At 43.3% G+C, this 61,622-nt stretch overlaps 1 protein-coding gene across 6 annotated transcripts; it reads right to left on the reverse strand.

The window, feature by feature from the left end:
- Positions 1–18,381: 18,381 nt before the first annotated feature.
- On the reverse strand, positions 18,382–52,110 carry Mmaa (metabolism of cobalamin associated A). 6 transcript variants are annotated; one of them, XM_059264299.1, is made up of 7 exons: positions 52,074–52,110; positions 32,195–32,681; positions 30,232–30,354; positions 25,139–25,309; positions 21,681–21,766; positions 19,593–19,742; positions 18,382–18,690 (listed from the first exon to the last, which is right to left on the reverse strand). In XM_059264299.1, the coding sequence occupies exons 2-7, from the start codon at positions 32,631–32,633 to the stop codon at positions 18,403–18,405; spliced, it is 1,257 nt and encodes a 418-aa protein (XP_059120282.1). In that variant the 5' UTR covers positions 32,634–32,681; positions 52,074–52,110; the 3' UTR covers positions 18,382–18,402. The 6 variants fall into 6 exon arrangements, with proteins under 6 accessions (XP_059120282.1, XP_059120280.1, XP_059120279.1 ...); XM_059264297.1 differs by lacking the exon at positions 52,074–52,110 and adding an exon at positions 35,541–36,003 and having other exon boundaries at positions 32,195–32,677; XM_059264296.1 differs by lacking the exon at positions 52,074–52,110 and adding an exon at positions 35,587–36,002.
- Between the last annotated feature and the right edge of the window lie 9,512 nt (positions 52,111–61,622).

Genomic DNA, 61,622 nt, shown 5'->3' on the forward strand with positions numbered 1-61,622 from the left:
AAGGACGAGGAGAGGAGAGCCCTCACACATTGTTGGTGGGAGTGTAAATTTGCACAAGCTGTATGGAAATCAGTACGGAGTTTTCTCAAAAAACTAGATTAGACCTAGTATTGATCCAACTCTCTACCCAAAGGAATCAAATCACCTGCACATCTGCACGCTGCTTACATTAGCCGAGGTACACAACCAGCAAATGAGGTGTGCACAGTGGGATTTCACTGAGCCATAAATAAAAGTGTCTTTTTGGGGAAATGGATGGATCTGTATATCTTCATGTCGAGCTAGTCTCACAAACACAAACACACACACATCTTCTCTCACTTGTGGGATTTAGGGGTGAAAAAGGATGAAGTAAAAGTGTTGGGGGATATTCAATCACACTGTAAACCCTGAGTTTGCATTTGCATTAATTAAATAAAATTAACTTTGGGTCAGGAGGCTGGGTCATCATCTAGTTAACAGAAAGTAACCCTAGAGCATCAGAGGGCATCTGGGAGAGATAGAGAGACACAGGAAGTAGAAGGGAGGGATTTGGAGTGGAGCAGGGTTTTTTTTTTTCTTTCTTTTTTTTTTTTTTTTTGTTTATCTAGGTGCTACTCAACCTCTCTGAGCTAGCAGGTTTTCACCCCAGCCTTTGAATCTCGAGTCTTATTTATAAATAGGACGATAGAGATTTAGGTAAAGTCACCTTTAGCAGAAGCGGCAGAGTCAGTGCTTTGGAACAGAATTCCTGCCAGGCTGTGGCCTGAGCAGCCAGGCTGCTGCCAGAAAAGAAGGCTGGTAACTGTGGATGGAGTCTCAATTGGTGGCTGAAAAAGCAGTAGATTAAGGCACAGCCACTAAGTCAAAACAACATATTATTGATAGGAAAGGAGAAAGAGCTGGTGGGTGGGAGAAAAGAAGGTCATGGGCATGGAGGACTGTGACCAAAGTGCGTTATATGCACATGAAGTTGTGATAACAAACCCATTACTTTGCACAATTAATATGTGGTGATAAAAACTTGAAACAGCAGTAGTGACACTGAATCCGAATGTGTCAGCTCTGACTCAGGTGGAATTGTGGATTAGCACGTCCACTGCTAGATGTTGAAGGACTCTGCTAAAGTGAACTCACCATGACCATAGCTCCTGTGAGGTCACTGTCCTCACAAACAGAGCATGGGGGTTGATCCCAGCCCTGCAACGCTTAATAAACAAATGAATGAGTAGAATCGAATGTTTTAGTCCGAGTGTTTAATCTGTAAGACTCCCAAAGGACCCATGCTCATTCTTTGCTCATATTTTCATCCACATTCTTGGGCACTGGCATCTAGCTAGCACTGATTTGCATGGTCTGACTTCAGTATTGGGGAGTCTTCACTAAAACCTCCTTTGGGGGCTGGTGATGCAGCTCAGCAGGTTAAAGCACCGCTGTGAAAGCCTGGTGACCTGCGTTCGATCCCCAGAACCCACATAAAGGTGGAAGGAGAGAACTGACTCCACAAAACTGTCTTTTAACCTCCATACACACTCTTATGGAGTTTGTACTCTATTCACATTCATGAACTCATACACACACAAAATAATTGAAACAAATAATTTTTGAAAATTGACAAACCCATTGTTTTTGTAATCAGACTGCAGTGAACTGTGATTTCCTATCACAGCATGGTAAACGTAACCAAAAATCTAATCAAGAGTACAGGAACATGAACATGTGTTTTTGTTAGAGGGTGAAAATAGCTTATATAATGCCCACGGCACGTCAGCCAGCAGGGGGCGTGCTAGCCATCTGAAGTAAGGGAGCCTTTGGAGGGCGAGCTTTGACCAGGCTTCTCGGAACGGAACTGGTCAGTTTAAAGAAGTGTGAATAGGCATTTACCTAAAATGTTCCACGGTGAGGAAAGTTTAGAACAAATTGGGAGAAACATTCTTAGCTGTAGAATTTCCCAGAACTTTTGGTATTTCATGTGCACTGTGCAGCTTTGAAACGGAACTAGTGAAGGTCGTTTTGTCGTAAGCCGGCTTGACCGCAAGCTTCCTGGGAAGACGTTCCCTGGACCGGCTGTGTCTGGAACGGTCAGGAACAGGAAAGACTCGAGGAGTCTGGAGTTGAGACGATGACTAACCTGAGACTCTAGAACATACACTCCCTAAGCCTGGCGCGAGGAGGACCAAGGAGCAGTAAAAAACACCAACAAAAAGGAGCGATAACGCTAAGCAGTAAAGCACCCATACATACTCACGCATGGAAATGTGCCCGAACCCAGGATTCTGGCAGGCCCTCTCCCCCAAAACAGTGCACGCACTGCTCACCATGTTACCTGATAATCACTGTTTGGGTCTATCACCACAGACTGGATATGTCAAGCTGTGTTCTCTGAAGGCAGAAAGTCACTCATGTTGGAAGATGAGACCAGGGAAGCTCAGGGAAGGAAGACCAGGATGACTACATTTCCTGGGGGGCGGGGGTGGGGTGGGGGTGTCCAAAATGAGGACAGGACTTCGCCCAGTCTGTGTCTTCCCGTGTGTGGCTCCTCTCTAAATCAGCAGATATCTATCTGTGTGTGTGGCTCCTCTCTGAATCAGCAGACACACCGTCACAGAAACCGTTAGAGTCTTTCAGTCATACAATGTAACTCTTGGTTGTTGGACTAATGTCTTCGTGCCTACCAGCTGTGTGCCTTGGATATTTTCTTTTCAGTAGCTCTTAAAGCCCGTGAGGTGCCTGGTCGTGGGATGCACGGAGCCGTGAGCCACAGGAATAGATGGAGATAAAGGAGATGATAAACTACGAAGGAGCAGGAAAAGGAAACAAAACAAAACAAACTGAAAACGTTGTGAGAAACAGGAAAGGGAGACTTCTTCTTTCTTTTTTGCTTTGCTTTACTGAACCTTATTTTTAGTTATGTTTACTGCTTGAAAACCAAAACTTTTTTATTTTTAGTTATTTTTATTTTTAGTTTATTATTGTTTTTAGTTATGTTTACTGCTGGAAAACCAAAATGAATTACACATGGTACATAAACTATGGTTCCACTGTTTATGTAAAGAGTATATGTATATATATTTATGTTTAGGACAAAAAGGCAGAAGGTTAGATGTGAAGTTAATACTTAACTGATGTTGAGTGGAAAACACGTGATTTTTATATTTTGTTCTTTTTTTCAAGGATTAAGAGCTAAAGAGCTGGTTTTGTTGATAGAGTACTTGCCACACAAGCATGAGCCCTGAGTTCAGATCCCCAGCACCCACATAAAAAGTTGCATGTGGCAGCACATACCTGTAACCTCTGCACTGGGAGGCAGAGACAGGAGGACTCTGGGACTTGCTGGCCAGCTGGTCCAGCCGAGCTGAGCAGCCCAGATTCAGTCAGAGACGGTTTCAAAAGGTGGAGAACACCTGAGGAAGACACCTGATGTCAGTCTCTGGCCTCCAGGTGGGTGCAACTGTGTGTGTGTGTGTGTGTGTGTGTGTGTGTGTGTGTGTGTGTGTGTGTGCATGTATGTGGGTGCCCATGGAGGCCAGGAAAGGTGTTGGATGCCCGTGAAGCTGGAATAATAGGTCATTGTTGGCCTCTCGAAGTAAGTCCTTGGTGCTGAATCTAGGTCCTCTGAAAGAGCAGCAGATATTCTAACCACATCTCTCCAACCCCAATAAATCTTCTTTTTAAGGTAGTGTGATTTCTCAGATTCCTGGTGTAAAATAATGATGCCACATGTTTGGCATATCTCTAGCCAACAATGCCGTTTCTAGAATGAAGGAGACTGATAACTTGATGAAGACAGTCAACAGTATGCAAGTCCCCGTGCTGGCTGTCAAGAAGGATTAGTGTCGAGGATCTATAAAGAACATGTGTAACTCTTCAACAAGACTATGGCTAAGACTTCATTGAATAGACACATCTCCGAAGTACTCAGATGGCAGTAAGCATGTGAGAATATGCTTAATCACCAATTGTCAGGAAACTGTCAATCAAAACTGTAGTGAGCCTGGTGTCTGAGGGGTCTGTCAGTGAGGGTGAAAAACTGTGTGTTTGCTACATAATACAGTGCTGTGGGACATTGTTCACTGTGTGAGTGTTTGCTACATAATACAGTGCTGTGGGACATTGTTCACTGTGTGAGTGTTTGCTACATAATACAGTGCTGTGGGACATTGTTCACTGTGTGAGTGTTTGCTACCTAATACAGTGCTGTGGGACATTGTTCACTGTGTGAGTGTTTGCTACATAATACAGTGCTGTGGGACATTGTTCACTGTGTGAGTGTTTGCTACATAATACAGTGCTGTGGGACATTGTTCACTGTGTGAGTGTTTGCTACCTAATACAGTGCTGTGGGACATTGTTCACTGTGTGAGTGTTTGCTACATAATACAGTGCTGTGGGACATTGTTCACTGTGTGAGTGTTTGCTACATAATACAGTGCTGTGGGACATTGTTCACTGTGTGAGTGTTTGCTACATAATACAGTGCTGTGGGACATTGTTCACTGTGTGAAGATGGATGTGCTCTGGTTGGTGTAATAAAAAGCTGAATGGTCCATAGCTAGGCAGGAGGTGTAGGCGGGATTTCCGGGGAGAAAGGAAGAGCAGGAGGAACGGAGGCTCCCAGGAGACAGGAGGAGACAGGGAGGAGACAGGGTGGGCTGTGTGTGACAGAAGGTAGGTGAACAGAAATGGGTTAGTTTAAGTTATAAGAACTAGTTAAAAAAAAAAACAACCTAAGCTAAGGCTGAGCTTTCATAATTAATAAGGAGTCTCTGTGTCATTATTTGGGAGCTGGCTGGCAGGACAGAAAAAGACTCATTACAATATAGCATAGAGATTTCTCAAAAAAATTTAAAGTTGAACTACCACACAATCCAGCAATCCTACTTCTGGGAATTTAGCCAAAATAACTGAAAATAGGATTTCACAGAAGTATTTATTTGTACATCCCACACTAATTCACAAGTACAGCATTACTCATAATAACCAAGAGGTAGAAGCTACTTAAATGTCCATTGACAGATGAATGATACATATGTAAGGAAACACTACTCAGTCCAGCAGAGAGGGGAACTCTGCCGTGTATACAGCATGGTCGGACCTCAGAGATAGTATCTTAAATGAGACATGCTGGCACAGAAGAACAATGCAGCATTCGATTCCACCTCCATGAGGTGAGACACAGTAGAGCTGTGGTTGTGGGGGGTGGGGTGGGGTGGGGGGCGCAGGAGGAGAAGGGAATTGGCTAGTGGGTAACTTAGTCTGCTTTGGCTGTTGTAACAGGAAACCTCAGGCTGGGTAATTTATAATAAGTAGAAATTTATTGACTTGCAATTTTGGAGGCCAGGGAGTCAAAGGTCATAGGAGCCAGCATGGGGAAAAGGACTTCTTGTGCATCATTCCATGACAGGGAATGAACAAAGGAGAGGGGAGGGGGGAGGGGAGGGGGGGAGGGGAGGGGGAGGGGAGGGGGAGAGAAGGGGAGAAGAGCAGTGAGAGTCAAACTGGTCCTTTCCTAAGGAACCTGTTGCTGTAATAGGCCAGAGCCCTCACAGCCTGATAACTTAAAACATTCCACCTCTCCTTGCAGATGACGCGGGATGGTTTGCCTTCTAAGTTTCCAGCTTCAGGATGGTTCAAAAGTTCCCACACCACTGTACTGCTCTTTGGTTTCAGTATTCAACAAACCATGGGATTTTAAAATATTTTGTTAGAAAGTGGGCTTTGGGTAAATGGTTCTGGGGATCGAATGCAGGTCACCAGGCTTTCACAGCGGTGCTTTAACCTGCTGAGCTGCATCACCAGCCCCCAAAGGAGGTTTTAGTGAAGACTCCCCAATACTGAAGTCAGACCATGCAAATCAGTGCTAGCTAGATGCCAGTGCCCAAGAATGTGGATGAAAATATGAGCAAAGAATGAGCATGGGTCCTTTGGGAGTCTTACAGATTAAACGCTCAGATTGAAACATTCGATTCTACTCATTCATTTGTTTATTAAGCGTTGCAGAGCTAGGATCAACCCCCATGCTTTGTTTGTGAGGACAGTGACCTCACAGGAGCTATGGTCATGGTGAGTTCACTTTAGCAGAGTCCTTCAACATCTAGCAGTGGACGTGCTAATCCACAATTCCACCTGAGTCAGAGTTGACACATTCGGATTCAGTGTCACTACTGCTGTTTCAAATTTTTATCACCACATATTAATTGTGCAAAGTAATGGGTTTGTTGTCACAACTTCATGTGCATATAACGCACTTTGGTCACAGTCCTCCATGCCCATGACCTTCTTTTCTCCCACCCACCAGCTCTTTCCCCTCCCCTACCTCTAGTAGGCCTCCTTTTACTTCATCGTTTTTTTCACCCATAAGTCCCACAAGTGTGAGAAGATGTGTGTGTGTGTGTGTGTGTGTGCACACCTCATGTGCTGGTTGTGTACCCTGAAAATAGTGCCATAGACGTACAGGTGGCTCTGTTAATAGTGTAGATCACGGGGCTGGAGAGATGGCTCTGCACTTAAGGGCACTGCCTGCTTCCCAGAGGACCCAGGTTCAATTCCCAGCGCCCACGTGGCAGCTCACAGCTGTCTGAACTCCAGTTTCAGGGACCCGACATCTTCCCCCAGATACACATGTAGGCGAACACCAACGCACATAAAATAAAAAATAAATGGTATAAAAATATGGTGTAAATCCTGAACACAGGAGAGGTAGGCCAGGACAAGGCATGGTTCTTGGTGGTTTACATCAAATGCATTTGACTTCCTGCTGTGCTCTGGATGAGTGTCCCTGAAGGTCCTTATGTAACAGCTGAATCCCCCGGGTGGTGGCATTGGGAGATGCTGTGGGCCGTTAAGAGGTGAGGCCTTACGTTGTTGGGGGGTACCCTAGTTAGACAATGTGGGAGCCAGTCTCTCGCTTTGCTTCCTACCTTGAAATCTGAGTGCTCCCATGACTGCCATCTGCTGCCTTTGCCAGTGCCAGGCAGATTTGGGCACCTCGCCTCTGAACCTCCCAAACTGGGAGCCAAAGACACGCTCTGTCTTATTTTACATCAGGTATTTTGTTACAGTAACTCTTAGCTGACTAGAATACTTCACAATATTTTCAGTTTACAATGATTTTATTTGGATGTATTCTGACTGTGGGCTGAGAGCACCACACCTGACACAAGTCGTCTGGGGGACACAATCAAACCACAGCAGTGAATTCAGGTCATCCAGGATGGGGTAGCTCTGGAGACCTGCGGCATGACAATCTGTACATTTTTAACAGGTAGTTGCATACTTGGAAATTGTTGGGAATGGGAGTGTGTGTGTGTGTGTGTGTGTGTGTGTGTGTGTGTGTGTGTGTAAACCTGGTTAACAGGCAATACATTTACCTTAGCAAATTGTTTCTAGTCCATGTGGACTGGTTTCTTTTCTGTTGCTGTGATGAAATACCCTGCCAAAAATCAGCTTATGGGGAAAGGGTTTCTTTTGGCTTAGGGTTCCAGAGGAATAAAGTCCATCATTGTAACAAGTCTTTCTCTGTCCCACAAACCAGCTCCCAAATAATGACACAGAGACTTCTTATTAGTTATGAAAGTTTGGCCTATAGCTTAGGCTTGTTCCTAACTAGCTCTCATAATTTAAATTAACCCATTTCTATTAATCTACATTTTATCATGTGGCATTACCTCTTTTCCATCTTGCACCTCCTATTTCTTTCCCATCTGGCTGGCAATTCTACTCCTTCATCTTCCCAGAGTTCTCTCTGTGCCGGAAAGTCCCACCTATACCTCCTGCCTAGCTATTGGCCATTTAGCTTTTTATTACAACAATCACAGCAATACATTTTCACACAGTGTACAAATATCTCACAACACATCATGGTGAGGAAGACATGGACACAGACAGGGAATGCATGTGGGCAGGTGCAGGAAGCTAGCCCATCACATTGCATCCCCACACAGGAAGCAGAGCACACAGCAAGTGGGACCAGCTGTAACCTCAGAGCCTGTCCCCAGTAAAGCAGTTCCTCTACCAAGGCTCCACCTCTTAAAGGTTCCACATCCTCCCAGGCAGCACCATCAGCTGGGGACCAGTGTTCAAACATATGAGTCCATGCGGGCACTTTTATATTCAAGCAACACCATCCAATGGAAAGATCACTGAAAAAAATAGAAGAGTGGTACTTACTGCTTAAACAAATCACTCCTTTATCTTCCAAGTGATTCAGGTGGGAGCAAACATCACTACTACCTGGTCCACCCACAGACCTCAGAAAAAGGAGCCTCGCAAACCGCTCCTGATGAGTAAGTGGGAACCACATTAATACTTCATCTGCATCTCCTCCACACCTAACTTAGACTGGGGTGGGCTCTTGATTCTGAACAACCTCTCTTAAGCCTCTTCCTCAGTGACCTCCATTGCCTCCCAAAGTTGAGCAAGCCAGTCAGATTTCCATTAAGAATTTAAAATCTGGAACCACAGACCTAAAGTATTAAATTGCAGCTAGGTGGGTCTTCGATGGTCCATATGAATATCAATTATGAGCGAGCCAAGTCAATTTTAGAATTGTACAGAGAAGAAAGAGAACCATGACGGAGGCACTGGCAGCTCTCACTGACTGTTCTTTTAGGTGTGGGTTTCTGCAGTTTGAATGTGGTATGACTGCGTGTGGGGATGTCTTTGTTGGCTTTTGTTGGTTTATTTGATTTTTATCTTGTTTAGTGTTCTCTGGTGCTCCTGGATCTGTGATTTGACATCATTAATCTTAGCTCATTATTATTTCAATTTTTTTTAATTCTTTTCTTCTTCTAGGAATCCACAACTTGTATGTAGCATATTTTGTTAATTTTCCCATGGTTCTTGAATATTCTATTCTGCCTTATCATCTTTTTTATGTTTCATTTTACTTTATAAAGTTTCCAGTTGACTCATTTTCAAGCTCCCAGATCCTAGTTCTTGACCATGCTAGTCTGTGGATGGACCCATCGAAGGCAGTCTTCATTGATTGCTAGTGTTCTATTTGTAGCATTTCCTCTTGAGTGCTTCATGGAATCTTATTTCTCTGCTTGGTCTGGTTTATTTTTCTCCACTAGATTCTTTAATGTATTAGTCACAACTATTTTAAATTCCCTGTTTGATCATTCTGATTTATGCATGTCTGAATCTGGTTCTGATGGTTACTTCGTCTGCTCACACTGTGTCTGCGCACACTGTTTTTCTCTTGCCTTTCAGGATTTTTATGGTTAGGGGTTAAAATCTGAACATATTTATGGGTAATAGGAACTGAAATAAACAATGTGTCTGTGTAGCTGAAAGTTTTCCTGTGTCCTGCCTGCCCCACGGTCAGGACAAATCTCTGTCACCCACCAGTCCCACAGCCACTCAGACCCAAATTAACACACACAGGCTAATATTATTTTTAAACTATGGTCATGGCAGGCTTCTTGTTATCTAGTTCTCATATCTTAAATTAACCCATTTCTATAAATCTATACTTTGCCACGTGGCTCATGGCTTACTGGTACCTTTACATCTTGCTTCTTCTGGCAGTGGCTAGCAGTGTCTCCCCTGCTCTGTCCTCTTCCTTCCTCTCTCTCTCTTTAGAATGTCCTGCCTAACCTTATTCTGCCTCACCATTGGCCAAACAGCTTTATTTATCAACCAATCAGAGCAAGATATTTTCACAACATACAGAAAGACATTCCCCCATCACTTCCCCTTTTCTTTCTAAACAAAAGGAAGGTTTTTAACCTTAACCTAGTAAAATTACATATATCAAGGAAGAATTACAGTTATAATATCTGATCTATTTGTATTTGACAAAATTAAAGAAGATATCCTATCTATCCTATATTTGTGAGTCTAAGGTTTCATATCTACCTTATCTCTTATCATAACCAAAGAAAACCATAATTATAACTCTCTAGTCTTCAACTACATCAAAGACCTCAGAAGGATACAATATTATCTAAGTAAATAGGAAGTGCATTGTAAGCAACTTCCAAAAATCTAGAATGACAGAGACAGCTGGCTGTCAGGACAGTCACCTAAAGTTCTTCTGCAATGTTGGGGCATCCTTCTTCAGCCCACAGACCTAGAGTCTCTCAGTCATTTCTCTCTGTGTCCTGTAGAATGTCTGGCAGTTAGTGATGGGGGAATATTTTTCTATATACTGTGAAAATATGTTGCTCTGATTGGTTGATAAATAAAGCCATTTGGCCTACGGCAAGGCAGCTTAGAGGCAGGTGGAAAATCCAAACAGAGAGGAAAGAGAAAGATGAGCAGAGGAGATGCTGCAGCCGTCGCCATGAGAAGATGTAAACGTACTAGTAAGCCACAAGCCACGTGGCGAAGTATAGATTTATAGAAATGGGTTAATTTGAGATATGAGAACTAGATAACAAGAAGCCTGCCATGGCCATAGTTTAAAAATAATATTAGCCTGTGTGTGTTAATTTGGGTCTGAGGGGCTGTGGGACTGGCAGATTAGAGAGATTTGTCCTGACCGTGGGCCAGGCAGGACACAGGAAAACTTTCCGCTACATGTCTGTGAAATCAACTTCAATGAAAGAAAGGCTTATTTTGGCTCCTGACTTCAGAGGACTCTCCATGGTCACTTGTCCTTGCGGCTTTTAGGCGAGAGGAGAAACAGACTGTAATAGCAGAAATGTGTATTTGAGAAAAGTCACTCACTTTCTAAACAGGACCTGGGGGCGGGGAGGCTCCCAATATACTCTTCAAAGATGAAAGGTGCCACATGCTCCAAAGTGCCCCTAACTCCCAATAGTAGCACAATCAAGCCTTTGCATGTGAGCCTTCAGGGAAGATGTATGACGCAAACCACGGCCTTTCTCGTAAGAAGAGAGCCAGCCTTTTCAAGCCCTGTCATGGCTTCGAACAGAGGCCCTCCCCTACATTCAGAAGGCTGAACTTTAACCTCTGTCTCTGTGTTTTTGCAGCATCTCCACATTGCAAACAAACCCCTGTTTTCTTTAGTTGTCTTGAACAGACCAACCATACAATCAAAAGGCCTGGGAATGAAGTTTATTGCCTTCCCCAAGTCACAGCTCCCTCAACTGTGAAAGGAAGTTGGGGTAAAATAACTTTAATAAATAGTGTCAAAAAGATAGCATGCTCTGTTGGCTGTTGCACTTTGGGGTGTTTATGCTTTCCTATTTCCAGATGTGTCTTCACTGTAAGGGAAGACAAATGATAATCAGTAAGAAAGAAAAAAGAAAAATAAGTAGCCTTTAAATCTTGGTCGGGGAGAAACTTTCAAGTGACTAAGAAAGTCACGGTCACACAGCTTAACACGTGATAGCTGAATGTATAAACTCTCTTTCATTGGTGTGCTATCAATCATTAAGCTTTTTCCTAAGGATCACATTGCTCTTCAGTGTTGAGGCCTGTACGTGGTCGGCCAGCACCGTAATTTAACTAAACCCCCAGCTCACTGATCTTGCACCATAAGACAGCCCAAACCATCTACTTCTAAGGACCTGTTCAAAGAGAGCCAAAGTGCCTGTTCTGACATTTGTTCTGTCGGCCTGCATCCTCCTTTTCTCTGTGACTACACATCTTGGGAACTGGTCTTTCTCCAACTCCCAGTGTTTCTGGTCACTCATAGAAGCCCCACACCTCGTAGAGACCACAAACATGCTAGGTAAGCCATTCTGAGTGCTTCCTTGAATTCTTCAGACTTGAATCTGTGGAGAGAGGGGACCTCCTTCCTCTGCTCAGTGCCTCAGGATGCCTATCTTGAGCTGTGTGGAGAAACCCGGGAAACTGGAGCCAGAGGCAGCGAATGGGGATGTGAAGGAGAATCCACAGAACTTGTGTTCTTGAGGGTGCATGTCTTCCCACCCTTCTCCCTGTGTGGTTAGATGAGCCAGCAGTTCTTTCTGGTTATTCCATGTGTCATTTCTAGTCGGGACTCCTACATGATACAGAAGTTGATAGAATGGGTTTTTGTTTTGTCTGAGATTGGTTCCTAAGATCAAAAAGGTTATCTTCCAGCATAAGCAGAAAAGTCAACAGAAAAATACCTCGAGGCACTCTTCTGCAAAATGGCAACAGAACAGTAAATTGAAGAAGAAAGGATCTAAAATGAAAATACCAAGGACATTCCCATCTGAATCCTGTGCAGAGCCTCATTCTCTCTGTAACATGGAAGTGTCTACAAATGCAGACATCTGTCACTGAACTGACTTATAGAAAGAATAAAAGAGAGTTCATGAAGTGCTTACAACTTCTAAAATAGTACTATTCAAATCGAGTACGGATCATGCATCACTTTTAGGAACAGTGACTTGAGATTTATTTCCTAATACCTCTGATGCTCACTTTTTTCTTTTGTAAAATGGGGGTGTTACTGTTTGCAGGGAGCTCATGATTTAACCTAAGGTGATCCTATCAGAAAATTAAGGACTTCCAGCCACCGAGCATTATTTATGAGAGTTGGCTTGTATTTGTGGTTTCACGAGGAAAATTTTCTGCAGAGAGCAGTGAGAAGTACTGAAGAGAAAAAGTTGGTAATGTCTGCATCTCAGTCACTGTTCTATGCTGTAAAGAGACCATGGCCAAGACAACTCTTATAAAAGAAAGCATTTAATTAGGGGTTTGCTTATAGTTTCAGGGAGTTGGTCCATGATCATCTTGGCAGGAAGGGAAGTAGGCAGGCATGATGCTGGAGAAGTAGCTGAGAGCTTTACACCCTGATCCACAGGCAGCAGGCACTGGGGTAGGATTTTGAAACCTCAAGGCTCACCTCCAGTGACATACCTCCTCCAACAAGGCCACATCCACCCCACCAAGGTCATACCTACTAATCCTTCCCAAATAGTTCCACTCACTGGTGACTAAGCTTTCAAATACATGAGCCTATGAGGACCATTTCCATCCAAACCACTACACCTGCTGATGTCACTTTATTCTTAAGGGAAATTGATCCTTGAAACAATTGCATCCCATATGGAACAAGGTACATATGGATGAGGCTGAGAACTGGCTTTATTATTCTTCTAGATAGTTCTCTACAGAATTTTCTCCACACTTTTGATGATGATGTCACATGATTTCTTTTGTGTTAGTCAAAAATAACATTAAACACTTTATCTTGCTAAGAGTAGAATAGTTTTCTGGCTTATACACTTATACATTCCTTCAGGAGGCTAAAGTGGACAGCAAAATCAGTTGTCCCAAGGTTACCTTTATACCATCACATGTTCAGGTATAAATATTAGTATTTTAACCTATGTCATCTGCATTTTACACTCACAAATAACCCTATCACATCCAGTCCAACTGTTTTTATGCTATTTATATTTTGTAAAATATACCATAAATGACAAGCAAATAAATCAACCAAAATCTTATTTGAGCTTCATGGGACAGACAGTAAGCATCATTCAGAGTTCACTTCAAGTAGGATTCAAAAAAGATGTTAAATTTAGTAATCAACTAACCAAGGAAATAGAGTAGAAAGAAAAGTAACTGAGACTCATCCTCATTGTTCAAGAAGGAATGTGCATCGTTTTCTGTCTTCCAGAGGAACAATCCTGATGTTTAATGTCCATGCTGGTCATCACTCTGGTACTGTCTCTGAATTATGTAAGTGCCTTGAGATACATTCAGTGGGCTACAAGAACCCCACCTGAAAGCCCGGCGTGGTGGCAGCACTCCACAGGATGGTTTGCAGGCTTGCGTCCAGGCCAGGCTACAGAGATCTTGTCTCCAAAAACAAAATAATTGAATTTTAGCAGGGATTCAGAAATGGATTTTCTCTTTTCCTCCTCCCCCTCCTTCGAATCCACAACTTTTATGTGGCATATTTTGACATTTTCCCAAGGTTCTTGAATGTTCTAGTCTGTTTTATCGTCTCCTGCTTCTGCTTCCCAGGTCCTAGGATTGAAGGTGGGGGCCACTGTGTCCAGAGTTTCCCCCTTTACTGTTTAAAATATATATATATGTGTGTGTGTGTGTATGTGTGTGTGTGTGTGTTTTGCTTGCATGTATGTGTACACACACACACACACACACACACACACACACACACACACACAAAATGTGCATGTCTGTTGTCCAAGTAGATCAGAAGAAAGTATCGGATCCCAACTGATGGATGTTTGTAAACCACCATGTGGGTGCTGGGAACTGAACCTGGGTCCTCTGAGAAAGCAACAAGTGTTCTTAACCACTGAACATCTCTCCAGCCTGAATAAGCTGCATTTTCGACTAATGCAACTAACCTGTAAGATTTTTTCCCAGAAAGTAACTATTATTTTAAGATAGAGGAGGTCTATACTCATCCAACCCTTAAACTTTGCCAAGAAGTAACTCGTATTCATTCTCCAATATTTAGCATTTAAGTCAGATACTGCATGCCCAGCTCTGGGCTGATAGCATTGTTAGTACTGTCTCACTGTGATGATGAAAAGAGCTGAGAAGAAGTAACTCAAGGGAAAAAAAGCTTACTGTGACTCCCAGCAGTAAGAGTTGCTGAGACTGCCGTGGCCAGAGCACAAACTGGCTGCCTTTTTCTTCAGATCCAGCCCATGGGATAGTACCATTCACATTTAGTGTTGTCTTTGGGAAAAATTCTCTGGAAATGCCCTCAAATACATGCCTAGAGATATGTCTCCTAGATGATTAAAAAGTCATCAAATTGACAATGAATATCATCATTACACTATTGCCATTTCTATTTACTGGTGGGAAAACTGAGGCACGGGGAGATTAAGTAGTTTGGTCCATCTGAAAGGAAATGATAGTCCGCAGGGGAAAAAAGCTATGATGAACATCTGTATGAAATATTTAGAACACTGCCTGCCATTGAGTGCCAACCGCTTCAGTTTCCCACTTAATTCTCTCAACAATGCTATAAAGTAACTTTTACATACTACTTTACAGCATCCATACTTTTACAGATAAGGGAAGTGGTAAACATGGAAAAACAACTTTTCTAACTCATGTGTCCAGTTCACGATAGAGTGGACAGTTACGTCAACACGTAGCTAAGTCCAAACCTCTACTTTTGACCAGTCCAGAGGCCCAGCACAGTGGAACCACTGTTGAGGGCATAGCAAAATGAAGCACAGATTTGAAGAAAAAAAAATACAAATATTACTCTCTGGTATGGCAAACCAAAGAAATAAAGGTGAATCGGTCTATCCCAGCCCACGGCACAATGGCCACAGGAGGGGGATGGGACTTTCCTCATATTTTTGTAACTACATATATGCCATTTAAAAGGAGTTCAAACAGAGAACAAACACACTGCTAAACTTAGTGCTGACAAAAGTCCCCCTCCCCCTTCTACCCTCTTTAGGAGGCAGCAAACACCCACTGTTACGGACATTGTACCACAAGTGCCAGGCCTGGTAATCCTGCAACAGCCAATTAAGGGAAATCATGAGATGGCCTCTAGAAGTTTCTAACCATCCTTAAATGGTGGTCCTTTCTCATCAAGAAATTCTCCCGGCTAACCTCTCTGAGCTTCTCATACCCTACATAGGATGCAAATCCCACAGATCTTATACAAATATCAAGGAGTGTCTGTTAAAATAACACTCAAAAAATTTTGATTTCAGTTACAAACCAGTAGCATAGGAAACAGTAAAGCTGACACACTACGTAAAATATCCTAGAGTCAAGAATACAGTGTGTAGAAGAATATTTTATTTGGGAGAAATTTTATGGCTAGAAATAATTTTACTCAAATGTACACAGTTGTAACTACCATCAAATAGTTTAAGACATTCAGAGAATTAAGCAGAGCTAGAGGTTTAAAGACAATCATAAAAAATCATAAGAGCATGATGGTAGTAATAAAACCATGAAGAAATTTAAATTATAAATAAGGTTTATGTAGCTTTAGGGACCTACAACTTTAGCATAATAAAAACAGCAAGCAATATTTCCTATACGCCATTATGATGATGAAATGATTTTCCCAAATAATTTAATCCTCACCAGCTCTGTAAGGTCATATGTCAACCTCATTTTGCCAGAAGGAAACTGAAGCCTACAAGTCAGGTTACATGTTCAGGTTCAGAGGTTGGTCTGGTTCAAGTTTAGACACACTGCCTAACTCCAGAGCCCAAGGTCTTGGTCTCTGTGGTGTGCTTCCTCTGTTGGATCAGTTTTGTCCTTCAGCCCTAAGAAAAAAACTACATCTAGAGCTGGGGAGATGGCTCAGTTGGTAAAGTGCTTGGTGTGCAGCATGAGGGCCTGAGTTTGATCCTCAGGACACACACAGAAGCCAGACTGTGGTGGTATTGTGTTCCCCAAAATATTGTGTACCCTAATAAACTTATCTGGGGTCAGAGAACAGAAAAGCCACTAGATACTTTGGATAGGCAGTGGTAGCACACGCCTTTAATCCTAGCATTCCAGATGCAGAAATCCATTTGTTCAAGGATACAGCCAAGCATAGTGACTCACTATGAAAGCGAACCTTTAATCCCAGGGAGTGATGGTAGAAAGCAGAAAGGTATATAAGGCGTGAGGACCAGAAACTAGAATCATTTGGCTGGTTAAGCTTTTAAGTTTTGAGCATTTGGCCTGGTTAAGCATTCAGGCTTTTGAGCAGCACAGTTCAGCTGAGACCCATTCTGGATGAGGACACAGAGGCTTCCAGTCTGAGGAAACAAGATCAGCTGAGAAGTTGGCCAGGTGAGGTTAGCTGTGGCTTGTTCTGTCTCTCTGATCTTCCAGTGTTCATCCCAATACTTGGCCTCAGGTTTGATTTTATTAGTAAGACCATCTAAGATTTCTGCTACACCGGACACCATGCTGTGTGCCCATAATTCCATCCTCAGGACCCACACATGCTGTGGATCTGGATCGCTCTGTATGCTGTGAATGTGTTGCTCTGATTTGGTTGATAAATAAAATGCTGATTGGCCAGTAGCCAGGCAGGAAGTATAGTATAGGCAGGACAAGCAGGGAGGAGAATTGTGGGAACTGGAAGGCTGAGTCAGGAGACGCTGCCAGCCGCTGCCCCCATGAGAAGAGTAAAGTACTGGTAAGCCACAAGCCACGTGGCAAGGTATAGATTTATAGAAATGGGTTAATTTAAGATATAAGAACTAGATAGCAAGAAGCCTGCCATGGCCATACAGTTTATAAGTAATACAAGTCTCTGTGTATTTACTTGGGTCTGAGTGGCTGCGGGCCCGGCGGGACTGGAGAAAACTCCAGCTATACACACAGAAGCCGGATACCATACTGTGTGCCCACAATCCCATCCTCAGGACCCACAAAGCTGGACACTGTGCTATGTGCCCATAATCCCATCCTCAGGACCCACAAAGCTGGACACTGTGCTGTGTGCCCATAATCCCATCCTCAGGACCCACAAAGCTGGACACTGTGCTGTGTACCTATTATCCTGTTCTTATGACCTACAAAGCTGGACACTGTGCTGTGTGCCCATAATCCCATCCTCAGGACCCACAAAGCTGGACACTGTGCTGTGTACCTATTATCCTGTCCTCATGACCCACAAAGCTGGACACCGTGCTGTGTGCACATAATTCCATGGCTGGAAAGCTGCAGATAGGGGGGACCCCTAGGACTTGATGCTCAAATAATTGCGGAGTTCAGAGGCATTTGCTCAAAAAAAAAAAAAAAAAAAAAAAAAGTGGATAAACTAGGCTCGGTGGTACACACCTTTAACCCAGCATCAGGAGACAGAGGCAGGGGGATCTCTCTGAGTTCAAGGCCAGCCTGGTCTACAGAGTGAGTCCCAGGACAGCCAGGACTACATAGTAAGACCCTGTCTTAAAAAAAAAAAAAGCGGACAGCAATAGAACACATTCAAACGTACTGAAAGATGACTGTTGCCCCCACATGCATGATACAAAGGATGTGTTCGTATGCACATGCGTACACACATGCATGCATACATAAGTAGATCAATGTGAAATAAACTGGCCAGGAAAAATGAGTACAAACATTTTACAATCTTCAAACTCAGTAACCCTGACTTGTCCTAACTCTGAGTCTCTTGGGAACTGTGGGCCACCTTTGTAACTGCATTTCCTTTATGCCTGTCATGGAGAAGCAGCCTTCCAAGGCCAGCCAAGTGGACTTTAAACATTGGTTCCCATCACTGATGCTGTTTTGTTAGAGTATACATGGCCACTTCAGAAATCTTTAGACTAGTCTGGTACACTAAATGCCAATCATGACTTCCGATTCTAAGACGCCTCAGCTTCCTCCACTTTTGACTCTTAAGAAGAAACTACTGTGCCAGAGCATACGAAAAGGAGGAAGTGGGACCAGTCCCACACAGCATGGTTTTAAAACCACTACTATGTCTAACCGCGCCACACAAGTCAGCTGGGGTGGAACAAAAGGGTCACAATATAAACACACAGGTGACATTGGGATATGAAGTACTCTGGAAACTCTATAAAATGATTGTACAGGATAAGTTTATTAGTGTTCGTTTTTAAAAGCTTTCAACAGTAAGTCTGCTGCTAGTCCTGGGGACAGGGCAGCGCTGAGAACCTTCCTCTCCATCAGCGGAATCTGTTCTCGGGTGCTCGGATGGGTCTTGAAAAGGTGTAAGATGTTTTCCTGAATGAGATTCCACATCCAGACTTTCTGCTGCTTCTGTCTCTTGGTGGTCAGCTCCCCACTAGCCAGCATTACGTCCTGAAATTCTCTCATTGCATCCCACACTTCACTGATGCCCTCTCCAGTTCTGGCGGAAACGCGAAGGACCTACGGAGAAGGCAGAACCAGAACTGTTATTTCACGGGAAGTCTGCTATTTGCAAATGAACTCTTCGTTTATGGAAACAAATGACCACGCACTGGCACACACTGCAGCATGGGCCTCAGGTTACTAACGGCACAACAGAAATAAGCCGCTGACTTAAGGCCAAATTCTTTAGCCCAGAAATGTATTTTAAATTAGGATGGCTCAGATAGATAGATGGTCATGGGAATCCCAGAGGACTTGTGAGTGTCATAGGATGAACAGAGACAATGGTAGGGAGGGCTCCCTGAGGTCTGAGTGCCAGAGATGAAGCCAAGCTGAGGAAGAGCTCCATTCCTGGGCCAGTCAGTGCAAGGCTGAGCACCCAGCACCTCCATGGACAAGATGGCGTCACCCCACAAGTCCCCAGAGAAACCAACAGTAAGAAAGTCTGCTGCTCTCATGATGACTACTGTTTATTCCTTACTAACAGGGCAAGCATCCTCCTGCAGACAAACTGCCAGCCAATGCAACTGCACTGTTTCCTACACTATTATTCTTCATTTTCTTAACTTACTGAAAATAATGGGAATGCAAGCATCACATCATAAGCCTCTGCTCTGCTACTCAAGTTCTAGTGGAGAACATCAAACCATTAAGTGCTCTATAACCTTTAGGGCTTTCTTTTAGGATGGCCTCCTATCGCTCTCAAATGGTTTACAGCAAGTGATGAGCAGCCTCATCTCTTACCTAACCCTGTGCTTGAAAGATGATATTTAAGCTCAACTATAAACTCTGACTCTCAGAGTTTTCAAAGTGTAGTCTTTACATTCAAGCAAAGACGTCCATATGTCCAGCCTGAGACCCACGTCCTCTGTCCTACGGTACACAGTCCACTCAGTGAAAACAGAAGAACGCATGCCAACCTTCGGTCTCCAGACTTCTGAGCGCCTGCGCAGCAACTTGAGTGCACTCACGTACTCTGCCTGGATCCTGCAGGCTGGCACAACCAAGTCTCCATCAGATTTAGTTATAACGACCAGATCTGCCATCTCAACTATACCCCTTTTGATGCCCTAAAGAGAATAGAAGAACCACACTAATCAGAAATATTCCATTTACTCTCACCTAGAGCGAGAAAAGAACGACCAGTAGACGCTCTTGGAATTACTGAAGTCATCTGTAACATCCCTTCCAAATTTAGAGACTAACTTGGTGAAATATATCCAGACTTTGAGTAAATAGATGATCAAGAAAAATTTGATGGAGTGGCAGGAGGCAGCTCACATCATCTCACTTAGACAAAGTTAGCCCCACCTCAGCTCACTGCAGGAAGTAAGAATGAGAACCTATGGTACATTATAAGCTAGTCATGTAGCCCGAGTACAAGGAAGGGAAATTATTTGACCAGTAGCCTACAAAATAAGTAAGGCAAGTAGAGAGATTAAACAAAGGTGACCGTGACATGTGACCACTGCCTAGATTGGATGAGCAAAGCATAACTGTCTCTAGTTGAGCCAGGGGACACACAAGAGTGTGGGGCTTATTCTTACTTACTTACAAATGTCCGGCCTTAGCTTGGCCTGTTTCTTGCTAGCTTTCCTTAACTTAAATTATCCCATCTACCTTTTGCCTCTGAGCTTTTTCTGTTCTCTTACTTCTGTAAATCTTGTTCTTACTCCATGGTTTGCTGGATAGCTGGGTGGCTGCCCCCTGACATCCTCCTCCTTCTCTGGCTCCTTCTTTCTTTTCCTCCTCCCAGATTTCTCCTCCTATTTATTCTCTCTGCCTGCCAGCCCTGACTATGCTGTCTCCTGCCTTGCTATTGGCTGTTCAGTTCTTTATTAGACCATCAGGTATTTAGACAGGCACAGTAACACAGCTTCACAGAGTGAAACAAATGCAACATAAATAGAAGTAACACTCCTTAAAATAACATTCCACAACAGGTCTCTTACTGGTTTGGTTCATGATGTGCCCAAAGAATGATGAATCTCAGTAAGGAGTGCCTCAGGCTCTACCCACTTCCCAATGTAAGTCCCACAAAAGACCACTAAACAGCATGATGGTCCCCTCTCTTAGGACCACCCCTCCCATTTCAGAGGTCTTATTTTTTCCTTGATAAAATCAACTTTCACTTGCTCACCTCTCTTCCAGTCCTTATTCTTCATCAACATTAGACAATTAACTCCAAAGTCACTCGCTTGGGGTCACTCTGGTGACTGATCACTTAACACCTTAGTCCCCTGGGTTAAACCCACCAGAAGAGAATCTTTCACACAATCATGGGTGTGTCTGTTTCCTCCCCACATACCAAGTCCTACCCTTGCACAAGGAAACTCCCCATACTAACTTCTACGTGTGGATGCGTCCCAGTCAGTGACACACACACACACACACACACACACACACACACACACACACACACACAGAGCTTCATGTGTGTTTCTTCTTCACTGGGATACCTTTGTCATAAACCTACTCTTACAGGACTTTCCTGAATTTTGTGAGTTATTCTAATGGATTATGGAACCTGAGAGGAAGTGGAACCTTCAGCTTTTAGGCAGTTGCTCAGTGGTACAGGTGGCCGGCAGAGCTGGTATCTGTGAAATCTGCACCAACTCCAGCTGGCTAATGATGGACTGACAGGAGAGTGCTGTACTGGTGGACAGTATGTAAGCTACACAACGGTATCGCACCCATCACTGCTGAGCCAAGTGTTCTACAACAGCCGCCATACTGTGGTCTCTGGTCCGAAGCCCTCCATTTATTCCAGTCACTTGCATGCCGTACAGGGAAGAGTAAGTTGTGTGAGTAGCTCAAAGTCACACCATTTAACTTAGGTTGAGAAAAAAACACACACACCGAGAGAATCTGCCTGTGGCTCATGTACTTCAGCTTAGAGGACAATGTTTTTCCTACACTACCTTCAACCTAACTCACAACAACACTACGCTTCACATTTGCACTTTCAGAGATACCTACCGGGAGGGCTGGGGCACCCAGATCATTACCTGCAGCTCATCCCCTCCCGCTGGCGGCAGCAACAGAACAAACATGTCAACCATATCAGCGACAGCAAACTCCGACTGGCCCACACCTGCAATTTCAAATCACGGCTTTATTTAAAACATTCAGCTGTAACATTTCTGCTGTCAATTCACAGGCTCATTTCCATTCCACTTCACTGCACTCCTCATCTTCATGGCCACATATTAACCCTTTAAAGTCCTGTTGCAAGTGCACATGCAAAGAGCCAGCAGCATCTACTCAGAGAGCAAGCATGCTGATGCAGGTGTTTCTTCCTCTGTGTGGAAAGTCCTGGATGCCACTGCAGGGGCCTCATGCTTGGTGCCTTATCCAACCCTAACTACTTCCCAAAGGCCCCACCTCCAAACGCTGCTAGCATGAGTTTGGATTAATGTGCCAACACATCTTTTCTTTTCTCACTAGACCAATATTTTGGATGAAGACCTTACAGCATAGGCTTTCAACCTGTGGGTCGTGACCCCTTTGGAGGTCAAATGACCCTTTCACAAGAGTCGCCTAAGACCATTGGAAAACACAGCTATTTATATTATGATTCATAACAGTAACAAAATTATAGTTATGAAATAGCAACGAACTAATTTTAAGGTTGGGGGTCACCACAACATGAGGAACTGTATTAAAGGGCTACAGCATTACCAAGGTTGAGGAACTATTGTCTTATAGACTTCCATTCTCTCCTATCCTTAAAGCTTTCTCTAGGCTTCTCTTTCATCAGAAAGTGGCCTGAAAACTGAGACTCTAGTCTTAAACCATGTCTGAGAATATTTTCATCTCCTTTGCCTTTTCGTCCTTCTTCCCACTCTGCAAAGCCCCAATTCTCTCCTCTTTAAACATGCTTGGAGACCTCTCGATTGCAGCCAAGTACCACTGAAGGGTCTCATAAAAGCCACGCCCTCGAGGGGCTGGAGAGACAGGTCAGTGGTCAAGAGCACTGGATGCTTTTGCAGAGGACCTGGCTTGGATCTTTACACCAGCTAGTGACTCACAACTCCACTTCCAAAGAATCCAAGGCCCTCTTCTAGCCTCTCTGGGCACCAGGAACACATGTGGTGACAGACATACATACAGACAAAACTTACACACATCTCCTAAATGTGTTCAGTCAGTTTCCTTCTTTTGTTTTCACCGTGTCAAACAAAGGAAGCACTTCCCAGCTCCTCCCGTTCCCACTCTGTGGACAGATGTCAACACAGCCTCAGCTAGGCCAGCCACGCTGCAGTTCTGATGTGGGCAGCACGGCTCATGAGGACCTCCATCCCGTCCACTTTCCTAAGCCCCACTCCTCCTTGAAACCAAAAACGAACCAACATCTCACAGCTTCCTCAACCATCACTGTATTTCTCTCTTTCTCTTTATGGCCAAATTTCTGGAAAACCTTAACTGATGCTCACTGTCTGTTTTGATCTGCATCCCTAGCTTGAACACCTGCAAACTCTTCCTCTCTGTGGTACAGAGACTTCTATCTATTCATTTCCTTTCCTCCCTAGAGTGCCAGTGTACCAGGTCAAGGCCCACATTTCAAGGTCCCTTTCAGGCAGGTCAAGGTCAGCAGATGGGGCTTCCAGGTGAGCTCTTTGAAGAAGGCTGGTCAGCTGGGTGTCCTCTTTATGTTCTCCATTCTATTTCCTATTCCCTCTCCTTCCTTCTATCTGGAACCCAGGTGGGGCAGTCAGCACTCCATCAGTCATGAGCAACCTTGAGGATGGAAACTAAGTGAGAAGGACAGAGAGAGAGACGCCAGCAGCATCCTGAGGGACTGAAGGTGTAGAACTACACTTTCTCTGAACCACCGGCCCCAGGCTTTTCAGACAGCAACACCCCTTTTACCCGGAGTCACTGTCACCCTGAGCCTCTAGGAGAACTCTGAGTAACACACATGGCTTTTACATTGCCCTCTCCTCTCGTTCTCCTGCTGTCATTCAGGCAGCTCTTCCTCCACTCAAACTTAAACAGTGGACTTCCCAAGGCCGGTGCTGACTACTTAGGGACTAAATTAGGCCTATCTTCCCCTCAGGTCCTACGTTGAAAACCCAGCCGTCAGTGTGACTGCAGGCGGAGATGGGGCACTAACCAGTGGGACTGGTGCCCTGTGGGCAGAGGAGACACCAAGGTGCACGTGCCTGGGAAGTGCCCATGTGAGGGCACAGCAAGGCAGCCACCTGCACACGGGAGGAGAGTGCAGAAAGCCACCTGCTGGTGCCTTGACCGCAGCTCCAGCTTCCACACCTGTGCGGGGTGATGCCGAGGGTCTAAGTTTATGACAGTAATCCTAACAAACAATGTGGCTAGTTTCCATTTTTATTCCCTATTTTCTTTTTAACCCAAACCACATTTATAACTTAGTACAAAGCTATGAGCCATGCTGATAACCGTGAGGTCTGTACTTACTGCCCAGTCTTCCTAAAACCATGTCACCTTGGACATTTGCATGTCACAGTAACGTACTGATAGTTGAACTCACAGTACTCTGCCTTCACCCTTTTCCACGGTGCTCTCTGCTGCTCCAACCCCCCTTCCTTCATCTCTTACATTTAATCAACAACAAAGTCCGGCCCACTCGCTGCCAATGCTTTTGCTCCATCTCTCTTCCCCAGCCCTGCTTACCTGAAGGAGAGCCCGAATCCCCTTTCTCTGACTGACACCATGGTCTAACTACTTCCCACCTCCATTCTGAACCTTGACCACTCCTCATTCTGCTGTATGGTTCCCTCCAAAGACACGTGTGGCTTCCCACTCCCTTCAGAGGAAGGAAACTCTTTGGCAGGGCACACAAGAAAACCTGACCCTGGCCACTGCTCTGAGCTCCTCTCTTTGCCCTCAGTGTCGGAAGTGGCCTGAGCAAGCTGCACTTCTCTGAATGAGCCATGCTGTCTCTGTGTCTGCGCCATTAACACCCACTTTCCCTCCTCTGGGAAGTCTTCACTGACTCCCCCAAACACTGGTTTGGGTTGTGTCACACACATTTACCACAAAGTAAACCAAAAGAGCATTTCCCCACAAGAACGCAGACGCCTGGAGTTGTCCTTTTGATGTTTCACTCCACACATTTTGTGCTAATGATGAACTAGCCAGCCTCAGAGTCCCGAGGTCCCAGCTGCCCAGACTTCCGTAGTGAATACTGTGGACATGAAGTGTGCTTACGCAGTGCTGTGATTTGTTTCCAAAGGTCCTTCTAGTTCTTACCAACCCCGCACACAGAAAGCTGCTATGCAGACATGTGGGTCACTGTCATCTTTCATAGGGAAGGCTCTTGTGGGTGGGGAGCACAGCCCACATACTCACATTGCCCTTTGGGCAATAGCTTGTATTTAATTACACTTCATATCTGCTGAATGAACTAAGTGAAATCGGTTGTTATTATCTTTAAATAGCATTCATTATAATGGTATATTATTTTTATGAAAGAGAATATCACACTTACCTACAGTTTCAATAAGAATGATGTCATATCCCCCTCCTTCACACAACAGAATAGCTTCATTTGTGGTCCTTGTCACACCTCCTAAAGTCCCTCTGGTAGGAGATGGCCTGATGTATGCATTCCTATCTCTTGATAGCTCAGTCATCCGGGTTTTATCACCTAAGAGGGATCCTAAAACACATAATTACACTTCACAATCATGGAAGAGTTGTAAGAACTAATTACCAATCATCGAACTGTAAGGGGACATGAGTTATGACAGTTCTTTCCAATATTTCACTGTTACCAAGTTCTACTCAAACTCACAGTGGTGTAACCATTGGATCATTCCAAGCTCCTGAAAACCAACAAGGGCTCCCCAAACTCACTAGAGGTTCAAATCTAAACCATGCTCCCTAGGCACCAATCCTACTTTATCTTCCTGGACCAATGTCAGCCTCCCAGGACCAAGCCAACCCTCTGGCCCAGCAGTGTGGTCTCTTCACAGCCATCGACATTGGTGTGTCTGCCTCTTTGCTGGTGTCCTACCAGGGCATCTACTGTGTCCTCTTGTCACTCATTTACAAGTGGTCAAATCAGCGTCCTGCTCTATTGCCCCTGGCCACTTCATTTTGTGGTGTTCTTTTTATCTTCCTGAACCCCTCCTCTCCTCATAAATGGGACAACAAGTCATGGTGAGGCTCACAGGAGATTGTGTAGCAATGGAATGTATGCTTCAGAACCCGTTAACAAAAGCAGACCCTGTCTGTCTTCCATACACTGAAGACCTGTTTCTTTCAGATAGTCTTTCTAGAACTTTTTTATGACGCGTCCTTTGCTGTAGATCTCTACAGTACACAGTATCTGCTCTGCAATCTTCTGGCACCTTGGAGGACATGAGAAAACTTCAGTGACGCTCTCCTTTTTCTTATTACCAAGAACAGCCTCCACTCCCCATTCTCTCCTTTGTACAAATGACACTCTATCAGCCTTATGCGAGTACTATGAAATATGTATCGAAGCTACCTTTAGTCCCAGTCTGCTCTTTCTAAATACCTTCCCTGCAGTTAGAAAATGTGGAGTCTACAGTAAATACTGGAAAGTACAGTGAAAAGATAGAAAAGTATTCCTACAAGACATCTTGGGGTTCCATAGCTATTTGTCTTATCTCCTTCACATGACAGTTTTCTAAGCAGGGTCAATTCTCCCCCCTACAGGAAATCTGCCATATCTAGAGACATCTCAATTGTCACAAACGGGGGCATGATGCTATTGGCCCCACTGGATAAAGGGTGGATATAGTTCTGCCAAGCAGACCTCCATTCATAGGACGGCCGCCACATACAACGGATTGCTACCAGTTCCACCAAACGGCTGCGAAAATGTGCCACAGCTACAGCGTAAGTTCCTTGTCTAGGAACCTCATCCTAAAGCTACTGTACACTGAACGCTAAACAAAGTGGTTACAGGAGGTACTCAAAATACAGAAGGAATGGATTGATTATATTTTTTGAATTAATTGTAGTATTTGAGCAAACATCAGTATTTGAAAATTCTGAAAGAATTAAGGCCCTGGAACCACTATTACCTTTTCCTACTTCCTTTTTTCTTAAATTAAAATATATTTATTTTTACTATTTTTAATTAGGTGTCTATGTGTGCATTCTACATGTAAGTATGTGTGCAGGAGTGCAGGTGTCCTTGGAGGCTGGAGGCACTGGCCTCATATCCCCCCAGAACAAGAGTTACAGGTGGTTGGGAGCCAGCCGCCAGGTGGGTGCTGGGAACTGAACTCGGTTCCTCTGCAAGAGCAGCCAGTGCTCTCAATGACTGCGCCATCTCTCCAGCCCACTAATTTCTTTCTGCCATCTAATTACATATGAGGAGTGGGGATTTTCTTACCTGTATGTTTAACTCTACCACAGCAGACAGTAAAGACTGAGAAGGTCCTGAAAGGTATACCTTTCGTTTACTGCTCCATGTTAGAGCCTTTTCACAGGCACTGATTCTAGAGCACATGCCTCCCATATGCCTCAACTACCTCATTCAGTCCACACAGAACTTCTTCCTAAAGTACTTTTCCACCTGAACTCACCCGTGTGGAAGTGCACAGTCTATCCTCAGAGCTACAGCATATTACGCTATGGAGCCCACCACACTGAACAGCACTATGAAGTTACTCTTCCATAGAGCTGCTCTTGCCACTGAACCCAACAGTTATCTGTAGACCCAGAGTGACCTGTTTCAAGGCCATCACAGGAAGGTTTACAAGTCTAAAGCAGAAGGGTGGACAAAGGAATTAATGCTCTTTAACTTTAATTTAGTGCTATTTTCCAATTATATTTATATTTACATAGACCAGGAATTCATATTTATAATATTCTATTTACCTGCATTTATTTTTTCTTTTGGATTACACACACTTTTTTAAAACCCTAAGACTAGGATCCTTCCCTTTCAGTTTGAGAAAGGTTAGGAACCACAGCTTAGTCAGGAGAGTGCTTGTCTTGCATGAGGAAATGAGTTTGACCCTCAGAAGTCTGTAAGAAAATCGGGCCTGGTGGCACACGCTTGTTATCCAGCACCGGGAAGGCAGAGACAGGTGGATTACTAGAACTTACTGACCAGCCAACATACCCTACTTGGTGGGTTCCAAGAGAGTGAGAGATTCTGTCTCAAAAAAACAAGATGGGCAGCTCCCAAGGACTGACAGCCGAGGTGCCCCTGCCGTTCACACACATATCTACACACATACACCCAGAAAATGGAGGTCAGGAGACACAGAGCTATGTGCTTAATCACAGGATATAACATCAGTTCTGTTATTAATTCCTATTTCAAGCTATTGTTTTCTTTTTCTATGGTAAATACTCTAGATCATTAAGGTGGAAAGGAAATGGCCTTCTCTCTTGAATGAAAATGAGGATTATTTGTGAAAGCCTTTTATTAACACATTTCATGTATTTTCACTTACAAAGTTCAAAACAGTAAATAAGCTAGACAACAAGTTGACATGGAGTTAATCTTGGAACTTGAGTATAATTTCATTTACAGTTAAACTTTCTCTTATAGTGAACCAAATCCTTTGAAGCCTCTGATCCACACTTCTCAGTAAAAGGTAACAAGAACTGTTATCTACTTCTCTACTGACCAAAGGTCTTTCAAATACTACTTTCTGCAGAAAACCACGGCACACGAACCAAACACTCCCGTTAAGTACCCAGTGTTTACTCCTCAGAGCCCCACACAGTGCGGCTGCCTGTGCTGCCTGTCTTCCTCCTAAGACATAAGGCTGGACAAGGCCAAGAGCATCACGTCACAGCCACCCTGCAGCATGGTCCCTGCTGTGCTGGTGCCTCACCTAGACAAGGCACTCCCATGCCCACTCAGTGAGTAACTGTAATTTGAGCAGCTTAATCCACAAAGAGAGAAAGGGGGGGAGGGATGTTTCCTGAGTATTTATAGGAAAGGTTTTATATGTTTTCTTTAAATGGTCCTTAGAGAGCTAAGTTTATATTCATTTTATCTCTGATGAGCTGCAAATTAAATGTTGAGTGATTGCATGACCTCACATCAGCAAGTAATTGCCAAACACTGCAGTGCACAGTGTGCTCTGTGGACTGCTGCAGGAAGACAGCAGCACATTACATGGGCCTTCGAGCGTCTTCTGCTTCACTGGGCATAGAACAGACAGGGGACAAGTTATAAACGATTATACGTTTTGTTCCCTCAAGTTTAATTGAAGAGATGCTACAATACTATGAAGATGAAACTGAGAAGTACGGCCCACTGGAGAAACAGACTGTGAGAAGGGCTGGCCCTAGGCATGATCACAAAAGGGCTGAGATGTGTGTGTCCTTTGATCAGCCTTAACTTCTGGCCCCTCTGACCCTACTTGAGCTACCCACCAGCTGACCTGCTCTGTGGATTCAGGACTTCCTCACTAACTCCCAGAGTTTTCACCTGTGTTACATCTTAGACCAGAAAGGCATCCTGGCAGTCAGGAGCCAAAAAATACCACAAAGTCACACCACACAACAAACCTCACACAAGAGATTTATTAGGAGGGAAAAACCCAGGAGGGTGGCTGCCTCTGCTCCAGAGAGCTGAACAGAAGACAGAGCTTTATAGGGCTTCAGGGTCAGGGGAGCTTTCGAGTGGCCTGGGATTGGAGGGATTATGGCCTGATCTTGGGGCAAGATTAGGGATTGGTGGGATTTTTTTTTCTGTAGGGTGGGGCCTGGTCACTGGGTGGGAGAGCTAGGAACAGCCTTTAAAGCCATTAGGATTGTTAGAGAAGTCTGTGGGTCGGTCATAGCCATTGGAGCTCCTCAGGTTGGGGAGGGGTCAGGTCTGGCAACCAAAGTAGTCTAGGGGTGGAGCCTGGCAGCTGGAGGTCTCCAGGGGTGGGGCCTTTTTTTAAAAACAAAAACAAAAACAAAAACAAAAAACAGAGAAAGCCATCTCTGCCTTCTGAGTTGGCATGAATAGCCAACATCACCTCACTCTGCAGAACAGGAATGGTTCCTTTCATGAGGTCAAACTCAGATGGCAGTTAGAGGTCACTTGTTGTTGGTTGTTTTTTCTTTTGGGGGCCGGCCATCCAACTCCCAAATAAATCACACACAGAGGCTTATTCTTAATTATGAACGTTTGGCCTTAGCTTAGCTTGCGTCTAGCTAGTTTTCCTTAACTTAAATTAACCCATCTGTCTTTTGCCTCTGGGCTTTTACCATTCTCTTACTTCTATAAATCTTACTCTTACTCCAGGACTTGCTGTGTAGCTGGGTGGCTGGATGGCTGACCCCTGATGTCCTCCTCCTTCTCTGGTTACTCCTTTCTTCTCCCAGATTTCTCCTTCTATCTATTCTCTCTGCCTGCTAGCCCCACCTATCCTTTCTCCTGACACACTATTGGCTGTTCAGGTCTTTATTAGATCATCAGGTGTTTTAGACAGGCACAGTAACACAGCTTCACAGAGTTAAACAAATACAACATAAACAAAAGTCACACACCTTAAAATAATATTCCACAGTAGTCACCTAACTGTCAATTCCCACTAACCTGTAGCAGAGCCCATCAGCTGTGCAGGTACAAATGTTAGCCATACTCACCACCACTGGTACAAGAAGATGGGTCCACTGCTAGCACAGACAATCTGTGCCCTCTCTCAGTCAGCATTTTTCCAAAATATTCTATAAAGGTTGATTTCCCTGCACCAGGGGGCCCAGACAATCCTATAGTGAAATAATGAAATCAGCACCATGACTAGTTTTGATAAATAAAACATTAATTTACCTTCTGTTTCCTCTAATTTATGAAAATCATCATTGACATATTTTAACACGCCTTAAAGCAGTCAGTGGAAAACGCATCTCTTTATCTAATTCCCAAGTAACAGTGAGACAGAAGAAAACACTTCCAAGGTCCATGTTTATAAAGTCCGCTTTCACCAATGACAAAGTGTCTTCCCCTTCCCTGTAGTGCAGGTCTTTAGGGACACACACTTCACTGCTTGTGTTTCAGTGTGTAGACCTTGTACACCTGCCACCCTCTCGTCACAGTGGGTAATTATTCCACCTGCCCTACTTCTACTTTGGCCCACTGGAAAAACAATCCATGACTCCGAAACTGCTAGTAATTGAGAAAGTGATTTTCTGTACATTTTTCTGTAGTCTCACTCATAACTAAGAAAATATTCAATAAAGGGAAATCTGAAAAAAAAAATCCTGGTGTTCAGAAAGGCAGGGAAGGCCCTACATGGAAATTCAGTCAAGCATGGCAGGTAAGGGGTAAACCCTGAGCTGTCAATGGGGGCTCACCCTAGTGCTGTGGTCTGTACGGTGCCACTCAAGCCCTCCGAGTGCCTCAGCACCCTCCTCAGGCCAGCAGCTGCTGCAATAGCACAGTCTTTGCAGGCTGGTTTAAGGTTTAAATGAGAATGTTTAATATGGTGTGTGACATACACTGCAGGCATGAGAGGCACACCATTCAATGCAGAACATTAAACACGGCATTCAACAATCTTCAGGAGTACAGACAGGGTATGGCAGGCTTAGGTCCTTACTACAGCTCACGGCAGCTTTCTGTCTTGAGCACCTTTACAGGGGCTGAATAAATTCATGTTGCTTTAATTTATGATGATGATAAAATGACTGAAGACTGGAGTGTCTCAGGACTAAGATCAGGTAGAACACCCAGGAGGCCCTGAGAATGTGTGTGTGACTTGCTAAGCAAACACTAAGACTTTTCTCTCTTCAAGGGTTCTCTAAGGTCTACTGTAAGTAGACACTTTGTCACGCTGGGTGCTCTCCTTGGGTGTGTGCTAGTCTGTCTACAACACATAAAGACTATCAAGACCAGTGTGGGACTCTCATTTTGAGGAAGAAATGTGAAATGGAGGGACAGGTACAAAGACTGGTTGGAGACCTATATGTGAAACTGTCTTTGAAACATTCATATCCATTCCTGATCTCGTCTTTCAAATCGTAGCACAGAGATGGCTGGAAGGTTAGAGCCACCCCTAGAAGCTCAATGAAAAGTATCTCAGTGCAGTGAGAGTGAGAGGCTAGAGTCCTAGGACATGCCTGGAATCCCAGCATTCCAGAGGCTGAGGCAGGAGGATGGCTTAGAAGTCAGCCTGTGAGACACAGCAAGACTAAAGAAAAGGAAAGAAGAAAAGGTGGGACTTGTGTTCAAGAGAGAAAACAAAACACCAAGGAAACAGAATTTCCAACTGTGACGGGTAGGGCAGGAAAACAGGAGAACTCAGTCCAGATGAGCATCTGAAGACTGCCAGGAGCAGCACACTGCTAACAACTCATTCTGGGTGCACTTCTGTTCTGGAATCCACCGCAAGAGTCTTGCCACAACAGAATTCTTACTGACTACACAGGCTTGCTTCAAATGGTCATGGTAATTTTACCATATATGAAGATTAATACTTGTAAAACACATCATTTAATTTTATCCAAATGTTCAAGGAAAGAAACCTCCATCTGACCTCACAGAAGGTGGATGTATTTTAGAAGAGTTTAGAAAACCATTTTCACTGAGCAACAGAAACAGAAAACCGACCTACTCGAAACGTGAGGGGCTTCCCCTGGTTGAGCCGTTCCTGCTCTCGGTGGTGGGCCAGGACCCTCTGAAGAAGCACCTGAGCCAGTTCCTTCTTCCTCGCATGAGTCGATTCCACAAGAGTTATGGCCTCCGCTAAGCAAGCTCTTTGCCCGCGGACTAAACCCGTATAAAGTTTATCCACAAATCTTTGTTCTTTATCAGAAAGTCCTTCTGTGTGGTCCTTCGAGGTTGCCTGGGCACATAATGCTCTCCTTAGGCCTCCAGACAGCAACAGCCACTTAGTACACTGGTGTCCAGGGGGCTTGGCTGCAGGTGCACTTGGGGTTCGGGATGCAGGATGCCGACCTGAGTGAAGGATGCAGTGGAGCCGTGGGGAAGGCACTCTAAGGCTGTTTAGGAGATGCTGGTAAGGATGCAGTAGCGTGGGAAGACTCATTTTGTTTGTAACTGGCTACTTTCTGACTTAATGTGATTTATGAACTCCCTAGAAAGAAGAAAACACATTTTTGAGTCCAACAGATAATTAAAACACTGAAGTAGTAAAACTGAGACTTTATCCTGCATTCTAAGACATGAATAATCAGGGTTCTCGATAATTTATGCGATAACTAATCTTGGGTGTCAGCTTGACTACATCTGGAATCAATTAAAACCCAGGCTGCTGGGCGTGCCTGTAAGAAATTTTCTTAATCAGGTTATTTGAAGCAGGAAGGCCCACCCTAAATCTGGGCCACACTTCCTGGTGGCAGCCCACAGAGTCAGGAAAAAGCAAGCTTTCCTTTCTGCCTGCTTGCCCTCACTCTCACTGGCCAGTTCATCTACCCCGCTGCTGAACTATACTATACTTCACCAGTATCAGAGCCAACTTCCTCCAGGAATCCTGCAGGACTCCAGCTCCAGACTGGGACAGTGAGCTCCAGGCTGGAGACTGAGAAAGCCAGAAAGCGGCACTCCTCCATGGTCTCTGCTCCATTTCAGGATACTGGCTTGAGTTCTACCCTAACTTCCCTTGATGATGGATTATAACCTGTGAGCCAAATAAACCTTTTCCTTGACAAGCTGCTTTAGATCATGGTGTTTATCCCTGCAACAGAAAACTAACTGGGACACTACAACTTAGGAGAGGCTGCCTTCCTGGGCCACAGTTAGAATAACCCCAAACATGAAATGACTTTATTGTAAAATACAACCTACATTAACACTGCCCTGTGAACAAAACCAACACAAGGCCTTTGTAAGAGTGCTCCATAAGGCTAGCACTCTGTGGTCCATCTCGGGAATCCACAATACAAAGAACTGAGTTCCAGGAGTTCCTACCTCTAAATATGTGCTATGGCATACATATGAGTGTGTGTGCACACACATAATAATAATAATAATAATAATAATAATAATAACGATAAATAAATGTAAAAATGTTTACAAAATCTCATTAGAGTAGATATCTTCTGCCATTTTCTTTCTTGCATTCATCTTAATGATTTCTTCAGGTCAACATACCCGATTCTGAGGCGTGCACAAAAGATCTGCTCAGAAGATTCCCTCTGCTGCTGGCCTCCTATTCATTCTCTACAGAAGGAGTGTGATTAGGAGTGCAGCACTTGAGCGTGCACATACTCAAAGAGACACCCTGAATAATCTGGCATAAGTACACAATCAACAACAATAAGCCTTAATGTGAAGTAAATAGTGTAGGCCATGTAGCAACCAGACCAGTGTATCTCAAAGATGGTCAGAAGCACCTGGTGCCTCTTAAGAATGCCTCTTCCCAGACCCACGCCAGCCTCTGAAGGTGAGTACGCTACGGTTTGAACCACCACAGAACTAGGGAAGAGCCTTTCCAGCTTTACTGATATTCTCAACACAACTTCCCACTATATTAAAGAAAGTTGACACGTGTGTTGAGTCAGAATGGGACAAAAGTTATGAGCCAGGGCCACTCACTTTTGCTGTCATGACTTTGGGTAGGCCACCTAACCGTTGTGTTTTCAACTTCCTCTGGGGTGAAAAGACTAGGTCAGACAGAGCAGGGTAGTTGTCAGGATGAAATGACTTGGTTCCTGTGAGAAGCCTGGAGAGGCCAGCATCAGTCTTTGCCGTCATTATGTCAATTTGTAAACACTCTAATGCTGGGGCACACCCCCACTTCCCGGGTCAGCCAGAATCTGTAGGGAGACATCACCTGCCCAGTTGAGTTTATGGTTGTTGGTGCATGCTGCTTTCCCTAGACCTTGCAGCACACTGAGTTACTCTATTGCTCCAAGGTCCTTTCTCTAAATGGTACTTCGAGGCCAATGAACATGAAACAGTTAGTAATAAACATTCTACTAGGCAAAAAGAAGAAATGGGTTAAGGTTTTTTTTTTTTTTGTTTTTTTTTTTTTTTTGTTTTTTCGAGATAGGGTTTCTCTGTGTAGCTTTGCGCCTTTTCCTGGAACTCACTTGGTAGCCCAGGCTGGCCTCGAACTCACAGAGATCCACCTGGCTCTGCCTCCCGAGTGCTGGGATTAAAGGCGTGCGCCACCACTGCCCGGCTGGGTTAAGGTTTTTAATTGGTAAAATTAGCTGCTCTGATTTTCCAAGGCCACAAAATTTTTCTCTACTATGAGGAAGGTTGTGATGACTGTTTTCGGTTGTCAACTTGACTACATCTGGAATTAACTAAAACCCAAATGATTGAGCACACCTGGGAGGGATTTTTTTCTTAATTAAATCATTTGAAATGGGAAGATAAACATTTAATCCAGATCTTTTGAGGTGGGAAGACCCACCTCTAATCTAGGTCCCGCCTTCTCTGGCAGCCTGTGTAAGGACAAGGAAGAAGGAAGCGCTCTCCTTCTTTGCCTGCTTGCTTTAAGCTCCCCGGCCAGTCCATTCCTTAACTGGCATTAGAGCCTACTTCTTCAGGATTCCAGTGTGTCCTGAAGACCAGCTGAGTGATCCAGCCTTGTGCACTGAACAACTATTGGATGCTTGGACCTTCTGTTCATAGGCAGCTATTTTTGGACTAGCTGGACCACAGCCTGTAAGCCATTCTAATAAGTCACATATATGATATAATATATATATTCATTCTATTTGTTCTATAAGTTCTATTACTCTACAGAATCATGACTAATACAAAGGTACTATAACTTCTGTTTAAATAAATTAGTCTTATTCTAAAAGGACAATTTATTTTTGAGATTATAATATAATTATATGATTTCCCCCTTCCCTTTCCTCACTCCAAATCCCCCATATACCCCATCCTTGCCCGTTTTCAAATCCATCATACACACACACACACACACACACACACACACACACACGCACACACAAGCATGTGCATTCCTAAATACAACCTGCTCAGTCTGTATTGTCACTTGCGTGTACATTTTGAGGGCTGACCGTTTCTCCCGCTCTCAGCACTCCTTAGGTGCTGTAGTCCTCCGTATGTGGTAAGGCCTGTGGACTTCCCCTGCCCACTCCAGCATGTCTACTGTTGTTGTCTTTGTTCAGCACGTGTTTAGGCAGTCAAGCTGGTGAGACTTCATGTGTGTAACTTCTGACTTTTCTAGGAGACACAGTCTCACAGCAAATATCCTGATAAAAGGACAAGTTTTTTTAATGTGTAAAAAATATTAAGTATCCATCACTACCCTTTACATACTTAAAACAACAACAACAAAAATGTAGGGGCTAGAAAGATGACCAATGGTTAAGAGCACATACTGCTCATATAAAGGATCCAACTTTGGTTCCTAACAGCCATATCAGGTAGCTCACTAATACTGTAATTCCAGCTACAAGGGATCTGATGCCCTCTTCTGGCCTCGGTGGGCACCTGCACTCACTTGCACATACCCATACAACATGTAATTAAAAAATAAATATTTTAGGGCTGGAGAGACGGCTCAATGGCTAAGAGCACTGGCTGTGACAGAATCCGCCAGCTCTGATTGGACCAAAAGGTGCAGGCCAGCAAGAAAGACTCCTGCATCCCCACCAACACCCCTCATCGGACCAAACCCTGCAGTCTACAAGACCCATTCCTTGCCCTAAACCCACCTGTCCTGCTGGGACCTCAGCAGTTCCCTGAGACACAGAATCTGCCAGTTCCGATTGAACCAAAAGGTGAATGTCTCCTCTCCTAGCCTGAGAGTCCTGTCTCTAGGCCCCAGGCCCCAGAGGCACTACTCCCTTCCCCCTAGGTGCAGGCCAGCAGGGAAGACTTCTGTTGGCAGGCATCCCCACCAACACCCCCCATTGGACCCGACCCTGCAATCTACAAGACCCACTCCCTGTCCCAAACCCACCTGTCCTCTTGTGACCTCAGAGGCTCCGTGAGACACAGAATCCACCAGCTCTGATTAGACGAAGAGGACCAAAAGCTCTGACAGGACCAAGAGAGGCTCCCTGAGACACAGAATCCACCAACCCTGATTGAACCAAGAGATCCGATTGGACCAAGAGTGGCTCCTGGAGACACAGACACAGCCAGCACAGAGTGGTCCAAGAGCAGCTCCCTCAGACACAGATACCTCTTGTACCTATTAGAGGAAGAGATGGGTAGATGCCAGTGCAAAAATACATACAACAGCATAAAAACCAATATGGCACCACCAGAACCTAGCAGTTCTACAACAGCAAGACCTGATCATCACAACATAAAAGAAACAGAAAAAAGCAACCTTAAAAATACCTTTAAAGATGAAATGAAAAATTCCCTTAAAGAAAATTAGGAAAAGACAAACAAAAAATTGGAAGAAGTCAATAAATCCCTTAAAGAAAGCTGAGAAAACCAAGAAAAAGCAATTAAACAGGTGAAGGAAACAGTTCGAGATCTGAAAATTGAAATAGAAACAATGAAGAAGACACAGACTGAGGGAATGCTGGAAATGGAAAAATCTGAGTAAATGAACAGGAACTACAGATGCAAGCATAACCAACAGAATACAAGAGATGGAAGAGAGAATCTCTGGTGTAGAGGATACAATAGAGGAAATGGATTTGTCAGTCAAAGAAAATACCAAAGCCAAAAAAATCCTAACACAAAGCATCCAGATTCTGGGATACCACGAAAAGAACCTAAGAATAATAGGGTTAGAAGAAGGAGAAGAATACCAACTTAAACGCACAGAAAATATATTCAACAAAATCACAGAAGAAAATTTTCCCAACTTAAAGAAGGAAATACCTATGAAGATACAAGAAGTTTATAGAACACCAAATAGACTAGACTCCCCCCCCAAAAATCCCCTCACCACACAACAAACCACTAAACATACTGAATAAAGAAAGAATATTAAGAGCAGCAAAGGAAAAAGACCAAGTGACTTATAAAGGCAAACCCATCAGAATAACACCTGACTTCTCAATAGAAATTCTGAAAGCCAGAAGGTCCCAGACAGACATAATGCAGACACTAAGAGACCATGGATGCCAGCTCAGACTATTATACACAGCAAAACTTTCAATGACCATAGACAGAAGCATAACACATTCCAAGACAAAACCAGATTTAAACAATACCTATCCACAAATCCAGCCCTACAGAAAGCACTAGAAGGAAAACTCCAACCTAAGGAAGTTAGATGCACCCACGAAAACACAGGCAATCGATAACCCCACAGCAGCAAAACCCAAAGAAGGGAAATACACATACTATCACCAAAAGATAACAGGAATTAACTGGTCATTAATATCCATCAATATCAATGGTCTAACTCACCTATAAAAAGACACAAGCTAACAGAATGGATACAAAAACAATGTGGTGGTATTGTGTTCCCCAAAATATCGTACACCCTAATAAACTTATCTGAGGTCAGAGACAGAACAGCCACTAGATACAAAGGCTAGAAAATGGTGGCACTCACACCTTTAATCCTAGCACTCCAGAGATAGAAATCCCTCTGGATCTCTGTGAGTTCAAGGCCACATTGGAAACGGCCAGGCATGGTGACACATGCCTTTAATCCCAGGGAGTGGTGGTAGAAAGCAGAAAGGTATATAAGGCGTGAGGACCAGGAACTAGAAGCATTTGTCTGGTTAAGCTTTCAGGCTTCTAACAGCACAGTTCAGCTGAGAGCCATTCAGATATGAGGACACAGAGGCTTCCAGTCTGAGGAAACAAGACCAGCTGAGAAGTTGCCCAGGTGAGGTTAGCTGTGGCCTGTTCTATATTTCTGATCTTCCAGCTTCACCCCAATACCTGGCTCACAGGTTTGATTTTATTAATAAGAATTTTTAAGATTCATGCTACAAAGATCCATCCTTCTGCTGCATACAAGCAACACACCTCAACTTCAAAGACAGACACTACCTCAGAGTAAAAGGCTGGGAAAAGGCTTTCTAATCAAGTGGACTTAAGAAGCAAACTGGTTGCCGGGCGGTGGTGGCGCACGCCTTTAATCCCAGCACTCGGGAGGCAGAGCCAGGCGGATGGATCTCTGTGAGTTCGAGGCCAGCCTGGGCTACCAAGTGAGTTCCAGGAAAGGGGCAAAGCTACACAGAGAAACCCTGTCTCGAAAAAAAAAAAAAAAAAAAAAAAGAAGCAAACTGGTGTAGCTATCCTAATATCTAATAAAATAGACTTCAAACTAAAATCAATCAAAAGAGATTGGGAAGGACATTACATATTCATCACAGGAAAAATCCACCAAGATGAAGTTTCAATTCTGAACATTTATGCCCCAAATACAAGGTCACTCACATATGTAAAAGAAACATTACTAAAGCTTAAATCACACATCAAACTCCACACACCAGTAGTGGGAGACTTCAACACCCCACTCTCACCAATAGACAGGTTTGCCAGACAGAAATAAGAGAAATAAGGGATCTAACATGTTATGACTCAAATGGACTTAATAGATATCTACAGCACATTCCACCCTAACACAAAAGAATATACCTTCTCAGTACCCCATGGAACCTTCTCTAAAATCGACCACATACTTGGTCACAAAGCAAATCTAATTAGATTAAAAAAATTAGAATAACCTCCTGTATTTTATCGGACCACCATGCCTTAAAGTTAGATTTCAACAACAACAAAAATTACAGAAAGCCTACAATCTCATGGAACTGAACAATGCTCAACTGAATCACCAATGGTTCAAGGAAGAAATAAAGAAAGAAATTAAAGACTTCCTAGAATTCAATGAAAATGAATGTACAGCATACCCAAACTTATGGGACACTATGAAAGCAGTGCTAAAAGGAAGACTCATAGCACTAAATACCCACATAAAGAAGTTAGAGAAGCCAGGTGGTGGTGGCGCACGCCTTTAATCCCAGCACTCGGGAGGCAGAGCCAGGCAGATCTCTGTGAGTTCGAGGCCAGCCTGGTCTCCAAAGCGAGTTCCAGGAAAGGCACAAAGCTACACAGAAAAACCCTGTCTCGAAAAACAAAACAAAACAAAAAAACAAACAAACAAACAAAAAAAGGAGTTAGAGAAATCTCACACTAGTAATTTAACAGCACACCTGAAAGCTCTAGAACAAAAAGAAGCAAACTCACCCAGGAGGAATAGATGCCAGGAAATAATCAAATTGAGGGCTGAAATCAATAAAATAGAAACAAAGAGAACAATACAAAGAATTAATGAAAAAAAGAGTTGGTTCTCTGAGAAAATCAACAAGACAGACAAGCCCTTATCCAAACTAACCAAAAGGTAAAGAGAGAACAAAAATAACAAAATCAGAAATGAGAAGGGAGACATAACTACTGACAATGAGAAAATCCAGAGAATCATCAGGTCATGCTTCAAAAACCTGTACTCCACAAAACTGGAAAATCTAAAAGAAATGGACAATTTTCTGGATAGGTACCACATACCAAAATTAAATCAAGATCAGATAAACAATTTAAATAGACCTATAATCCCCAAGGAAACAGAAACTGTCTTTAAAAGTCTCCCAAACAAACAAACAAACAAAAAAGCCCAGGACCAGATGGTTTCAGTGCAGAACTCTACCAGAATTTCAAAGAAGGGCTAATACCAATACTCTTTAAACTGTTCAGCACAACAGAAACAGAAGGAGCACTGCTAAACTCTTTTTATGAGGCTGCAGTTACCCTGATAACCAAACTACACAAAGATGCAACAAAGAAAGAGAATTATAGACCAATTTCCCTCATGAACATTGATACAAAAATACTCAATAAAATACTGGCAAACTGAATCCAAAACACATCAAAAAAATCATTCACCATGGTCAAGTAGGCTTCATCCCAGAGATGCAAGGATGGTTCAACATACGAAAATCTGTCAATGTAATCCACCATATAAGCAAACTGAAAGAAAAAAACCACATGATCATCTCATTAGATGCTGAAAAAGCCTTTGACAAAATCCAACATCCCTTCAAGATAAAGGCCTTGAAGAGATCAGGAGTACAGGGAACATACCTAAACATAATAAAGGCAATTTACAGCAAGCCAACAGCCAACATCAAATTTAAGGGAGAGAAACTCAAAGCGAGTCCACTAAAATCAGGAACAAGACAAGGTTGTCCACTTTCCCCGTATCTATTCAATACAGTACTCGAAGTTCTAGCTAGGGCAATAAGACAACAAAAGGAGATCAAGGGGATACACATTGGAAAGGAAGAAGTCAAACTTTCGCTATTTGCAGATGATATGGTAGTATATACATAAGTGACCCCAAAAATTCTACCAGGGAACTCCTACAGCTGATAATCACCTTCAACAATGTGGCAGGATACAAAGATTAACTCAAAAAGATCAGTAGCCCTCCTATATATAAATGATAAAAGGGATGAGAAAGAATTCAGAGAAACAACACCCTTTACACTAGCCACAAATAATATTTATATCTTGGGGTAGCTCTAAGTAAGTGAAAGACCTGTATATAAGAACTTTAAGTCTTTGAAGAAAGAAATTGAAGGAGATATCAGAAAATGGAAAGATCTCCCATGCTCATGGATAGGTAGAATCAACATAATAAAAATGGCAATCTTACCAAAAGCAATCTACAGATTCAATGCAATCTCCATCAAAATCCGAACACAATTCTTCACAGACCTTGAAAAAACAATACTCAACTTTATATGGTTAAAAAAAAAAAACAAAAAAACCAAGGATAGCCAAAACAATCCTGTATAATAAAGCAACCTCTGGAGGCATCACCATCCCTGACCTCAAGTTCTACTTTTATTGGCATAAAAACTGACATGTGGACCAATGGAATTGAATCGAAGACTCTGACATTAATCTGTACACCTATAAACACCTGATTTTTGACAAAGAATCCAAGGAAATAGTAGAAAAAAGAAAGCATCTTCAACAAATGGTGCAGGCATAACTGGATGTCAACATGTAAAAGATTGCAAATAGACCCATATCTATTGCCATGCACAAAACTCAAGTCCAAGTGCATCAAAGACCTCAACAGAAATCCAGTTACACTGAACCTGACAGAAGAGAAAGTAGGAAGTAGCCTTGAATGCATTGGCACAGGAGACCAGTTCTTAAATATAACATCAGTAGCACAAACACTAAGAGCAACAATCAATAAATGGGACCTCTTGAAACTGAGAAGCTTCTGTAAGGCAAAGGACACAGTAAATAAGACAAAAGGACAGCCTACAGAACGGAAAAGATCTTTACCAACCCCACATCTGACAGAGGGCTGATCTCCAAAAACTAGACAGCAAAATACCAAACAATCCAATTAAAAAAATGGGCTACAGTTTCTCAAAAGAAGAATCTCAAATGACCAAAAGCCATTTAAGGATTTGTTTAATATCCTTAGACATCAGGAAAATGCAAATGAAAACTCTGAGACACCATCTTACACCTGTCAGAATGGCTATGATCAAAAACACTGATGACAGCGTATGTTGGAGAGGATGTGGAGAAAGGAGAACACCCCTCCACTGTTGGTGAGAGTGCAAACTTGTACAGCCACTTTGGAAATCAGTATGGTGGCTTCTCAGAAAATTGGGACTCAATCTTCCTCAAGACCCAATGATACCACTCTTGGGTATATACTCAAGGAATGCTCAATCATACCACAAGGACACTTGCTCAACTATGTTCATGGCCACATTATTTGTAATAGCCAGAACCTGGAAACAACCTAGATGCCCCTCAACGAAAGAATGGATAAAGAAAATGTGGTACATATATACAATGGAGTACTCAGCAGTAAAAAAACAATGACATCATGAAATTTGCAGGCAAATGGATGGAACTAGATAACATCACCCTAAGTGAGGTAACCCAGACTCAGAAAGAAAAACATGGTATGTACTCACTCATAAGTGGATACTAGAAGTAAAGCAAAGGATAATCAGAATACAGCCCACAGATTCAGAGAAGCCAGGTAACAAGGAGGACCCTAAGAGGGATGCATGGATCTCTCTAGGAAGGGGAAATAGATGAGAGTTACAAGAGCAAACTGGAGGTAATGAAGGGTAGGGATAGGGGATGGGAGCATGGGGGAATGGGATTGTCAAGCTGGAACAGGGGCGTAGTGGGAGAGCAATGAGGGAGATATCTTGATAGAGGGAGACATCATGGGGATGGGAGAAGCCTGGAGTGAGGGAAATTTCCAGGAATCCACAAGGATGACCCCAGCTTAGATTATTAGCAGTGGTGGAGGAGGTACCTGAGCTGGCTTACCCTGGTGATCAGACTGGTGAATGCCCTAACTGTCATCATAGAGCCTTCATACAGTAACTGATGGAAACAGATGCAGAGAGTCATGGCCAAGCACCAGGCTGCCCTCCAGAAGTCCAGTCAAAGAGAGAGAAGAGGGATTATATAAGCAAGGGGCATCAAGACCATGATGGGGAAATTTACAGATACAACTGAACCAAGCTAGTGGGAACTCATGAACTTTGGACCGACAGCTGTGGAGCCTGCATGGGACTAGACTGGGCCCTCTGGATGGGTGAGACAGTTGTGTAGCTTCGTCTGTTTGAGGGGGCCCCTGACAGTGGGAATAGGATCTATCCATGGTGCATTAACTGGCTTTTTGGAGCCCATTACCTATGGTGGGACACCTTGCACAGCCTTGATGCAGGGGGAGGGGCTTGGACCTGCCTCAACTGAATGTGTTAGGCTTTGCTGACTCTCCACGGGAGGCTATACCTTTTCGGAGGAGGGGAGTGGGGGTAAGCTAACTCCTGAGGTGTTCAAGTCTTCAAGTAGTCAATGCCAGAACTAAGTCTAAAAGAATGAAAAAGCTAAAGAATGAGGCAGGTTTTCCAGGCTGAGGCCTTAAATGCGTACATTTTAAATAGAGGTGTGGCTATACAGAACTAGTGATAGGAGACGGGGTTTGAACCAGGACAAAAACTGAAGCCAAAGAACTACCTTTTGTCTGTTGTCATGGATAAATGACAGTCTTTTACAGAGGCAACACAATCAACCTTAGTACTAATAGTAGTAATATTAGTAGCAGTAGTAGGATATACATCTAGAAGCAGTGTGAGAAGCTGAGTGATGAGACTCTGGTAACACAGAATCCAGAGTAAGAAACCTGAGCAAGGCTCCCTAGCAAGGAAAAGAAGAAGAGGAGTACACAGCCTTGGATTGGGCCATTAAGGGATAGAAAACAGAAGGCAGATTCTAGAACTTCCTGTCCGTTAGAATCCTCAAGGCTGACACATCTGGCATGCTGCAATTTTAAAAACAATCAAAACTACCACAAAGAGAGGATACTGCAGATCTGAACTGACTTCTCCACTTGCCTGGCACTCTATAGCATTTATAAACCATCTTCAAACACTTGATCTTATTCTCTAGTTCCACGAAGACAGTATGATGACAGTTGGTCTCAATTAACAGAAGGGGAAATCAAGAATGAGTGAAGTGTCCTTAGTCACAGGACCAGGACTAAAATCCAGGACTTTGGGCTCTTTCTGACATTTTTCTTAATGAAGTATATTAGTACAAGAGAGATGTCCTGTGGCAAAAAGGAAATAGTTATTCATAACTGCCTATCTCTGAAATTGAGTAAGAAGAATTTTTGTAATGAAGAGAGGCTAGAGAACAGAGGAAGACACCCTCATGCCACAGAACATTCTTACTATCAAATCTAGTCCTACATCCTATGAAAACGATAATCACATTTGGTCTAAAAACAAATGAGAATTATTTAAAATATGTCCTTTTTATATTTACAGGTCTCACCATGACTACTCTTGTTACCAAACAAGCCCAAAGGAATACAATGACAGGGAAGAGGGGGACCCCCAAACCAAGTAGATTACAAAGCTTTCAGCCAATACATGTTTGAGCATTTACTGCGCGTCATGCTCTAGTCTAGTACTGGGAATGCAGCAACACCAAAAAAGGTTGATGCCATTATGTTCTTAGGGGGGAAATCCATCATCTGTCAGTCTGTCTGTCAGTCACTGCAGCTAGATCTGAATGAGCCAGAAAAAATTCAGGAAAAGACTGTTAAAGACAAGTTGAATACAAGGCTTTACAGACAGATGAGATGTGAAGCCAGCACAAGAACTCATCACACATAATTTTTAAAAGGACCTCTGGCTATTCCATGTAAAACTCCAAAGTAGGAACTGAGGAACAAGATGTAAGAACAGAGACGAGACAATAAGAGAGGAAATTATTGTAATTGTACTGATGGGAGATGAAGGCTTGGACCAAGTGGAGGTGATGCTGAATCAAATTCCATATGACTTCTGAAGGAGCTGTTTTTATACAAGATGTGGGCTGGGAAACGAAGCAGTTAAGATCTAGCTGAAAGGTCTATCCTGAGCCATAGAAAGCTCAAGACTGGGAGGTGAGGTTTGAGGTCTAACCAGGAGTTGAGGGGAGATATATCCACAAAAATAAATTGAATTTTTATTTTTTATTATTTCTGTGTGTTGGGGGACACATGCTTGTGTATATGGATATGGCCAGTCATGCCTATGTCACATGTGTGTGGAGGCTAGGGTTGCTGTCCGAAGTTTTCCTTAATTGCTCTCCACCTTGTATACTGAGGTAGTCTCTCACTTGAACTGGTTCACTGATTTGGCTAGTTTAGTTAGCTAGCTCTTTTGGGATCCCCCTGTCTGCCTTCTGAGATTACACTCTGTCACCATGCCTGACAGGCATTTAGTGGGCGCTGTGGACCTGACCAGTCCTCACACTTGGATGTCAAGGGCTTTATCTAATAAGCCATCTTCCCAGTCCTAGATTTATTTTTTTCCTCCGAGACAGAGTTTCTCTATGTGGCCCTGGGCTGTCCTGGAACTCACTCTGTAGACCAGGATGGCCTTGAACTCACTGAGATCCGCCTGCCTCTGCCTCCCAAGTGCTGGGATTAAAGGTGTGCACCACCACCGCCCGGCTCGCAGACCACATTTTTGTGATTTTAGAGAAGCGGCATGTTGTTAGGGTGTATAGTAACAGCATCTCTGACAGTATCCCTGTCTTGGACTTCCTCAACTCTGTGAATATATTATATTACTTTACAAAGGGTAACTGAAGTATGCTAATAGAATTCAAGGTGCTAGTTGGCTAAGTTAAAGATAAAAAAATTAGTCTACTTAATCCAAGTTGACTCCGTGGAATAACTAAGGCCCTTTAAGACGAGGAGGGAGGCAGAAAAAACAACAGCCTGATGGCATGAGGGCTATTTATACTTGCTGGCTTTGCGGGTGGAGTAGAGGACCAAGAGCCCTCAGTGAAGGCTGACTGGAGAGGCTGGGAAAAACCAAAGAGGCAGACTCCGCTGAGACGAGGATGGACCACCGTACCAACGACACCTTAACTTTAGCCTGCTCTGACCCATGCCCGCCATGACCAACACACCCATTTTTGACAACAGATCTGTTGGGCCAGCAAGAGAGTTCAGCAGGTACAGGCGCTTGCTATGCAGCCTGGTCACCTGAGTCTGAGCCCCAGCACCCAAGCAAAGGTGGATGGAGAGAACTAACTCCACCAAGTTGCCCTCTGACTTCCGCGTGCTGGACTGCGCATGTGCCCCTCTCCACACATTAATTAATTATTAAGAAAATAATTCTGTGTTGTCTTAAGGAACTAAGTGTGTGATAATTGCTACAGTCACACCAACAGAAAATTAATACAGTTGCTATAGCAACCGCAATTTTTTTTAAAGATTAGAATTTAGATTTTTAAATGAGAAATGTCTAATAACCACTCATGATTTAATTATCTTTGCCATAACCTGTGACCTCTCCATTCCTCATTTAGATCTTTCCTAACCCGGGAATCAACTTGATGAGACTTTTACTATTTATTGTAACCTTCAGTGTTACATTCAATATATGTGCATGTCAACTTCCAAATTAGACATAAAATTAGCATATCTTCTAAAAAAGAAAAGAACTACATGCAAGGTGAAAAGGGCGGTTAGTGTTTTAGCTATACTTCTACACGCAGATTTTTATCAGACTCATACAGAGATGAGAAGTACAACCACACTCGGAAACGTGTTATCCACAGGTCTCTACTATGTCTATTCTGCCATAAACACTTGTTTGACTGACAATGTCTCTTGAGTTGAACTAGCACCCTCTGGGACACATTCCCCAACCTTCCCAGACAGTTAGCCAAGCTAGTCAGTGCTCCACAACCTTCTGTTACATCTGCAATACAGTACTTGTTGATTGTGTTGAAATCTATGAACCAGTTCTCATCACTCCTGTTAGCTGATGAGCCTCCCACAGAGAGGACAGTATCTAATCTTTATCTCCTCAGGCTCTAGGGTAGTGCCTGCACATGACACACTTTCAAAACTGTTCTTTTAGACTTATCAATGGGACTCAACCTGTTCTCCACTGAATATGCTATGGGGGAGAGTCTGACCAACAATAAAACCTGTATGAACAGAGAACCTGGACAAAACTCAGTCTGCTCTTCCAAGCGCCCTGCTTTCAGTCAAGACATCCTTGGCATCTAACCAAATGGCCAAAGAAGAAATTCAATATGGAAGGAACCAAACTCACAACAAGGATTTGACCAGATGGAAATATGTCCATTCATAACGCAAGCAAATTCTCTAAACAAGATGAATAAAAACTGTCTAATAAAATAATATAGCCTCTTTTAACATATAAAAAAGTAGTTTCCTAAAACAATTTTAAGATAATATTTTTATTAATTGAGTATTTCATGCATGCAATGTCCTCCAACAATTTAATGGCAATCTTCCTCAGAAAGCTCATCTAACTATTGATAAGCTTACTGTTTGTTCTACAGGCAGTTCTCTGATGCCCACAAGGATCTCAGAAGTCCTTTAAGTGAAACACAAGAACTAAGAAAAGAATGGTATCATTTTCACACGCTCCCAATAAACTAAAAAAATTAACCAGATTCTACCGACACTTACCAGACTGTTTCTAAGAGATGATTTTTTTTTGTACCCCACCTCTACGTGGATGGCAGACACCAACAGCTCCGCTTCACTTCATGTGTAGTAAGTATGAGGTTCTGTGTGTACTTTCCTAACAAATCCACGTACTACAACAAAGGAGATCCTGATGTATAGGTGAGGAGACTCAGCACCATGAGGGGGAACAGCCAAGGCATCACAACTAGTGCTGGGATTTCATAAACACAGATACGCATGGTGGGACCTCAAGAGAAAGTAAAATAGCCTTTATATTGGAATGTGGCATGGTTACATCTGGCTTTTACTGTTTAATTTTTTTTCATTTTTGTCAAAATTAAAAAGTCAACATGAATTCCAATCATGTGTTAGGTATAGAACAGACTAAATTTTAAACATTTTAAAACATTCTTTCATTTCAAAGAAAAATCACACCCAATAAATCCATAACTTATATAACTCATTATTTTTTTTTTTTTTTTTTTTTTTTTTTTTTTTGGTTTTTCGAGACAGGGTTTCTCTGTGTAGCTTTGCGCCTTTCCTGGAACTCACTTGGTAGTCCAGGCTGGCCTCGAACTCACAGAGATCCGCCTGGCTCTGCCTCCCGAGTGCTGGGATTAAAGGCGTGCGCCACCACTGCCCGGCTATAACTCATTATTTAATTAAACTGATTTTAAAGGGTCCAATATATTTCTTAAAAGTGAATATAACTTGGCCTAATGAACGAGTTTCTATCTTTAATATACATGTCCCAGGCAGAACTGAGAAATAACTAAGAACTTTACTGACATTCTAGCAGACTCTGTCCACTATACTAGCAAAATGATATAAGCAGAGGGGCTTCTCACTTGCTCATGGAACTAAACATCTTGGCCTGCTGTCTGAAGGACAGACATCAAAGACTGTGGCCAATAATCATATCAAACTGTTAATTAATTGTCATGATTTCTGACAGTAAGGCTTCTTCCTGTAATCTGTAAGCTAAGCATTACCAAAACACAGAATTCTGCAGCATTTACAGCACTCAGTTGCTTACTTCAAAGTACTGTTGGACTTAATAAGCCAGGATGCCAGTGTTTTAATATACAATGAAAAATACTAAGTAGGCACAAATACTGCAATAGGTTAAGTCATCACTTCCTGCTACGGCTTGGCTCTTAAAAGTACTAAAGGTCTAGGTGTAAGAGGCTTCCTTCTAAGCCCTTGATGCAGTAGAGCCTTGAGGAAGTGGGGCCTTGTGGAAGCTATGCCCTAGCGGTATCTTCTCTCTTTCATTCCTGGCTCCAGGAGCAGAGGCAGCACCTCTGGCACAGGCTTCCACCGTAATAGACTGTGCCACCACAGGGCCAACAGGGACAAAACTCAACCAAAATAAACCTTTACTTTGTTACAGGAATAAAAATTGAACACACCTGACCTGAGAGAGGTTCACATGGATAGTAACATTTTGAGTTCACATCTACTTGCCTCAAAAATACGATTCACTTATTTCTTCTCCATCCTCCACATCTCTCTAATGCAATGGGCTTCAAACTCTGTATGCCATAAGAAGGAATCTATTTACAACACACACGCACATGTGCGAGCAAGGAACACAAACATCACCCAGTGACACTGAGCCCTTTTACATGTGATACACTCTAGTATTGCCTCTTCTGGTTTTCTAATGCAGACTGAAGATGGGGAAAACGTGAAGTTTGGAAGACCACAGTCTCTCACCATCATCTATTCATCCTCCACACCGCCATGCATCTCATGTGCACATTACTCTCCTTAAAACATTCAAAGGCTCCCCCTGCCTTACCTGAAGAAACAGAAAATGGCTTTTTTTCTATGACTATGCCACTCATTCAGTAAATACTTACGGAGAAGCTACAGGGCAATGTGCTACATCTTGGAATGCACTGACATACGGGACAGGCATGACTACCGATAGCAGAAGTGTACATCCAGGAAGGACAGTCATTACATAAATATCTTAGACTCCTTCATGAATTCTTTATCATCCTCTCCAACTTACTCCATTCCCCTCAACTTTTACTTCCTGCTATAACCATTCTAATTCGCACAAAGATCCCAGAGAAGGCTACACTCTTCTATACAGAGTGGCTGCAATCCATATTCTTTCTACATGGATGTCTTCTTCCTCATCATCTCACAAAATCCTCCTCAGCTTCCAAGATCAGCTCCAGTGCATCCTCTACAGAACTCCCACTGATCGCTTTCTTGACACTAGTTCACGCCTCCTGCCTCTCGCCATCACTCACGGACCACATTCCTCTCTGACAGCCCCCATCACAACGCACTGTGGTCACTTTTAAGATGGCAGTTGTCTTAGTTAGGTTTCTACTGCTGTGAAGAGACACCATGACCACAGCAACTCTCATAAAGGAAAACAGTTGAGGCTGGTTTACCAGTTTAGAGGTTTGACCTATTATCATCATGGCGGGACATGGTAGCGTGTAGGCACACATGGTACCGGAGGAGCTGAGAGTCCTACATCTTGATCCACAGGCAGCAGAGAGAGACTGTGTTACACTGGGCATAGCCTGAGCATGAGACCTCAAAGCCCGCCCCCACAGTGACACACTTCCTCCAACAAGGCCACACCTCTTACAGTGCCACTCTCTATAGGCCAAGCACTCACACATGTGAGCCTGTGGGGGCCATTCCTACACAAACCACCACTGCAGTCTTCGGTGGCTTTCTTTGTACCCACAGCTTACTGTTCACAGACTCAAAGAATACATGCACAAATGTTGCATGTGTCCATGACTCCATTACAAGGACTGCTAATTGATTTTTGAAAACAGTATACTTGTAAATATGTATTTTTCTGTTTAAAGTCTGGTATACACCTGTTTTGTTTTGTTTTTTCATTAGGAGTTTGCTTAGCAGCAGGATCTTTCAAGATATTTCCCTTGGAACTGATCAAATGAATATTCTTATTTTCAGTAACTACCATGGCAAGAACACAAACTCAGTATATTAGGTCAGTGTCACATTATACCCCGGCCACAAAGTCACTCCGCAAGTGTCTTTACTGGGCAGCTGTCCGACACGCTCCAGGCTTTGTGAATGAGAAACTGAGGGTGGGGCCCACAGCATGTGTTCCAAAGCCTGGGGTTTGACAACTGCCGCCCTAGGAACAAATGCAAGTTTGCACTTGGTATCACAGTTCTGCTGAACACCTTTCCTACAATCTCCTTTCAAACCTCCTCCAAGGAGACTGTCTTCCAAACCTGCCACCTGCATTCCCAACTTCCAGATTTGACCCACAGGTCACATCTTTCCTCTTCTATGACATTTCTCCTTTGGTGCTGAAATCCTCTTCTGATGATCCCGGCTTTTGGGAATCTTCTCCATTCTGTAATTCCAACTATTCTGAATACTAACTTAGGTGACAATCTGCACAGATCACTAACAAGTTGTACCTGATCTCTGTAAAAGACCCACGACAATGAGGACTTTAAATCAATATAGGAGGATCAAGTGCTTACTTTCCCCACATGACACCAATTAGCTGGGGCAATTTTCAATAATTCACTAGCTCTATCCATTCCAAATAGATGGTAACACCTTCGAATTTTTCTAAGCACCGATTTATGCTACTCGTGGTTACGTAACGTCATGTTTATATTTTCTCCTAATAGGAAACAAACCCTTAAAAGAACTGTCCTTGTGCCGGGCGGTGGTGGCGCACGCCTTTAATCCCAGCACTCGGGAGGCAGAGGCAGGTGGATCTTTGTGAGTTCGAGGCCAGCCTGGTTTACAGAGAGAGAGAGAGAGAGATCCAGGAAAGGTGCAAAGCTACACAGAGAAACCCTGTCTCAAAAAACAAAACAAAACAAAAAAAGAACCGTCCTTTTAAAAATACTATTTCCCCGAATGTATTTACTTTATCAAAGAAGATTCTGGACATTATACATGACCCCCAAATGTTTTGTTTCTGCTGCTAATTGGTTTTCTACCCGCTTAGACACTTTTATAGTCTCTTTGTTCTCCAAAATATATGCATGGGCCACAATTCTTAAGAAAGGCGGCAGGCAGTAAGGAACTCTGTTCACGCTATTATGGCTTAGGCTGTATTTCACTTTTCAAATATGAAACACCTATCTGCAGTTGGCACGTCCTCTGAGAAAGATCTGCAGGCGCTGTCCAGGCGGTATTCGGCCACCAGACACCGCTTCGGGACTCAGAACCCTACTTCACACCCGGGTGTGACTCTGCGGAAAAACGAGTGCTCACGCCACTCCCGTGTCTGCCGCTCCCTTGCACAGGCGGAGCTGGCTGACACAGCAGCCTCCGGGCCCCATCTCCCTCCCTGCGGCCGCGAGACTGGCTGCGGCGCCTGCGACGCCTTTCTTCGGTAAGGAAAAAGCGTGCTGTCCCCTCGAGGCCTTCCTCCACACACCCCGCCCCGATCCAGTCACATCCTCCTCCGCTGCCCCCCGCGAGCCTCCAGGGGGCGCCCCCGACAGCGGGGCTGACCCCGGGCGGAGGACGAACCGGCCCCGACTCCCGGCCTCGGCGCGCACGGGGTCCCACACTCACCCTCCCGAGGCCGCGCCGCGCCGCCCCGCCCCTTCCGCCCACTCCTCCCGTTCTGCCCGCCCCTTCCGCGCACGCCGCACGCAGGCGCAATGTGACGCCCCGCGTAGGCGCAGGCGCGGGCGCGTCGCTGCGGGGCGGTCTGTCTCGTGGCGGCCGGGGCATGCGCGGGAGGGGTGGTCCTCCTGGGCGGGAAGCGGGCCGTGATGGCGGTGCTGGCCGCGCTGGTGCTCGGCGTCTCCCCTCGCCATGGCGACCTGGCTTCGGCCGCCGCAGGGCTTCCAGCCTGCCCGACCTCGGCGGCCGCCGTGCCCAAGCCCCCTCCTCCCGCGTCACTGATGACGCGGACACAGTTTGCAGCGCACGTGGCCACCTGTTGGAGTAACCGCTCCACCCCCAGCCCAAGTGCAAGGCTGAACAATGGCGTGGTTTGAGTGGCTGAAAGTCCCACAGTTTTTCTCTTTACAGCTGATCCATTCGTACTAATATTTTGTAACATGCCTCACGTTGAGAGACCTGTGCTCACCGAGAAAGTCGTCTGGGTTGGCAGGCTCTCCCTTGAAAGGACCTCACCTATTTCTATCTTGCTTGGGACGCAATGGTAACTTCGGTTTTTTGTTTTGTTTTGTTTTGGGAGACAGGGGCCTCTGGCTGTCCTTGAACTCACTATGTAGACCAGGCTGGCCTCAAACTGCCTCCTCCCAAATGCTGGGATTAATGGTGTACCCTATGGCTCCCTGCTGTAACTAATTTTAAAAAATTTTAAACATACACGATGCAGCAGATGGTGAAGCCGTTGTGTACTAGTCCAGGATTTTTAGGGGAAAGTTTCTCTACTATTGTAATCAAGGTAACATCCATGTGATCTACATACTATTTTTTTTTTTTTTTGATGAAAGATAAGTTTGTGAGGAAGTTTGCTGACTTAAAAACGGATCCCTAGCCTTGACCTGTTTTTTTATTCTGCAGACTATAAGATACTTTGGTGCATGTTGCTTTTTAAAGTTCCCCAGCAGTTCCAGAGTATCACTTCCTTTGGAAAATATTAATAGATGCTTCATGAAGCAGAAGTGTCCCTGTAAAGTGCAGGAGGAGGTGGGGAACTGGAACCTGCCTTTGAGGCTGTGAGATTTCCACCTATGTGCAACATTCTTCTGAAATGGTTTAGCCTGAATCTCATTGTTAAATGCCAGGCAGAAAAATTTAAAACTGGTTTTATTTGGACTTCAGAAATGTCAGTATCTTAAAAAGTAACAACCAAAAAAAAAAAAATGATTATATTTAAGGCACCTGAGCAATCTTCGGTAGCAGTAAGGATTTTAAAATTTTAAACACGAAGACACATAGTGACTTGAATTTCTCAGGGATGATCTTTTTTAAAAGGATCGTTTTGTGTTTAGTCCATGTACAATCAAGTAGGTCTGAGGTTGTAAGATCTACAAATTTCAGGTAATCCAGAATGAAAGCATGTGAAGACAGAAAAAGTAGGGCATTGTGTTAAAAACAGGTCATTTAAGTGGTATCTATAAGTGTTTTGATTTTTAACTCTTTGACCATAAATTTGAAATGTTTAAAAATATAAAGTTGTTGGGGCTGGAGCAACGGCTCAGTGATTAAGAACATATTTGCTGCTCTTGCAGAGAAGCCAGATTGGGTTCCCAGCACCCACAAAGGCAGTTCACAACTGTCTGTAACTCCAGTTCCAAAAAATCATTGCCCTCTTCTGGCCTCTGTGGACACCAGGCTCACATGTATAGCACATACATGCTTACAGACAGCATAAAAAATAAGTATTTTTGAAAGTTAAAAATTTGGGAGACATCCTATCTAGCAATTATTTAAACATTCACATATCAGAAACAAAATTAATGATATAGTAGTTTTCCTATCACCTGACCTTAAGAAATGCTGCACCATGTCTAAGAACTGTGGGAAGGGTTTAGAAATGACCTCATTATTACAGATATCATATTTAACTCTGTATACTAAGGCCTGGAAATTCACCAACCAAAGTAGTTATGGGTCAGTGCTGTGTGTGGCATGCTATAATAAGACTTGTAAATTTTTATAATTGGTCAGTTACAGCTTTTTAAATACTCATTTCAACAAATTTGAGTAGCTGCCATGTTTCAGATACTGTACAGGTTCCTGAAACTCCAGATAGCAAAATCAGAACATGCTCATGCCCTTTTATAGGATGGCATTGTATTTGTATGTAATCTACCTCCATCTTCAGCATGTTTAAAGAACACAACAGGGAAAATGAGCGGGTGCTATAAGCCACAGAGAATGGGCTTTATTCTGCCTGTGACAACCTTTACTATATTCTTTAGATTAACTTTTTTTCATACTTGTCTATATAGTTGTTCTTAAGCACTGCATTTCTCCCTGAGCCCAAGTCAAATGATTAGTCACCATTGTTTACCTTTAAGTACACACTTGACTGATACTTTGGAAGTTCAGCATTTTAAGGAACTGCATTGTGAACCACTTATGAGAACTGCAAATAAGCCATCTAGTTTCTGTGCATAGAAAAGAATGTCGTCTTCATTTTATATTCAGGTCTCATATGTAGTTAATTTATCCTAAAATTATTAAAGGGCATTTTTTTATGTTCAGATTTATGGAATAAGCAAAACTTGGCATTCAAGGTCATCCTTGTAACCTTTTAGGATGCTGGGAGCCAATTTCTGCCTCCCAGCAGGTGGCAGCAGATGAGTACTCAGTAAGGTATGGTAACTTCACCCTGGTTTTCTTGTCCTGGTTAATGTGTTGCCTGTGGCAGGCTGATCATTCTTCCTGAGCAGAGCGAGAGGAATACTTACACTGCCTACCTGGGAGTTTGCGTCAGCTTACTACCTGCTTGGGAGGATATACTGAAATTATTTAACTGAATTTTATTGTGCAGTTATGTTAGTATTCTTTCACATTTTATTCTTTTTCAACTTTATTATCCATTTTGTGTGGGACTTTGGCATCTGTTTTTATGAGAGATACTGGTCTGTGACTTTTTTTTTTATCTGTCGGTTTTTCTGAGACTAATGCTATCATTGTGCTTGTCTAAGCTTATATGAGATTGACGTGTGTGTTATCCTATGCAAGCCACCCTGTTGGAACAACACTCATGTTCACATGCTATAGCCATAGATGAACACACTGTCCATAACCATTAATCAATTAATACCCATCAGCATTATCTCAGAATTTATGCAGTGTAGCTGAAGTATTCTTATAGACAAACACATTGTTTTTTTAAAGCCTTTATTAGAAAAATATAGAGGGAAAAAAATTAAAACATCCAAGACAGGGACAGCAAACTGTGGGGCATAGGACAAGTTAATGCACAGCCTGTTTTTGTACACTGCAAAATTCTAGTGAGACTGATAGAGGAATAAGGATAAGGAGACAGATGAGTCACATCTGGAGGAACTGAACACTTCTCTGCAGGCATAAGACAAGAACCTTCTGTTGATTCAGTGCCAGGGCATGCTGGTAACAGAGTGGGTGAAGCCAGGGAAGCCTCTAAGCATTCTGCCGTGCACACAACTGTCTCCTTCAACTTTGCCGACCTCAAATAGTAGTGGTCCTATGCTTGAAATCTCCTAGTTAAAACTGAAAGAATAATATTACAAATTAATTTAGACCAATAAAATCAGATAACAATAAATAAATCCAAGACCAAAACTGACTGGAGAGGAAATAGAAATTTTGAATTAATAATTTTAAAATAATTTACAAAAAGCTTCTAGGCCCAGATGGTTTCACTGGTGAAATCTGTAAATATTGAAGAACATGTGATGTCAGTCCTACATAAATTTGGAAAATAGGAGGACTATTGACAGCCTAATCTTATAAACACCGAGATGTTAGAAAACCAAGTCAGCAACTACCATGGAGAAACAGATGCAGAATTCTTATGCAAAATAAAAAAAAGTACAACAGGCAAATGGGATTTATTCCAGAATGTAACTTTGACCCAACATAAATAAATCAAATGCCTGATGGCACAGGCCTGTAATTCTAGCTTCTCAGGAGGCTAAGGCGGGATCACAAATTCAAAGCCTGCCTAGGCCAGCTGAAGTCCAGTCAGGTACATAGGGAAAGAGAGACAGAAAGACAGACACTCCAGCAACAGTGAACCCAATCTGTATTTCTAACTCATGAAAACAACTGGAGAACTAGAAAAAAAGGAACTTCATTGCATAATGACGTCCGTGAGTGACCAGGGGCCACCAGCATGCTTATTCACCAATAGTCTGTCCGAGGACTGGCCATCAGATGAGCTGTCTGCTCACAGAACTTCTGGTGAGCTTTGTTCTAGGTTCTCACAAGTCTTTCAAAGACAGAAGATTAAAAAGGAAAGGAGTTCAACTACTCACAGCTCAATGCAGGCAAATCGGAGCTACTTGTCCCTGTAGGCTTTGTGTACAGAGAGCCTTAATTCTGCTGAATTTAATGCTAGGTCATAGGGTAGAACCTGTCTAGAAGTATTTCTACATGCTAGTAAGTAGCACTTGGCACATGAAATTTTTAAACAGTAGCATAAATACTTGTAAATGCTCTTAATGAAAGATAGCTGTAGTCTGAAACTACAGAGGTGCTGAAGCGAAAACCCCGAATAAACAAGTGATGACCGTGAGGGCGTGTCCTCCTCTGCCAGCAGGCCACACGGGAACGAGTGTGGGATTGCTAGGACCACTTTCCAACCAATTGCACCACCCTGGTTCTGCCCTGAGCCTGGACAAGTCTGGACACACCTGGAGCTGGCTGTTTTACCTCTGATACTGTCCCAGAAGTAGAATTACAGCATATTCAAAATTCACAAAATTGTCTTTTCTTATATTCCTTCCCACTGATGGCTGTAGTTGGCAAAAGAGAAAATCTGTTTCTTTTGATGAATTTAGTAAGTAGACAAAATGTATACTACATTTGCCTAATGGCATAACAAAAATCATTGAACAGTGCTGAATTTGGGGAAACTACCATTTGCAAACTACAGTTCTGGTTGACAGGATGACTCATTCTGTTTATAGTTCTCTGCTTCTGCATGATTTCAAGGAGGAAGGCCCTAGGATTTCCTCTACTGACTAAATCTCTCTCATCACATTGTTCCAACAAAATACTTGAAATCCATTCTTCAGGAAAAATGGAACATCCAGCTTTGTGCTAACTGAATCTCTTCCAAGGATTTATGAAGATACAAGTTTTGGTTTAATAGATGTTTAAGAAGATTTGGGATTATAAGTAATTCTTAATGTTAAAAAGTACTTTTTGACTCTTGAAAAGGTTTTAAATTATTCTCTGTGCTTATTGTCTTGACTGTCAATCATGCTTAATTTTGCAAGATTCTTAAATTTCACTTTAAAAAATATTGTGTGTGTGCACATGCTTACACACATGTACCTAGAACCTTCAAAAGTCAGAAGGGTGCATCAGATCCCATGGAACTAGATTTGCAGACAGCTATGAGCTACTACGTGGATGCTGGGATTGAAGTAGTCCTCTGGAAGAGCAGCCAGCACTTTTAAGCACTGGGCCGTCTCTCCAGCGCTAAATTTTACTCAGACTAGTATTCTGAAGATCTCCCCATGTTTCCTTCCCTTCTAAAAAAAGCATTTTTGAGCTGTTATTTCAATTTCTCTGTTTTGCACTGTTTTAATTTTATTTAACAAATTTCTTTGTTTTCTTAATACCCAGTGGATCTTGAACTTTGGGGTGAATATATGCAACATGTGACCCTGAGTTTCTGACTCAGTAAGTCTGCGGTAGAACCAAGGAATATGCATGTCTGCAACCTGAGGTGATGTGGATTCTGCTGATCCAAATTGCAGTAGCGGAATGTGTAAAGATTTGTTCAGCGGTCTGTCCTAAAAGGCACTGTTCATTTCTTCCACAGGAGACTCTACTTTTGATTTTTCAGGAAAAAACATAATGCTTTTCCTGGTAGGAAAAGGAAACAGCAGTGTCTGTTACAGGGTTCTCCAGAGTCCAGCCATCAGCTTGTCCCTTGGCTCACTGTGGAATCTTACTGGCTCTGCACTGCATCACTATCCAGCTGCTCTGACTTTGTTTGTAAAGTCACCTGCTGTCATGCACTTCACTTCCTTCGCTGTTTTCCTTCCTGCGGAAAGTCTTTGACCTCTGTGCCACATGCCTTCTGAATACAAAGGTTCATCTCTTGCCTCTTTATTCTTATCTTCTCTGGGTCAGTCACACTGAACCCTTTTATAGTTGTAATCTTTTCATTCCTTACATTTAAAAAAATATACTTTAGCCTATAATCTTTTTGAATTCTCTTTTTAAAATTATATTTTAAAAACCTTTAATTACACTCTATTGAAATATTTAGGCCTGTTCCTAGTACCAATAACTGCACATGGGTGATTTCACCGTCACCATCATTGAGAATTTTGAGAAACATTGGTAGATGTACAAAAGTAGAGTTTCCTATGGAAGAAATGGACAGTGCCTTTTAGGACACTTTCTGCTATTGCGATTTGGATCAGCAGAATCCACATCACCTCAGGTTGCAGACATGCATTTTCCTTAGTTCTACCCTAGACTTACTGAGTCAGAAACTCAGGGTCACATGTTGCATATATTCACCCCAAAGTTCAAGATCCACTGGGTCTTAAGAAAACAAAGAAAATTCACCGAAGTTTTGGTGACATAAAATCGTTGAAAATTACAGTCCAGCATTAAAGCGAAAGCAAGTGAGTGATAGAATATCATCCAGGCATTTAAACACAATCCTGTGAATCCTTTTTGACAGTGGGAAATGTCTGTGGAGTATCAGTGGGAAGTCTGAACATAAAATTGTTCTTCAGGCTGGGGGATGGCTCTGTAAGTAAAGTCCTTACTGTGCCGGCATTGGGACCTGAGTTTGGAGCCCCAGCACCCACACAAAGTCCAGGCACAGGGCTGGAGAGATCACTCAGTAGTTGAGAGCACTTGTTGCACTTGCAGAAGACCTGGGTTTGATTCCCAACACCCATGTTGTGGTTCACAACTGTAACTCCAGTTCCACAGGATCTGATGTCCTCTTCTAACCTCTGTGGGCACTAAGTAGACTCATGGGCAGCACACACACACACACACACACACACACACACACACACACACACACTACAATGAGTAATAACTTTTAAAAGGCCAGGCACAGCCACATGCATGTGTTGTAACTCCAATGTGGGAGCACAGACAGGTGGATCCGGGAGTTCTCTGGCCAGCCAGTGGAGCTCAACTCAGTGAAGAGACCCTGTCTCAAAAAACACAGTGGAGCATAGCAGAAGACACCTGATGTCAGCCTCTGGCCTTCAGAGTGTGCACCTTGACACGTGTGCACAGATCAAATGCACACAGACACACAAGGCTGTGCTTACTTGAAGCATTTATAGAAAAAAACGTCAGAGGAAAACAAGCAAAAAGATTTACAGCGGCTGTTGGTCCTAGGGTTGCATGCATGGTCCCTGGTGTTTATCCTGCAGATGTTTCCAGTTTTCTACAAGAATGTGTTTTGCTCTTATATTTAAAAAATCTTATCAATACAATGATTAAAAGGAGAAAAGAAGGAAGTAGAGTGGGGATAAGAGAGAAGAAAGTGAAATCACACCTGATAGACTGCAGTTTGCCTCATACAAGTTCCTCAGTCAGTGACTTGCAGATGGAGACCACTGTTTGAGAAGAATATGCCTTCAGAATACAGCTGCAGCAGCGGCCAGTCCTGAGGCTCTGCTGAGGTGTGGAGAGAGTCACTGCTTCCTCACACTCGCCACAAGGTGCCCAGAAACCAGGGTGTACAGCTGAACATGACTGCAGCCTCCTGCACCCGGCTAACTGTTCCCAACTGGGGTAAACAGTCAACCATGCAAAGTAAGCTCCATCACCCCTGTTGTCCCTCCCTTTAAACCCCACACTCCTCCCCTGGGATGGAGTACTTATTTGCACCTGTCTCCTAGCTTGCAAATCTCTCCTAGGCCCAAATAAGAAGTGCCTTTATTTTATTTCAACTCAGTTTATGATTTTGTAAATGCGGGGGGCGGGGGGGGGATAACAAACTTTCCAAAGTCCCATTTAGACATAGCATTCTTATCCCTCCCCCCAAAATGTGTGGTTGCTAGGAAAAATAACACGAGTGACAGGCCAAAAGCATTACAGCCATCTCTTCATTCTTCCTGAAGGGACGCAGCACAGAGAACCACTTAATTTTTGTTCAGCATTGAAAGGGATAAACAATAAAAATTTGAGAGTGAGTGAAAAATCTTACTGCAACACTAATCTTTGCTCTTTCAAGTACATTAGTTACTAAAATATTAAGTATGCTAAAGTAATATTAGGGGAAGCGTCTTTAAATTTAGATATGCTTACATATATTACTCCTAGGAAGGATAATTTTTCAGTTACATTTGTTTATTTGTATGTGTATGTGTGTGTACATGCACATGCACACACGAGTGAGCATTTTCATGTGAAAGTCAGATGACAACTTGTGGGAGTTGGTGCTCTCCGTTCACCAGGAGGGTCCTGGGAATCGAACTTGGGTTGTCAGGCTTGGTGGCAAGTGCCTTTACCTGCTGAGCTACCTCACTGCCCCTCCTCAGAAGGGTTCTTATTTTACAGTTTTATTATTTGAATTAACAACCTGGCTAATAAATGGGGAAAAAACCAAACAGATTAGAGTTTGTTTTTTTGTTTTGTTTTGTTTTTTTTAAGACAGGGTTTCTCTGTGTAACAGCTCTGGCTGTCCTGGAACTAGCTCTGTAGACCAGGCTGGCCTCCAACTCAGAGATCCACCTGCCTCTGCCTCCTGAGTGCTGGGACTAACGGTGTGTGCCACCATCACCCGGCCAGATTAGAGTTTTAAAGTTTAATACCTACCTTCCTGCCAGCCTATCTACACTTGCACTTTGCATGATGTGATTATTTCTTTTTGACAAAGATCTGTAGAACTGATAATACTTCAGGGCACTAAAAACTCAGAGGATTAGAGAAAGACAGCTCAGCAGGGGAAGTGCTTGCCTCTGAGCTTAAAGACCCAAGTCAGTCCCTGGCACCCGCATGGCAGAAGAAAAGAACTGACTCCGGCATGTCGTCCTCTGACACTCACATGTGTGCTATTGTTGCAGAATATTCCTGTACACTGTGTGAAGATGTGTCACTGTGACTGGTTTAATAAGAGCTGAATGGCCAGTAGCTAAGCAGGAAGAGGTTAGGCGGGACTTGCAGGGACACAGAGGACTCTGAGAAAAAGAAAGGCGGAGACACCGACAGACACGGCAGGTTGGACATGCCAAGCTGAGGAGAGGTAACTGAGCCACGCTGTAGAATGTAGATTAAATCATGGGTTAGTTAAGTTACAAGAACTAGTTAGAAAAAAAAGTCTAAGCTAATGACAAGCTTTCATAATTGATAACTCTCCATGTCATTATTTGCAGGTTGGCAGTCCTGACGAGAAAGCGTACTGCATGCCATGGCACAAACACACAAGCAACACAACACACACTAAATTAAAAACCTAGCAAGGATTTTTAAAATGTCCCAAACGGGCCAAAT

This window comes from Peromyscus eremicus, chromosome 5 (assembly GCF_949786415.1).
Source record: "Peromyscus eremicus chromosome 5, PerEre_H2_v1, whole genome shotgun sequence".
Taxonomy (NCBI): Eukaryota; Metazoa; Chordata; class Mammalia; order Rodentia; family Cricetidae; genus Peromyscus; species Peromyscus eremicus.

What these genes read in the sequence shown, in the direction of transcription:
- Mmaa (XM_059264299.1), bottom strand. Translation starts at nt 32,633, where the DNA reads ATGAGTCTTCCCACGCTACTGCATCCTTACCAGCATCTCCTAAACAGC. An exon ending in ATCTTCTTGTACCAGTGGTG is followed by an intron (nt 25,310 to 30,231) that starts GTGAGTATGGCT and finishes TATGTGTTTTAG; the next exon opens with GATCCCTCTTAGGTGATAAA. An exon ending in CGGGAGGGGATGAGCTGCAG is followed by an intron (nt 19,743 to 21,680) that starts GTAATGATCTGG and finishes TATTCTCTTTAG; the next exon opens with GGCATCAAAAGGGGTATAGT.